The sequence below is a fragment of the Thamnophis elegans genome, chromosome 8, assembly GCF_009769535.1.
Source record: "Thamnophis elegans isolate rThaEle1 chromosome 8, rThaEle1.pri, whole genome shotgun sequence".
NCBI classification, from domain to species: domain Eukaryota; kingdom Metazoa; phylum Chordata; class Lepidosauria; order Squamata; family Colubridae; genus Thamnophis; species Thamnophis elegans.
In genome coordinates this window covers 64,446,493-64,518,581 of record NC_045548.1, presented here as the reverse complement: position 1 = coordinate 64,518,581, position 72,089 = coordinate 64,446,493, and the positions used below count along the sequence as shown (strand labels likewise).

The window sequence follows — 72,089 nt, the reverse complement described above, 5'->3', positions numbered from 1 at the left end:
TTCCATTTTCAGAGACAAACCAATCACCATAAATATCAGCAAATTTAATCTCTTTATATTCATTTTCCACTTCGATTTTTTTGGATTTTAACCACCATGTTTTCCATTTGATAGACATCCTCAACTTCTTCATCATATTTTGCTGTTATATGCTCTAAGTCTTCCAGCTTCTTCTCTATCCTCTCATATGTATTTGATAATTTCTGTATTTCTGAAAATATCTTTTGTAAGTTTAAAATTTCTGTTTGCTTTTGAAATTGTGCCATTATCTCAAGCTAACAAACACAGCTGCTCTAGCTTGGAAGGTTAATAAAATTAAGCATAGATTCACAAAAATGTTTTGTTTTCACTTTTCTCTGTTTAAAGATATACTTCAAAGGGACATCTGTATGCTTCCCTTCTTATCACTCTCTATAACCAAGCAGTGAGATCTTGTAGTGCCAAGCCAAAACAATCAGTGAAGAAAAAAAGTGTTCCATTTCCAATACACAAACATTCCAGCCTCTGAGTAGCAGTGCTATTGTTGCAAATTTCCTTATTTCTTTTTGTATCTTTTTTATATTTCAAGTTAGAAAAAAGAGTCCAGTTTTTAAATGGGTTAGAAGAACACCCCCAGTAATGAAAGAGGAAAATTTAGACCATAGGTTACAGAGAATAATAAAGAAAAAATAGAAGAAGAAAACTTAATCCATTTGTTTTAAAAGGCTTGCATAAATTCCATCCATGAAGATAGCATTTAAAACAGTAAGATAACTGTCCAAAACCATTCCAAATTTATTCCGCCGCTTGATTCTTCTGTTCTCCAATTTAAATTAATTTTAAGTTTTTTATACGCAGTCTCTTTTAAAACAGTAAGAGTTCCTCACCAGCTGGAAACACTTTCTCTTTCCATGTTCTTCAGTTTTGAAGCCCCCCTGACTTCAGTCAGCCTTGGCTGGGTTTTTTGTCGCCGGCTTGAAGAACTTCTCTTGCATCTATCAGAGACTTTGCGATGTCCCTGAGGTCAGCAAGACCTAGTCTTCCTGTTCACCATTTCTTCAGGATGGTTTAGGTCCGATTGGGCCACCCAGCGGCAAAAGTATCAGCTGCGGTCTCGGAGCATCGAGACCGCATGTTCATATCGTCGCGACATTGACGCCTCCTCTCCCCACCCTGATTTCTATTGGCCCTCATCTAGTGCCAATTTAGAGCTAATTGTTAGTTGACTTGATTCTTGTATAGAACCTTCAATAAATCATCTTATGATCCAACCTTACTGATTCTTTGCATCTGACAGGTCCAGATGTTGTGTGAGAGCGCATGTCAGCATTCCAAATATCATCCAAAATTAACTCAGAGTCCAAGGCAGAACTTTTCTCAACCTTCCAATTTATTAAGAGAGACATGTTGGCACATCTGTGGAAAACCGGAATCTGAAAGCTTCCTGAGTTTTCCACCCAGTTGAAAGTTCATGATGTTGCCCCCACACCCACAAGTCCATCACATGGTCCAATCTTCCACTGCCACGCTGGCAATTCCATTCATCCATTTCCGGTCAGGTGCAAAGGTGCAGAGACAAAGAATGACCTTGGGTTTCTAGAAAGGAATGTTTTATTTTGACAACAACGTTCTACTCCTTACTATTCCCCCTCCAATTCCCCATTAATAAAACAGCATAGTAAAATAAGAGAGAGTGTGGCAGGCCAAATATCCTAAAAGGAATATGACTGGAGGCCTGACAGCGCATCCCATTCTCATGCCATCATTCATGCTGGGGTGTCACCTCAAATGTAGTGTCATAGATTCACGTGTAGGCTTAACATCATATCTTTTTTTGGGGTGTGTGTGTTCCTCAGTAGATAATAGCATAAGATAATTTATCAGAACTGTTTCAGGTGGCGCAGTGGTTAGGGTGCAGTACTGCAGGCCACTTCAGCTGACTGTGATCTGCAGTTCAGCGGTTCAAATCTCACCGGCTCAAGGTCGACTCAGCCTTCCATCCTTCCGAGGTGGGTGAAATGAGGACCCAGACTGTGGGGGCAAGTTGCTGACTCAATTTGCTAAAAAATCTGTAAACCGCTTAGAGAGGGCTGAAAGCCCTATGAAGCGGTATATAAGTCTAATAAATAAATAAATACATTTAGATGCAAAAAGGTGCTTCAGAGCATGCTGTGATAGAAAAATAGCACTCATTTCAGCTCTTTAAAGTCAACTCTTCTGCTGGGATCACACTTTTGTGCTCTGCAGCTATCATGCATTTGGTACAAGGGCTGGAGAAGTAAGACTGTGTTTGCACATCTTTGAGACTGAAGCATCTTTTTACCTTCAAATCTCAAGCATTGTAGAGTCCTAGAATTAATACTGGAATCTTTCTTAATGTGCAACACTTCAGGATTGCAATGCTTTTTCAAACAGCAATTGTCACTTAACAGGCAAATGTCATAAAGCACATCCCTGTAAGTAAGTGCTGGAGAAGTAGGAGCTGATACACTTTGTTCAGTGGTGGGATTCAAAATATTTTACTACCAGTTCTGTGGACATGGCTTGGTGGGCGTGGCAGGGGAAGGGTACTGTAAAATCTCTCTTCCCTCCCCACTCCAGGGGAAAGTTACTGCAAAATCCCCATTCCCTCCTGATCAGCTGGGACTTGGGAGGCAGAGAATAGATGGGGATGGAGCCAGTCGGAGGTGGTATTTACTGGTTTTCTGAACTACCCAAAATTTCCACGACCGGTTCTCCAGAACTGGTCAGAACCTGCTTGAATACCCCCTCTGCTCTGGTTGCAAGCTCCACCCCCCCCTTAGCTTTTCAAGCCATTCCTCTTTGATTCTGATCCACTAATTTTTTGTAAAATATTTCCGTCACTTTCTTGAGGATTCAGTTCTTTAAAATTTAGAAACTTTCCTATCTTTCTAGTCAATTTCACAAGGAATCTAGGCTTCTATTCATGGTAACACCAAATTGATGAAATGTTCAGCATGAATCCCCACGAGCTGTGCCTTCTATGGATGCCTTTTTAAGCCTTTGTAATGCCTTTTATATCCTACAGAAAATAGCTTGGATTGATTTCTGCTTATAACTAGATCCACTCTAGCAGCACAGATTATACTCATAAAGACCCAACCACCCCAAAGAATCATGATAGAAAAAGGTTTTGATGGAAAATAGCATTAGACAAAATGGTCTGAAGGATGAAGCATAGATTCTGTGAATAAGAGAGTCATCACAGTAATGAGACATAGAACTCATAACTTTGAGTTATGATCACGATGGCGCCCGGCCCATTACAGTCATAAGCCAGGAGAGTCACAAAGCAGGGCGGTCACATGACTGACTCAATACAACCTAGTAAAGTCGTGAAACCGTGGTCCTTAAGTGAATCAAGGGGACTGGTTTTGTAGAAAAGTGGAAGTAACTGCACTCACGTGTCAGTAGGATGCTGTAAATGGCGGTAAGTGGGCCCATTTTCTAGGTGCCCAAAGTGCGGACATGTGACCATGGCGGGGGGACATGACACAAACCATCAGAATCCTGAATCCAGATTATAGGTAGGACCCAAATGGGTCTCTCAGAATTTCGAACAGTCACTAAGTGATCATTCATAAGTTGAGGATTCCTGTATCCCTAAGATCTCAGTTTGGTCTAATCTGCTAAAATATGTCCTAATAATAACATGTATGAAAGTTTGTGTTAAGAATTTGACAGCAGTATCAGAATTTGTTTGTGGCATTACAAAGGACAAGTATATTTCTGTTCTGACCTAGGCTTCCTGAGACAATAAAAACCACATGCTTAGTCTCAAAAACCCTCTTTTTATTTATATGGCTGTGAATTCTGTTCATTCACAGCCCGTAATGATTCACATTTTGTGAAGAGTCTGACAGAAGTCTGCCACAGTCTTTCAGGGTAAGGCTGATAAGCACCAACCTTTATCTCCCTTGAAACGCTGCCAGAGACTTAATTGCCAATTATTTTTGCAAGGCCAAATGGAGCACAGAGTCAAACGGAGCTTCAGAGTTTAAAACCGACCGGAATGAACCAAATTGCTTCCTGCAAAGGCTCACGTCTGTTGCTCCTCTTTTATGTCTTATGGGACGGGCTCAATAATCTCCAAGATTTACTCCATGAGTCACCCCTTTTGTCTTAACTGTTCTTGCCTTCTGACAGCTCTGCGCATGCGCACACTGGGGGAGCCTGTTCCTCTGCCTCGCTGATGTCAGACTCTGGATTCCGGAGGCAGCACATAACTCCCAGATGGCCCTGACCCCATCTCTGCCTCTGATGCAGAGCCCTCGTCCGAGCCTTCCCCAGACTCCAGGACTGGCCCGTGTTCCTCCCCAACCTCCTCACTGTCCGACTCTGCTGCCAGCTCTGCAGGCCACCGGCGGACCACAACAATTTCATGGTCAGCAACCTGCACCCATATAGGAGACTAACAATATTTTACATTAAGCAGTTCATTCCCCACACATTTTTTTCTTTAAACTATGTGGATTGTGTATAAAGCACATCTTAATGAATTCGGATTGCAACAAAACACAAAAAGCTTTTAACAACCTGCAAAAAAATATTGCCCTGCAGTTCCTGCTTTGTCAAACAAACACCGTGTCTGTTCTATGCCAGTGGGCAGTTTTTGTGGATTTGTACATCTGTTGCACAGCAACACTCCTAAGTCATTATGAGCTGCCTTTTTCCCCGTTATTATACCCTTAATAAATGTGTATTTACCACTCTTAGTCTATTTTCCAGATAAATGTTAGCAAACAAAGCCAAACACAGCGTTTTCCATTACACTATATTCCAACCAGCGGTAGAGTACGTACCGTATTGGCTTGAAAGGAATCCATGGAAAGGACTCCATGATCTGGTGTGTTTTATTGACGGAAAAGTACTTCACACCAACTCTCTTGGGTCCTTTTCTTTGACTGCATATTAGTTTAGCCATGTAACATGTTACACAGGGAAGCATGAACTCAGACAACAACCAGTGTTGGTAATCCTGGAACATTTTCTTTTTCAGATGAGTCAAACCACAAATGTCAGTTCAGAAGGTGAAGGGTTGGCAGGGTAGAAAAAAGAAGAAGAAGAAGAAGAAGAAGAAGAAGAAGAAGAAGAAGAAGGAGGAGGAGGAGGAGGAGGAGGAGGAGGAGGAGGAAGAAGAAGAAGAAGGAAGAAGAAGAAGAAGGAGAAGGAGAAGGAAGAAGAAGGAGAAGGAGAAGGAGAAAAAAATAAGAAGAAGGAGGAGGAGAGGAAGAAGGAGAAGGAGGAAGAAGAAGAAGAAGAAGAAGAAGGAAGAAGAAAAAGGAGAAGAAGAAGAAGAAAAAGGAGAAGGAGAAGGAGAAGGAGAAGAAGAAGAAGAAGAAAAGAAGAAGAAGAAAGAAGAAGAAAAGAAGGATAAGGGAGAAGGGGAAGGGAAGGGGAGGGGGAAGGAGTAAGAGGGAAGAAGTGCGAAGGAAGGAGAAGGAGAAGAGAAGAAGAAGAAGAAGAAAAGAAGAAGAAGAAGAAGAAGAGGAAGAAAGAAGGAAGAAGGAGGGAAGGAAAGAAGGTAGGGAAGGGGAAGGGGAAGGGGAAGAAGGAGAAGGAGAAGGAGAAGAAGAAGAAGAAGAAAGAAGAAGAAGAAGGAAGAAGAAGAAGGAGAAGGAGAAGGAGAAGGAGAAGGAGAAGGAGAAGGAGAAGAAGAAGCAGCTTTTTAAAGGAAGATCCAACCTGGAAATAAGGAGGAATTTCCTGATAGTGAGAACGATTAATCAGCGGAACAGCTTTCCTCCTGGAGGTATGGCTGCTACATTGGTGGAGTCCCAAAGGTGCTTTTTCAGGAGGCAACTGGTCTTTCTTGTTTTTTCCTTTTGAAGACGTTTCACTTCTCATTCCAGAAGTTTCTGACAGAGCTGAAGAAGAGCCGAAGAAGTTTCTTGGATGAGAAACTAAACTTCTTCAACAGAAAAAACACAAAAGTCCAGTTGCCTCCTGAAAAAGCACCTTTGGGATAACCATGACCTGGATGACTGAGAATCTCTACATACATTGGTGGAGGTTTTCAATAAAAAATTAGACAATCATTTGTCCAAGATTTTATAGGAAGGCAGGGGGGTTGACTAGAAGACCTCCAAAGTCCCTTCCAAATTTTATGATTCCAAAGAATCATAGAAATTTTGGATTCCATAGAATCTCTACATAAAAGCTCTACAGAGAATCATTACAACTGCCCAGAATATCACTGGGCTCCAGCTACCAGCCCTGGATGATATCTTCGCATCTTGCTGTTTGAGGAAGTTGAATCACATTCTCAGAGACTCTTCCCATCCTGCTTACAATCTTTTTAGCCTTCTGGCAGAAGATACAATTAAAACTAGGACCACACGTCTTCTGAATAGCTTTTATCCCAGAGCTATAATTGCACTCAACAATGAACTAAAGGGCCACCAGCAACGAGCTATTGGACAGCACTACTTGGTCTGTTGTGTGGATGCTTGGGTGGTTTAGGGGCGGGGAATTTTTTGGGGTGTGTGTGTGTGTTTGGGGATTGTTATGTGTGCTGGGCCTGGTCTCTGGGTATTATGTGAATTTCATTGTATTTATATACTGTGTATATACGTACAATGACAATAAAGTAAAGTATCTATGACTCCATAGAATCTATGACTCCAAAGTCATTCTCTAATGTTGCCTGGATAGGCTGAAATATGCCTCCTCAAAACCTAAGTGTCTGGCCTGCAGCCAGGTTCTTTTTGGGATCTTTGGCCTGCCACACTTCTATCTACTATGCTGTTTCTTTTTTTAAAATATTTTTTTTAACTTTCAAAACAAACACAACACATAACATCTTCCTTCTTTACATACTGTAGAAAGTGTATCAGTTGGCTACAAAGGCTTTCGGGCATCTCTTCCACAGTCATCAAGCATAATTCATATTAACTCAAGTATTTTAACTCAGATGGCGATGTCCGTTTTGCTCTGAGAAGTCATGGAGAGCTAACCCTAACCCTAAGTGGAAGTTTCCCGAATGGGATTTCCTGAATGGGATTTCACCATGTATTTTGCCAGGAATTGTACATAAGACCCAGGGGTGGGTTTCAACCGGTTCGCGAACCCGGAAGTAAGTAACTTCCGGGAACGGCGAAGGGCCCACCCGCCCGCCCGCGCTCCTTACCCGGTTTTGACGAGTTCTGCGCTTCCACGCATGCGCAGGACGCATACAGCGCCTGCGCGATCCTCCAGGAGCAGCTGGAGCATCGCACAGACACTAGTACGCATGCGTACACCGCACGCGTGCATGAGGACGCCGCCGGCCCTGTTCCAACCGAACCAGTTGGAATGGGGCGAGAAACCCACCCCTGATAAGACCTTCTCAAAATGCGTGCCTCCTCCATACCATATCGATGGGCTCCAAATCCAATGGTGATGTCCGTTTTACTGTGAGAATTCATGGAGAGCTAACCCTAACCCTGAGTGGAAGTTTCCTGAAGGGGATTTTCCCATGTTTTTTGCAAGGAAATGTACATAAGGCCTTCTCAAAATGTATGCCTCCTCCTAACCATACCAATGGGCACCAAATCCAATGGCGATGTCTATTTTGCTCTGCGAATTCATTGAGAGCTAACCCTAACCCTAAGTGGAATTTTCCCGAATGGGATTTCCCCATGTATTTTGCCAGGAAATGTACATAAGGCCGGCTCAAAATGCATGCCTCCTCTGTACCATATCGATGGGCTCCAAATCCAATGGCAATGTCCGTTTCGCTCTCCGAATCAATGGATAGCTAACCCTAACCCAGGAGTGGGTTGCTAATCCCATTCCAACCGGTTCGGTTGGAAAGGGGCTGGCGGCGTCCTCATGCACGCGCACAGTTCACGCATGCGTCTTAGCGCCTGCGCGATGCTCCAGCTGCCTGCGGAGACTCGCGCAGGCACTGTATGTGCCATCCAGCTGCTTGCGGAGAATTGCGCAGGGGTGTATGTGCCATACACCTGCGTGGAAGTGCAGAAGCCTTCAAAGACCGGTAAGGAGCGCGGGCGGGCGGGCCCTTCGCCGTTACCGGAAGTTACTTACTTCCGGGTTCGCCGACCAACCGGTTCGCGGGGACCGCCGCTAACCGGTTGAAATTCACCCCTGCCCTAACCCTAAGTGGAATTTTCCCGAATGGGATTTTCTTGTGTACTGTATATTGCATAAAGTGTATATACATTTTGCATGTTTATTATATATTGCATAACATCTATGTACAGTATTACATTCAGTTGTAATGGACATCTGTTCTTCTCCAAAACTAGTCCATAAATTTGAGGTTTTATTGTTCCTGGTCTACACACCTCATTCTCTCCCTGTAATATAATATTTTCCATATTCATAACTTCTGCAGGGATTTACTTGTCCTAAGCTCCAGTGTGTTACTGTCTGAGAAGTTTGTGGCTGAGATTCTCTTAATCCTTTCCAGAAGGCACCTGGTTGTCAGGTAGATCTCTACAGCTCAGCCAAGTTACACCTTGTTCCCTGGCAATGCACCAGGATTTTCTCACTAAACAAGGCATCCCTATTTCCCCTCTTGCTGGGAAAACACCTAGTCCTCCAAACTTTTTCAAAGTTTGCTCTTATGAAAAGGCATCTCCGTCGCTCATTGGTTAAGGCACATCCTTACTGCATGGAGTTTGTTGGTAATTGTGGTTTAGGGGGAATAGTGGATGAGGAATGCCTATAACAACAAGTTGGGTACACCTGAAAATCTTATGCAAACGTTTCTGAATTTATTCAGGGATTAAGTGACCAAAAAGTGGGTGTGAATCTATTTCCCTTTTTATGCTGAACAATAATCTCTGTGGTCAGCCACAGCCTTTTGTCATCACATACTTCCATTAAATCAAAGGGTTTAATCTTCCAACTGGATTTTTAAGTGGTTTCTCTGTCTTTCTCTTCTGTTCCTCTCTGGGGGACCACCACTGTCCCCTGAGAAATTGTCAAAGAATTTTGGAAATGCAGATATAATTAGCCAGCTTGCTTTCTGGCCCATGAATTGGATGAAGAATGTTGCCAAGCTTTTTATGCCCTCTTGAGGAACAGACTTTGTTTAGAAAGAAGTATTGGAGAAGAAAGAGAAGACTTCAGTTCAAAGGTTTGCTCTACATTCCCACTATTGAAGACGATGTGTCCTAGAAACACAGTTCTTGGAGTGTCGACCACTTTTACAAGGACATGAGTTCTAGATCAGAGGCCTTTTCACAAAGAAGGTAGATAATAGTAATAGCAATAGCACTTAGACTTACAATATATACCACTTCACAGTGTTTTACAGCCCTCTCTAAATGGTTTACAGAGTCAGCCTATTGCCCCAACAATCTGGGTCCTCATTTTACTCACCTTGGAAGGATGGAACCTTGAGCCAGTAGGAACTGAAGTGCCAAACTGCTGGCATCCGGCAATCAGAAGTAGCCTGCAATACTACGTTCTAACGTGGCATGACAAAACCGTGCTCGACTAAGCTGCGCCCGATTAAACCGCGTCAACAACAGGGCGACAACAGCGAGCGCGGAGAAAGAAGGGCGCTTTAAATAGCGCTTTCAACTTAAGGTAAGGGTTAGGTTTAGGGTTAGGTTTAGGGTTAGCTTTAGGGTTAGGTTAAGGGTTAGGGTTAGGTTTAGGGTTAGGTTAAGGGTTAGGATTAGGATTAGGTTTAGGATTAGGTTTAGGGTTAGGTTAAGGGTTAGGTTTAGGGTTAGGTTAAGGGTTAGGTTTAGGGTTAGGTTTAGGATTAGGTTTAGGGGGGTTAGGTTTAGGTTTAGGGGTTAATTTTAGGTTTAGCGTTTACAGCGTGCTTCTGTCTCCGCGCTGTTGTCGCGCTGTTGATGACGTCAGCTACGCGGTTTCGTCGAGCGCGGTTTAGTCGAACGCGGTTTTGTGGTGGAACCACGTTCTAATCACTGTGCCACCATGGCTGATAGATAGATAGATAGATAGATAGATAGATAGATAGATAGATAGATAGATAGATAGATAGACAGACAGACAGACAGACAGACAGACAGACAGACTGATATCTATCTATCTATCTATCTATCTATCTATCTATCTAGATAGATAGATAGATAGATAGATAGATAGATAGATACAGAGAGAGTGAAAGAGAGCAATGGGAGCAAGAGAGATATGGATAAATGGTGGATAGATAAATGGATAGGATAGGATCGGGTTGTGATGGCGAACCTATAACATGTGTGCCACAGGTGGCACATGAAGCCATGTTTGGTGGCACGCCAGCCATTAGCTATGGCCCGCAAGACCGTGCCTGCCAGCTGATTTTTCACCCTTCCGGAGGGCCAGCCATGGGGAGGGCAAGTTTTTGCCCTCCCCATGTTTCAGGAAAGCCTCCAGAGGCTGGGGAGGGTGAAAAACAGCCCCAACAAACCAACCGGAAGTTGGCTGGGGCCGTTTTTCATCTTCCTCAGAGGCTTTCTTGAAGCCTGGGGAGGATGAAAATGGCCTCACCTGCCCCCTCAGAGGCCCTCCGGAAGCTGGAAATTGATAGTTTCCTAGCTTCTAGTTGGCCCGTTGGGGCCGTTTTTTGCTTTCCTCAGCCTCTGGAGGCTTTCCTGAAGCCTGGAGAAGGCAAAAAAGGGAACAGAAACTTCTCCCGAAGTGGTGCTTAATCCCACCACTGCTTATATCTTTCAATCTATAATGTTTTTATTTGTTTCCTAGTAGGATTTGATAGCTGATTAGTAACCTTGACTATCACTAAGTGTTGTATCTTTTTATTCTTGATGAATGTATTTTCTTTTCCTTATGTACACTGAGAGCGTATGCACCAAAGGCGAATTCCTTGTGTGTCCAATCACACTTGGCCAATAAAGAATTCTATTCTGTTCTATTCTGTTCTGTTCTGTTCTGTTCTGTTCTGTTCTGTTCTATTCTATTCTAAAATAAAACCAAGAAGATAAAGTATAAGGAAAATTGTACCCAAAAATTGCGTATTCAGTGAGCAAAAGAACTTGTTTTTTGTGAGGTTTTGTTTTCAAACCTTCTAAATACAAGAATTCAGCCTGCAGCAAATGCAACATATGTGAGGCTCTGGCACCCGAGGGACACCAGATGTTGCGTTAAAGCAAACAGCATTGCATATCCATCACCCTTGCCTTCCTAAATAGGGAGGGTGGGCACCGAAATTGCTTAGCGGAGTCTGGAGAACGCGGTCTTTGCAGCAAAATTCTTCTTCCATTTAGTGAGAAACCAATCGGAGTTATTTCTTCCTCAGAAAAGGAAGGCAGAACATCTGTTCCCACAGCTCCCTCCGCATTCTTAATGCCATTCCTGATAAGACAGGCTTCCATACTTCTCTCTTGAAGGATTCACTTTAGGGAAAGATTAGTGGGAAGCTTAAAACTCACCACCTAACTCATTTTTCAAGTGAGACACTTAAGACACATTCGCTGTTTTCATATATTTTACCCATGTTTCATTATTAAGAACAGAGGATTAATCTGTGATATAAAATAGTTGCCTTGTTCACATAAACAATGCTTGGTTGTTGTTGTTGTTGTTTTTAATGCAAGAGAGCTTTCATTCAATTACTAATGCAATGATTACATGGCATTATCTTCCACCACACAGTGAATTTAGTTTTCTCTAACTGTGATTTGTTGAACAAGCCAGACCTAGTCTTGTGGATAAATCCCTGTTTAGTCCATTCCTGGTTTGATTTGAGGGAACTGACTTATTCTCCAAAGAATCAGAGGACCAAGAAGTAATGGGTGGAAGCTTGTTAAAGAGAGATCTAACCAAGAAGTAAGGAAATTTTGGGGGGGACAAGGAAAACAGTTAACCAACAGAATAGCTTGCCTCCTGAAGTATTGGGTGCTGGAGATTTTTAAAAATAGACTGGAGAACCATTTGATGGAGATGCTACAAGGTCTCTTGCCTTGAGCAATGGGTTGGACTAGAATAGGGGTCCCCAACCCCTGGTCCATGACATGTCAGAAACAGGGCCTTGCAAACAAGTGAAGCCCTATCCGCAGGACGCAGGCAGAACATGAAACCATGTGCCTCAAGTTGGCCGAAGAACCTCTCTCCATGGAACCAGTTCCTGGTGGCCAAAATGTTGGGGGCCACTCAGTGGTGGGTTTCAAAAATTGTTCGAACCTACTCTGTGGGTGTGGCCTCCTTTGTGGGAGTGGCTTGCTGCCCATGTGACTAGATGGGAGTGGCTTGCCGCCCATGTGACCGGATATGAAGATGCCAACGACACTTGTCAGAACCACCTCAAATTACCTCACACACAGCACTGGCATGCATAAGAATATGATGTAAACTTGTTTTTTAAAAGGCATCTTTGGTTTGCGTTAAAACAACTTCAACACACGCAATGTTCTGATTGCACCACAAACGCAGTAGTCATCCTTACCTTTCACAGAGGCACTGAGTTTTATAAATATGGGCATGATAGTGTAGAATAATCATATCCAAGGACCAGTGGTGGGTTTCAAAAAAGGTTGGAACCTCTTCTGTAGGTGTGGCCTGCTTTCCGGGTCCACTGGTGGAACCTCTTCTAATCGGTTCGGTAGATTTGACAAACCGGTTCTACCGAATAGGTGCAAACTGGTAGGAACCCACCTCTGGGGCCACTGGACTAAAAGCAGGGGTAGGCTGCTTCGCAGGGCTTTGGGAGAACCTCTAGCTAAAATTCTGTACAGTTCTGAGAACCCCCAAATCCCACTCCTGGTTGGCCCTGCCCGCCCACCCCTCCCCTCCAAGGAGTCCCCACGTGGCCCGTTTTGGATACAGTAAGTGCAGGGTACACATGGAGGCTTGGGAAGGGCAAAAAATGGGTCGACCGGAAGTTCGGGAAGGCTGGAAACGGGCTCATTTCTGGCCTCCAGAGGGCCTCTGGAGCCTGGGGAGGCCGTTTTCGCCCTCCTGGAGACTCAAGGAAAGCCTCTGGAGCCCAGGGAGGCCGAAAACACACACCTTGCTGTGATGCAGGAGACTGACTAGTTGAAGCCCACCATGGCCACGCCCACATGGCAACCTGGCAGAGAACCCCTTTCTAAAATTTTTGAAGCCCATCCCTGATTAAAAGACCTCTGAGGTTCCTTCAAGCACCATGATTCTATATTCTGTGATTTTCTTCCCTTTTTAGTTGCTTTTTTCTTGAAGCTCTGAGAATGATTAGAAGCTTTGAGGAACATAAGTCATATCAAGAATAACCAGGAAGTTATAAACAAGTCATTTGTTCATATGCCACGTAAACCCACAGTTATAATAGCTACAATAATTTAAAACTGTGGCTCGCAACTTAAAACAAGCCATAGTTTGTTCATTGACCTTAGACATATTATATTATATTTTAGCAACAAAAATGTATGAGCCCACCTACAGATATGCTACCGTAGATGACATTAGAGTTAATGAATGAGCACAGTGAAATTGGCTGGCACATATTGCTGTCTATACATTTTTGTCCACAGTACTATCACTGTTGTAAGTGTGGGATTGCTTTCCGCACAACAGACTTAATTATGACGTTGGTAATGCTCATTTGAGGTCGCACAGCTTGTGTGCAACCACTTCAAGCTTCTTGAGAGGGTACTCAAGATATAAACATTTTGACAACTTCTGTTGTCTTAATCTGATATCCATGAAGGGGGAGATTATGGATGGATTAACACTGTTCTCAGGATAACAAAACACTCCCACATCTGGTTAACCAAAGAACAGAATCATAAAACAAATATTAGCTAGAGACAGAAATAGGGGGAAAATATGCCCATCAAAGTTGGGAAAATATACCCATCAAAGTTGGGAAGATCTCCCATTCAAAGCTTATCTTGCATCAATGCCATGTGTGTAACTTGTGATGGGTTTAGGAAAAAAAAAAGGGCAATATTTTATTGCTTCTTTTGGATTCATAGCTTGCAAGGGGAAGAGATGTTGATCTTGGCACCAGCCAATTCTGGCTTATCAAACGGGCTCATGAATAGTGAGTCTCTAAAATCAAACTGGATATTTGCAGAAGTGATTAAAAGTAGATGGATGGAAACTCTTTGAATTATATTCAAGGATCACAGTCGCCCACTTCAATAGCCTTCACTATAAGTTGCAAACCAAGACCAACCAAATCAAGGAGCTACTGTACAAACATAACTGGTTTTTCTCTGAGATCTGACTTCTCGGAAGTCTGTGTCATGTTACCGAGCCAGTGCGCTCTTTCATTTGCTGGATGTGTAGCTTGGGGAAGAATATTTTAAGGCAAAGAGCCTCTTTCCTAGAAGTCACACATAAAAAAATGAATCCAACGTCTGGAGAGCGAGTACAGCAAGTCACATTAACTTTATTTATTTGATTTTGGGGAGGCCGTATTTCATGCTTAGTGTGGAATGTTATTCTTCCCATCCAAGGATTTGAAACTAAAAACATCCTAACCCAATTTATTGTCATTCATTCAAATTCGTTGGAATTTGGCCTCCTATCTGTTGTGAATTCAGCTTTAGCCAATGGAAATTAAATTCAATGTAGAGAAAAGTAAAGCCCTACACTTAGGTAAGAAAAATAAAAAAGTGCATAGATAAACTGGGTGAAACCAGGCTTAACAGCAGGAACTGTGAGAGGGATCTTGGAGTCTTAGTGAACAACCAGTTAAATATGAGCCAGCAGTGTGTAGCAGCCGCCAAAAAAGCCATTGCAATCCTAAATTGCATTAACAGAGTAATTTAGTTACAATCAAGTGAGGTACTAATACCACTCTATAAAGCCTTAGTAAGACTACACCTAGAGTACTACATCCAATCTTGGTCACCATACTATAAAAAAGATGTTGAGACTCTAGAAAAAGTGCAGAGAAGAGCAACCAGGATGATTAAGGGACTGGAAGCTAAAACATATGAAGAACAGTTGCAGGAACTGGGCATGGCTAGTCTAGTGAAAAAAAGGACCAGGGGAGACATGATAGCAGTATTAAAATATTTGAGAGGCTGCCACAGAGAGGAGGAGGTCAAGCTGTTTTCCAAAGCAGGCCAGACAAAGAATCATGGATGGAAACTGGCCAAGGAGAGATTCAACCTGGAATTAAGGAGAAATTTTATGAGAGTGAGAACAATCAACCAATGGAACAGAAGTTGCCTTCGGAAGTTGTGGGAGCTTCATCACTGGGGACTTTCAAGAAGAGATTGGACTGGCATCTGTCAGAAATGGCGTGGGGTCTCCTGCTTGAGCAGAAGGTTGAACTAGATGACCTATGACTATGAGGTCCCTTCCAACACTGTTAATCCTATTAAATATCTCTGTTAAATCTGCTCAGTAGCTATGCAGATGGCCTTGACTTATGACCACAATTAGGCCCATTGCTAAGCAAGGTAGCTGTGAAATAAATTTTGCCCCGTTTTGCAACATTTCTTGCCACAGTAGTTGAGTGAATCACTACAGTGGTTCAGTTAGTGACACAGTGGTTAAATGAATCTGGCTTCCCAACTGCTGAGATCACAAAAGGTGATCACAGAACCCAGGACACTGCATAAATATGAACCAGTTTGATTATGTTACCATGGTCGTAAATGTGAAAAACGATAATAAGTCATAGGTTTTTTCAGTGCCCTTATAACTTCAGGTAAAGGTAAAGGTTCCCCTCGCCCATATGTGCTAGTCATTCCCGACTCTAGAGGGCAGTGCTCATCTCCATTTCTAAACTGAAGAGCCAGCGCTGTCCGAAGATGTCTCAGTGGTCATGTGGCTGGCATGACTAAATGGCGAAGACGCATGGAATGCTGTTGCCTTCCCACCCAATAATATACAAGACTCAAAGTCCCACTGTACTAATTTAGCATGGAGATTTCTATAAAATCCATCTTGTTGTTGATTAGGAGCATAAATTCCCAAAAGTAACGTCTTTTTCCCTTCTAAGATTAAATCTAATGCAATATATCTTCCAAAGGGATCTGCTTCAATTAGCTCAGCTTTAATATCTTTTCTTAAGTATACTACTATGCCATTTTTCTTTTCCATGGCTGAGGTCGCAAAATGTTGGCCCAGTTTGGGGTTAAACAAATATTTTTGATCGGTTGATTTGATATGAGTTTCTTGCAAACAAATTATGTCATTCTTAAACTGTTTGAGATAATGAAATATTTTCTTTCTTTTCTGTGGAGAGTTCAGTCCGTTAACATTCCATGTCAAAATCTTAGTTGTCATTTTTGGTTGCCTGAAGCTTTTTTAGAGCCTCCCGCAAGGCCTGTCTCACCTTTGGTTTGGCTCCTCCCACAGCTTCTGAGCTTGTTGCAGTAGCTCCTTGATCAGTGGCCAACGATTGTTGAGATTGTTGCATAGTAGCTTGTTTATCCGTTTGTCTGGTGGTCTTACGATTGGATCTTTTTTCCTTGACTCCTTGCCCTTCCGGGAGAGGGAGATGATACATTTTATCTGATGGTTGTGTGGTTTGCTGTTTATCTTGTTCGTCTCGTGGTTTTTCACCATATCCCGAAGGTTCAGGGTATCCCATCTTCAGAATCTTATGATAGAAATCACGAGCTTTCCATACAGAACTGAGACGATATCTTTGTTTGTCCATTGTAACTATAATACCGAATGGGGCATCCCATCTGTACTGTATCTGACGCTTTCTGAGCTCTTCCACCAGAAAAGCATAATCTCTTCTGGCTCTTAGCATCTGAGGTGGTATTTCTTTCAAAACAATCAGGTCCTGTCCACCAATTTGAAGCTTATAAGACTCTTGTAATATCATATTTCTAGATTCTCTTGTAACAAAGTATATTACCACATCTCGGGGAAGTTGCCTTTGTTTTGCCGCCCATGAGTTAACACGAAAAGTCTTGTCAATCTGCCAATCAAAATTGGATCCCGGTTTTCCCACCAGACGGTCAAAAGCTTCAGAAAACATTTGCTTTAAGTTCTCCTGCTTTTCTTCACGCAGCCCCCTCACTCTTAATGCAAGCTCCATCTGCTTATACTGTATCATAATAATTTGTTTTTCAGCATTATCAATTTTTTGTTCCACCACTTCAGTTTTGGATATCAGGTTAGTTTTAGCTTCATTGAGAATTTCTAAATTATCTTCCATTCCAGAAATATATTCTGTTATCACATTTACAATTCCCATCATATTATCATTCATTTTAGTGACCCTAGTATCAAATTTGTCATATAGAACTTCCATCTCATTCCTTATTTCATCTTTGAAATCTTTAAGCATTTCTAGATTCTGTTCTCTGAATTCTTTAAACATTTCTAAGTTCTGTTCTCTGGATTCTTTGAACATTTCCAGAAAAAATTCTTTTGTTAGTACGTCTCCACTAGGGGGCATAGATGGTGGGGGCTGCAACTTTGTGCCAGGTATGGGAGACGTTTTCGGAGGTAATTTCACAGAGGTTGATTTGGATGCCATTATATTTTGGTTTTAATTATTTATTCTAAATTGCTAATCCACTGTGCTATGTGGAGAAAAAGAAATTCCTCCCCCCCCCTTTTTTTTTCTTCTTTTTTTACAAAGGGTTTTACGGAGGATTTCAAAAGAGAAAGTCCGTTTGGAATGTTTGGAATGTCTCTGTATCAACAACAAAGAGTCTTTGAAAGCTTTGATTTGATTCTTTGATTCTGTAGCAGGAAGCCGGAGATAACAAATGCAGAAGCTGTAAACGCCATTTTGAAGACAATTAAACAAATAGAGAAAGGTCTTTGCTCGTATTGATTTTTAATAGTCTGTTTTCTAAAGATTGTCCTAAGGGGGAGGGGTTCCTGTCTTGTGCTGTAAATAACAGCTGCGAAGTTCAGGTCGGAGTTGAATGACTCAGCTTTGGTTTGATCCTCCCCCTCCATCCACAGCCCACAAAGAAACAATTAAACAGATAGAGAAAGGTCTTTGCTCGTATTGATTTTTAATAGTCTGTTTTCTAAAGATTGTCCTAAGGGGGAGGGGTTCCTGTCTTGTGCTGTAAATAACAGCTGCGAAGTTCAGGTCGGAGTTGAATGACTCAGCTTTGGTTTGATCCTCCCCCTCCATCCACAGCCCACAAAGAAACAAACTGTGAACTTCAAAGAAGATTCTTACCAGCTGAGATTCCTCACTGCTTTTTTCTTGTCTGAAAAAAGAGTTATCTTCTTGATATTGAGTAGATAACGAACCTGAACTCTGGGGGCAGCTCTGTTAAGCTGCCGACGGCGACAGGCCACTCCCCAGAAGCCTAAGATGGGCTATTTTTAAAGATGTGGCTGAATTCAGACAAGCCTCTGTTTTGTCCCACAAGTATTCTTTTGAAAATCTGAGCAGTCTTTCAGCCTTTTTATAAGACTCACCTACCAGGCACCCAGTTGCTGTACTCGATATTCATGTATTTTTCCCCTCTTTCCACAGATCAATGACAAGATTAAAACAGATCCATTTATGGATTCAGTTATTATAATAACAGGCTAGCTAGAAAATAAATTCATAACCATCTTAGCTCAAACATGAGAGGAAAACAAATCTTGAAAGGCAGGAAATGAAACAGTAAGCATCGGGAACATCCTAAATCATCCTAAATCAATATTATACAATACTTTATTTCAAAGCTATCTACCCAGCTATCCTTCCGTCCATCCATCCATCATCTATCTATCTATCTATCTATCTATCTATCTATCTATCTATCTATCTATCTATCTATCTATCATCTATCTCCATATCTATCTCCATATCTATCTCCATATCTATCTATCTATCTATCTATCTATCTATCTATCTATCTATCTATCTATCTATCTATCTATCTATCTCCATATCTATCCATCTATCTATCTATCTATCTATCTATCTATCTATCTATCTATCTTTCTTTCTTTCTTTCTTTCTTTCTTTCTTTCTTTCTTTCTTTCTTTCTTTCTCATCTCATCTCATCTCATCTCATCTCATCTCATCTCATCTCATCTCATAACATCCGAATTTCCTTTTTTACTATTCTCTATATAATATCATTGGTGCTTGCTATCAATCCTTGTATTCTGTTTGTGAAGGAAAAAATAATTTTTTGAGCCAATCCTGGCATGAAAATGGCAGTCTTCAAAAAATGATTGGGGAACATTCTGACCCACCCAGACTTTCTATAACGTAAGAATAGGCTATCTGCAACTTTTGGGCCACTTGCAGCGTTCAGATTGAATTAATCTAGCTCTCTTATTGTTCATTTAAACTATCCATTGCAAATTCTGAGCTGTAGTGGCACAGTGGTTAGAATGCACTCCTGCAGTTCGTTTCTGAGCGGCTCAAGATTTACTCAGCCCTCCTTCCTGCCAAGGTCAGTAAAATGAGGACCCAGATTGTTGGGGACAATATGCTGATTCTGTAAATGGCTTAGAGGGGGGCCGCAAAGCACTATGAAGCGATATATAAGCCTAAGTGCTAAGGACTATTGCTATTGGTATTGCTATTGATACTTTGGAAAGAGCAGTAATTCTTTAGTGCTGAACTGGAACTAGAGATATCCAGGGTCAAGTTTCCACTCAGCCATGAAATTTTCCAGATGACTTTAGAATAATTTCCACCAATCTAATTAGTAGGGATGGGGTATAAGGGGTTAAACCAAGGCAGATCCTTCCATATCTCAACCAAAAGAAATGCAGAATTAAATATCATCATTGCCATCATCGTCATCAATTACAAATATATAAAAGTATTAAAAAGAATAAAAAGATGTTGAGTGCAGAGAAGAGCAACAAAGATGATTAGGGGACTGGAGGCCAAAACATTTGAAGAACGGTTGCATGAAGTGGGTTTGTCTCGTTTAATGAAAAGAAGGACCAGGGGAGACATGATAGCAGTGTTCCAATATCTCAGGGGTTGCTACAAAGAAGAGGGAGTCAAGCTATTCTCCAAAACACTAGAGGGTTGAACAAGAAGCAATGGGTGGAAACTAATCAAGGAGAGAAGCAACTTAGAACTAAGGAGGAATTTCCTGACAGTGAGAACAATTAATCAGTGGAACAACTTGCCTCCAGAAGTTGTGAATGCTCCAACACTAGAAGTTTTTAAGAAGATGTTGGATAACCATTTCTCTGAAGTGGTGTAGTGTTTCCTGTCTGAGCAGGGAGTTGGACTAGAAGACCTCCAAGGTCCCTCCCAACTGTGTTATTCTATTCTATAGGAATAACATTTTTCTTGTCTTATTTCTTTAATTGTTGTTAGCTGCCCAGTATTATTTTATGTCATATTGATGGCCATACACATCTTTCAGATAAATAAATCAATAACATTACCATTGACTTTGGTAAGAATGGTCCATACATTCTTTGGCAGCCTAAGGCACGGGTGAGAAGACTGTTCCAGAAAAGAGGAAAGAATAAGAAAGAAAATAAAATTGTGAAAGTTAAATTAAAAATTAAATAAAATAAATAATAAAAGGGAAACCCACCAGTCTGGAGTTTGGACTATCTACCACTTGTTTTCAGTTGTATCTAACCATTGATCAACCATTTTCCGACAGCTCTAGATAGAGAAATCTCAAAGTTGCTTTTTTTATAAATAGCTAACTGGACTATTTTTTTGAGGAAGAAGAAGACATTTTGCTTCTGATCCAAGAAGCTTCATAGGTTGTCACTGGATGATGGGATAGGTCTCCATTCCCCCTTCATTAGGTCACAACGGATGAAGCTTCTTGGACGAGAAATGAAACATCTTCTTCTTCTTCTTCAAAAAAAAGTTCAGTTGCCTTTTGATAAAAAATGCCTTTGAGACAACTATGACCTGGAGGACTGAGAATCTTCACAGTCATTCAACAGAGAAATGTTCTTCACTCCCACAGGAGTGGATTAGAAAGCAGTCATTCTGAAATAATTTCAAAGAGAAATTTCAAAATGCAATAGCTGAATGACATCGTATAAAAGATGCTGATTTTTTTTTACCATGCTACAATGATAATTAGGCTACCAATGCCTGAATATCTGAATGATCACTGATAACTGTGAATGACTATTGTTAAGAAAAATAAATCCCTACTGTTCCTGCTTTTTGTATCTCATTTCTCTTCATTGTTCTCTTTGTTGTTTAAAATTGTACCCTGGGGAGCTATCTAAGTGTTTACTCTCACTTACATGTGAGACTGATTAAGCTGACTGTTTGCAATAAAAGTGTGTGCCATCATAAATTCATTCACTCCATGGCTCCACATAACTATATTATTGCTTTTACTGGAAGAAGATTCTACTTGAGAAGGAAAAGCCATTGTAGAATCCTATCATGGGTACTTCCCAAATGCTTTGTTTTAGTCTGCGAAGAAAATACCCTTCAGTAGTCTTAAATATTTTACGTGCTTGCTGACTGCCTCCTTTCTTCTTTTATATTTTATAAAGAAAATGGGCCTTCATCTCAGTATCCTTCACAGGATGGCTTTTTCTATATTATGGACCATTTTATTGGCTTTGCTGCAGTGGTGGGTTTCAAAAATTGTTCGAACCTACTCTGTGGGTGTGGCCTCCTTTATGGGAGTGGCTTGCCGCCCATGTGACCGGATGGGAGTGGCTTGCCGCCCATGTGACCGGATATGATGATGCCGACAACACTTGTCAGAACCACCTTAAATTACCTCACACACAGCACTGGCCTGCATAAGAATATGATGTAAACTTGTTTTATAAAAGGCATCTTTGGTTTGCGTTAAAACAACTTCAACACACACAATGTTCTGATTGCACCACAAACACAGTAGTCATCCTTACCTTTCACAGAGGCACTGAGTTTTATAAATATGAGCATGATAGTGTAGAATAATCATATCCAAGGACCAGTGGTGGGTTTCAAAAAATTTTGGAACCTCTTCTGTAGGTGTGGCCTGCTTTCCGGGTCCACTGGTGGAACCTCTTCTAATTGGTTTGGTAGATTTGACGAACCGGTTCTACTGAATAGGTGCAAACTGGTAGGAACCCACCTCTGCTTTGCTGCCAACAAAAGTGCGTATAGTCAAGGCTATGGTTTTCCCAGTTGCAATGTATGGCTGGGAAAGTTGGACCAGAAGGAAGGCTGAGCGCCAAAGAATGGAGGCTTTTGAACTATGGTGCTGGAGAAGACTCCTGAGAGTCCCTTGGACTGCAAGGCAATCAAACCGGTCAGTCCTAGAGGAGATCAACCCTGACTGCTGCTCTTTAGAAGGCCAGATCCTGAAGATGAAACTCAAATACTTTGGCCACCTAATGAGAAGGAAGGACTCCCTGGAGAAGAGCCTAACGCTGGGAAAGATTGAGGGCAAAAGAAGAAGGGGATGACAGAGAAGGAGGTGGCTGGATGGAGTCACTGAAGAAGTAGGCGCATGCAAGCTTAAATGGACTCCAGAGCAGTGGTGGGTTGCTAACCAGTTTACTACCGGTTCGCTCGTGCTCACTCGGGCATGCAACGTTTCTGCGGGCAGTTGGATGGAGCCTCCCGCCGCTGCTGCTATCGGTTCAGCTGAACCGGGCCGAACTGGGAGCAACCCACCTCTGCTCCAGAGGATGGTAGAGGACAGGAAGGCCTGGAGGAATGTTGTCCATGAGGTCACGATGGGTGGGATACGACTTTGCAACTAAAAACAACAACAATATATACGAGCCCTTTCCCACCTTGTGCTAAATTGGATATATATGTCTTTTTGTAGGCATGCCCTGCACCAGATACTTTTTTTTATGTATTTGTGCCTTTGAGACACTGTTGACATCTGGTGATTGTCTATCCAATTCCCTGTAGTTTCATTGGCAATGTTTTCAGAAGCCTTTTGCTATTTTTAGGGGTGGGAGAGAGTTACTGGCTCAAGGTCACCCAGCTGGCTTTCATGCCTCAAGTGAATCTAGAAGTCTCAGTCTCCTTGTTTCTAGCCTGATGCCTTAAAGCCCCACCCCAAATTGGCTTTCTTTGCTTATTCTAGTAAATAAATAAAGTAATTGCTGCAAGATCAGTCGAGAGAGAGAGAGAGAGACATCTGTTCCCATTTTCAAACTTCCCAGTATTGGCTTATAAACCATCTACATTGTTCATTCAGTTCTATCACATCTTGAAACTGTGTTGGGTACTTCCTGTACCCAACACATTGTAATCAACAATGCCCGATTCATGTTGAATGAAACTTTGGCAGAGGGAATTCAGATTTAAAATTACAAATGGCTTGTAGCTTTAAGTAGACAATTCTCAATGGGTGGCCTAGAGAATTCTGCTTTTTTGCTTGTTCAAAAGCCGAAAAGACAGTAGCAAAATTGCAAATAAGCAATTTTATCTGTCAACGGCACTGCTAAGAGATGCAGACTTTGCAAGAAAGTTAACACCATCATGTCTTTCTTACTTGCACCTAACTCTAGTACAAACACTTATTTATTTTTATGATATTGTATCCCCATAATGCTAACTTCATCTGATATCTAGCTCAGGACAGGAGTGACATAGGCTTAAGTCATCCTTAGATATGCTGGTGTTAAAATATATTGATCCTCCCACTTTTTTAAAAGACTTGCAATCAGTGGTGAGTTCCTATTGGTTTGGACCAATTCGGCCGAAGGAAGGAAGGAAGGAAGGAAGGAAGGAAGGAAGGAAGGAAGGAAGGAAGGAAGGAAGGAAGGAAGATGTATTGTTCTCTTATGAAAATGGTTTTTCTTCAGGATTTTTTAAAATTCTCTGATCATTTGAAGAAAATCATTGAGATTAATACTTGATCTTCTTTCAGGTTGAGTAAAAGTTTATTGTTAATTTGCTCCAGTGGATGAAAGCTACAGTGAATCAAAAGAGATGGATTGGGAGAATTTTCTGCTCTATTTGTGAATTGGAAAATTGGATAAACTTAAAGATTAATATTCAACTGAGGCCAGAACTTTCACTTCTGGGATTGATGGATAAAAATTAGAAAAAAGTCATGGAAGACTATTTCAATATATGATTATTGTGGCGAGACCACTATATGTACAAAGATTTTCTTAGGACTGATCATGGAAGAATGGCTGGGGAAATTGACAGAACTTGCTGAGATGGACAAATTGATTTATTTGATTAGAGAAAAGACAGTATCTACACATTCCAACCAATTTTGTTGTATTTAAGTACAATGACAATAAAGATTATACTTATTTATTGGTGACTAGAAATCACATACAAATGTACAAAATGAACTTGTGATTTATGGTTTTAAGGATTGGATAGGATAGAGTATAGAATGAAGATAGTCATGATGTAACTTTAGAGAGAGACGTTAAAATATAACTGTACTTTTAACTGCTGTGAAGAATATCAGAAGCTAATTCTTTATATCTTTAAATCTTTCTTATTTTTTTCTTTTTGTTTTCTGTTTTCTCATTATTCTCCTTCCTTCCCTCCCTCCCTCCTTCTTTCCTTCCTCCTTCCCTCCCTCCCCCCTCTCTCCCTAATTTAGTTTGCAGTCATTCTTACTATTGTTCTTAATTTTAATATATATATATCTCTTGTGGCTCTTGTGACGAGCCGAAGACAGAGAGTGGAAGTGTGACCTTCCTCCCATATTTGGGCATACCAGGGGTTGTGACTTTAAATATATACCTCTCACCCTGGCTGGCTGATAAGGAGTTGAGCTTTGTAGCTCAATGGTTAACACATCTGCCTGAGAGGCAATAGAGCACAGGTTCGATTCCCAACAAGGGTGTGGCTAGCTGATGAGAGCTAAATAGCTTGAAATAGATCTATACTAGTCTCCCTTTATTTATTTATCAGCATAAATATAACATTATATATATATATATATATATATATATATATATATATATATATACATACATACATACATACATACATACATACATATATATATATATATATATATATATATATATATATGAAAGTTTGATAGGCAATGATTGGAAAACTAAAATTCCCCAACCATTTCTAGAGTGTCAACTTGAAAAAAAAACTTAATAAAGCTTATCATAAATATTTTCTGATAAATTTCAGCAGATGTACTGAAAGTTTCAATGTAGTTCAAATCTGGTAATTCTGAAGCAAGGATGAAGCAGATTGCCACCTGCTCTCCCAGTGCTGGTTCCATAAAATCAAAAGTGTTCTATAGAAACTGATCTCCTATCTAACTACACAATATCCACCTTTTCTCCTTCCTGAAATCAGTGACATTGGGTATATTGTAAAGAAAAAATAATGCATTTATCCATATAGTTCTATATTTGTGACATTGTTTTTTGTTGTTAGCAGTTGAAGCCACACTTCAACAAGCTAACTTCATAGCATTTCTTTGGAAATTGTTTCGCTCCATAATTGTCACATAATGTAAGTATTTGCCAAGATACACAACCCATTGCACCTCAGGTAGACCCAAAGGGGCATGGTGGCTCAGTGGCTAAGACACTGAGCTTGTCGATCAGAAAGGTAGGCAATTCGGCAGTTCGAATCTCTAGCGCCATGTAATGGAGTGTGCTCCCATTATTTGTCCCTGCCAACCTAGCAGTTCAAAAGCATATAAAAATGCAAGTAGAAAAATAGGAACCACCTTTGGTGGGAAAGTAACAGCATTCCGTGTGCCTTCGGGGTTTAGTCATGCCGGCCATATGACCATGGAGATGTCTTTGGACAGCACTGAGTCTTCGGCTTTGAAACGGAGATGAACCGCCTTGCTTCCTGAGTTCTTGCACCTTACACCCGTGGCTATCACTGTGACAAACTGAAAGAAATTGGCTTTATTTCCAATGAGTTTACTACAAAACTCTGCAGGATGGAAAAGTCTCTTCTGACTTTACTGCACATAACATTGCCCAAAATTTCACTGGAGGGAGCTACTTTTCTGCTATTCCTCTACTAATATGAGTCTGGTACACAATAACCACAAACTGACAGAGTGGGCTGCATTTTCGGTATGATCTCATCTCCCTTTCATAGCAGGACATTCTGTGAATTGCTTCCCGAGAAAATGTATAGGTTGGTATGATGGAAAAGGCTCAGCTAGCTAATTCAGATTTCTAAATTTGAATCTGAGTATGCTGAATATGGGTCAGTATGCTGTGTGCATTTACTGCAATAGCTGATAGCTACCAGAAGAGATAAAATCAGCAATAAGATCATTAGACAAAGAATTAGCATAGAATCAATCTTAAATTACATGCAAAAACAGCAAATAAAGTGACTTGGTTACCTGAAGAGGATGTCTTGGGATTCCATCCCATACAATAGCGGTCACCAACTGGTGGTCCATGGACCACTGGTGGTCTGCGAGAAAATTTTGGTGGGCCACAAAAAATTATTTGCATTTTTTATATTGCACTAAATGAGGGGTCTTCAAACCACGGATCCTGGGTTGGATACATGCAATGAATGTTTGTGTTGCTGCAGAGAGTCTCCCTCTTTGGGGTCTTTTTGTGCGGGTTAGAGTGGGGCAGAAATCCAAACCTGGGGTCTGCTTCAGTCTCCTGGTGTGGGGCTTTGGGTGAAGGCTGGAGGGAAGTGCTGCTGTTGGCAAAGAGCTGGAGGGCCTTGTTCTAGTGGGACTGCATCATGGCCTAGAACAGGATGACCGTCTCTGCCCGCTGAGCCTCCAGACGCCAGTACCTGCTCTTGCATTCCTGCAGGTCTTCCCTCTGTTTGGAAAGCCTTTGCTCATAGTCCTCAGTCAAGTGCTTCTGCTGAGTCTCTTTCTCAGTCAGATCCAATCTGAACTGAGCTGTTTGGCCAACTCTTTCTCATGGTGGCTCCTTAGCTCCATCAAGTGCTTCCTGTTGGGGCCCTAAGGAGCCTGGGCGGGCAGGCGAGGAGTGGCGAGGAGAGGTTGGCAAGGTGCCCCTCAATGTGAGAGACATCGAGTTGGCCATGTCCACCCAGTCACATGACCACCTTGCCACGCCCGCCCAGCAGGTCATTAGGCAGATCAAATTAGTGGTCCACGGGATTGACAATTATGAATGTAGTGGTCCTTGAGGTCCAAAAGATTGGTGACCCCTGCATATACAAAAAGAGAAGGCCAAAGAACACAAAGCAGACCCAGAAGAAGATGGAGACAATATCAAAGACACATTACAACAGCATGAAATAACAATGTTGAGGCCACCGAAAGAACAAGAACCAGAACCTTGTATCTACCTTGACACCCAAAACAGTAAAAGAGGAAGTAAAGAAGAAGAAAGACGAAGAACATAGCAACAGGGTTAGAAATCTTTGTTAGTATAGCATAACAGGGAAACAAATGGTCAATTTTGACCTCTTTTGGTCAATATACTGTAAACACAACTAATGTCATGTTTTGCTCCATGCATGCTCATGCTATACCATGCAACAGTAATGAAAAGTTCTCAAATGAGAACACAAACTATTTCTTGTTAATGTCAATAATAGAACTTGGGGAAAATGGTGGTGGAAGAAGAGAAAAGAAGAGAAAGGGATAGGATAGGATAGAATAACAGAGTTGGAAGGGACTTTGGAGGTCCTCTAGTCTAACCCCCTGCCTAGGCAGGAAACCCTACACCACTTCAGACAAATGGTTATCCAACATCTTCTTCTTTTTTTTTTTAGCTTTTTATTTATTATTTTCTTATTTTTTTTATTTTTTTATCTTTTTTTTTTAATATATTTTTTATTATGTTTTCATTCTATACAATCACATATTCACTGTGCTTAATCAGGGCATATAACATTGAATAATAAACACGGCCCTCACTTATATAGAAAATGCCCTCTACAATACAAACCCAGTATACCACCTTGGCCCGCCATACACCCTCTTTCAACCCCCTCCAACTTTGATTCTTCCTTCTCACACACCCCTCTACGCCTACTTCCCCTCCCCTTCTTTCTAACCCTAACCCTATCACTCCCTCTAATCCATTCCCTCCCTCCCTTCTCCTCCTCCTCTCTCTCACCCTCTCCACCCTCCTTCTTCTTTCACTCGACTCTTTCCTTCGGTATCTATTACCTTCCAGTATATTCAGTTTGTTCTATTTTCGCACTAACATTGAAAAGCCACAGTATACAAATACAATCATGGAATTTAACACATATTGTATTTCCCCCTCCCCCCTCCCCCCTCCCCCTAAATCCCCACCTCCCTTCCCTCCCCCCGACTTCCCAAAGACCATACGTGGTATAACTTTTGGACAATCACAGTCTAAAATATCTCTACATTGAACTCAGCTTCTTACTGTTACCCAAATTTTAAACAATTTAAATTGTTACTGATACTAAGCATAAGCTATCTGGAGTTTCTTAGTCCCATATTTACTTTTTATGTAATCAATCCATTTTTTCCAGTCTCGTTTATATCTCTCGTTTGAATGTTCTTTGAGATATGCTGAGATTTTGGCCATTTCGGCTAAGTTCATAACTTTCAAAGTCCATTCTTGAATTGTAGGTAAATCTTTCTTCTTCCAATACTGCGCCACTAAGAGTCTTGCTGCCGTTATTAAATACAGAACCAAATTAGTCTCTGCTGCTGTAAAGTCAATACATATACCCAGTAAAAACAACTGGGGGGTAAATTTTATCCTTCTTTTAAAGATGTTTTGCAGGATCCACCATATTTTTATCCAAAATGCCTTGACATTACGACATGTCCACCATATATGAAAATATGTAGCATCACAAGAACCACATCTCCAACATTTAGGTTGAACATTTGGATACATAGAGGCAAGCTTTTTAGGATCTAGGTGCCATCTATAAAACATCTTATAAAAATTTTCTCTCAAGTTTTGTGCTTGTGTAAATTTCACATTTCTTACCCAGATTCTTTCCCATGTTTCAAGCATTATTGGTTCCTCGATATTCTGAGCCCATTTTATCATACAATCCTTAATCAGTTCCGTTTCAGAATCCATCTGTATTAGTACATTATATATCCTCTTTATATGCATTGAGCTTTGATCTCTTATTTGTTTAAACAAATTATCCTCAACTTTTACAAAGCCAATTTTTTGATCTGTTTTCCACCTAGCCTGTAGTTGACCATACTGAAACCACGTTTGAACTACCTTCTCTTCTTTAAGTACCTCTAAAGATTTTAGTTGCATCACCCCTCTTTCTGAGATAAGAAGTTGTCTATAGGTGGTTCTATCGTGTTTTTGTTCTACATTCATATTTTCAATTGCATGTCTAGGAATTGCCCACATGGGCACTTTATCATTTAATTTATGTTGATATTTTTTCCAAACCCGCAATAAAGCATTTCTTAAGATGTGATTTTTAAATTTCTTATCCATTTTTTGTTAAATAACAGGTAAGCATGCCAACCATATAACAAGTCATATCCCTCGATATTCAAAATTCTGTCATTAGTTAGATGAATCCAGTCACTAATTGCAGATAATGCCACTGCGTCGTAGTATAATTTTAAGTTAGGTGATTTCAATCCTCCTCTTTCACGTGCATCTTGCATTATTTTCATCTTTACCCTCGGCTTCTTTCCTGCCCACACAAATTTGTTGATACCCTTCTGCCATTCTAAAAGATTCGCATCTCTTTTAAGTATTGGTAACATTTGAAAAAGAAATAAAAATTTTGGTAAAATGTTCATTTTTACTGCCGCTATTCTACCCAGCAAGGACAAATGCAGTTTTTCCCACCTTTTCAACTCCAACTGTATACTATGCCAAAGTGGTTCATAATTATGCTTATATAATTTCCCATTTGAGATTAAAATATTAACTCCAAGATATTTAACTTTTTTAACTACCTCACATCTTAGCATCGCCCCCAGTTCTTCCTTCTGTTTGATAGTCATATTTATAGCTAATATTTTGGTTTTTCCTAGATTTATTTTAAATCCCGAGACTTGACCATATTGATTGATCGTATTCAATAATACCCTACTAGATTCCTGCGGTTGTTCCAATATTATAACCAGATCATCCGCAAATGCACGGACTCTATATTCTTGCTGTCTAATTTTAATCCCTTTTAGACCGCCCAAGCCCCGTATCTTATTCAACAGTATTTCCAAAGTTATAATAAACAATAATGGGGACAGAGGGCAGCCCTGTCTTGTACCTTTTTCAATTTGAAAGGAGTCTGTCAGACTTCCATTGACAATGATCTGGGCTGTTTGCTGCTGATATATTGCACCAATTGACCGTAAAAAGCCATCTCCTATCTGCATTTTTTGCAATGTCTTCAGCAGGAATTGCCAATTAACTCGATCAAAGGCTTTCTCCGCATCCAAAAATATGAATGCGGCTGGGATTTGATTGTTCTTTCCCAGGTATTCTAAAGCGTTAATAATTAATCTAACGTTGTTCTTCATCTGTCTGCCCTGTATAAAACCAGTTTGATCGGTATGTATCAGTTGTTGAATTACCCCCATTAGCCTATTTGCTAATATTTTAGTAAAAATTTTATAATCTACATTGAGTAATGAAATAGGTCTATAATTTTTTGGTTGGGTAAGGTCTTGGTCTTCTTTGGGTATCAACGATATGAACGCAGTCTTCCACGAAGGGGGCACTTTCCCTCCCGATTGAATTTTATTGAATAGTTCTCTGAGGGGTTCTACCATTTCTAACTGTAAATTTTTATAATAAACAGCTGTTAAACCATCTGTGCCTGGTGCTTTCCCTAACCTTAATTGTTTAATTGCCTGCAAAATTTCCCCAGAGGTTATAGGTTGATTCAGCTTATGCCTATGTTCTTCTCTAACTAGGGGGATTTTCTCTTTATCTAGGTATTTGTCTATATCTCCGTCCTTAATTTTATCCCCTTTATACAACTCTGTAAAAAATTCCCGAAATACCTTTTGAATCTCTTCCTGTTGAAACACTTCCTTCCCTCTGTAACACAATTTGGATACATTTCGAGCTTTCCTTTTTTTTCTAATCTGATAAGCCAACCACCTACCGGGTTTATTTGCATTGCAGAAAGTATTATGTTTAGCATATAATAAACTGGTGGCTACCTGGTCAGAGATCAGCATATCAAACTGAGATTTTAATATAGCAATTGTTTCCCTAATCTTTGTATCTCCTGGATTCAATGTTAATTCTGACTCTTTCCCTTTAATTTCCTCTTCCAATTCTTTTCGTTTTTGCCCTTGTTTGTGTCTATGTATTTTGTTTATATTTATTAATACTCCTCTCATATACGCTTTGCTTGCATCCCATACATATTCCAAAGATGTACCCTTATTCATATTGAGAACAAAATATTCCGATAGCAATTTTTTACAATCATTAACATACTTTTCATATCTAAATAAGTTTTCATTCAACCTCCAGGACCTTCTTGCCTGGGCTACCCTTCCCAATTCCATCCAGACTGGATTATGATCTGAAAGAACTCTCGCCATAATCTTTGTCTTCTTCACCCTACAAAGTAAATCATTTGTAATTAGTATAAAATCAATCCTTGAAAGAGATTGATGTCTGTTGGAAAAAAAGGTAAAGTCATATTCTTCTGCATGCCTCTCGCGCCAAGCGTCTCGCAATTCAAAGTCGTCCAGCATGTCAAAAAAGGGTTTGGGTAACTTAGCTCGAAATTTGGTGTTCGGGCGAGCTGTCTTCTTATCTCTTTTGGTGTCGATCACGCCATTCCAGTCACCCAATAATATACAAGACTCAAAGTCCCACTGTACTAATTTAGCATGGAGATTTCTATAAAATCCATCTTGTTGTTGATTAGGAGCATAAATTCCCAAAAGTAACGTCTTTTTCCCTTCTAAGATTAAATCTAATGCAATATATCTTCCAAAGGGATCTGCTTCAATTAGCTCAGCTTTAATGTCTTTTCTTAAGTATACTACTATGCCATTTTTCTTTTCCATGGCTGAGGTCGCAAAAAGTTGGCCCAGTTTGGGGTTAAACAAATATTTTTGATCGGTTGATTTGATATGAGTTTCTTGCAAACAAATTATGTCATTCTTAAACTGTTTGAGATAATGAAATATTTTCTTTCTTTTCTGTGGAGGGTTCAGTCCGTTAACATTCCATGTCAAAATCTTAGTTGTCATTTTTGGTTGCCTGAAGCTTTTTTAGAGCCTCCCGCAAGGCCTGTCTCACCTTTGGTTTGGCTCCTCCCACAGCTTCTGAGCTTGTTGCAGTAGCTCCTTGATCAGTGGCCAACGATTGTTGAGATTGTTGCATAGTAGCTTGTTTATCCGTTTGTCTGGTGGTCTTACGATTGGATCTTTTTTCCTTGACTCCTTGCCCTTCCGGGAGAGGGAGATGATACATTTTATCTGATGGTTGTGTGGTTTGCTGTTTATCTTGTTCGTCTCGTGGTTTTTCACCATATCCCGAAGGTTCAGGGTATCCCATCTTCAGAATCTTATGATAGAAATCACGAGCTTTCCATACAGAACTGAGACGATATCTTTGTTTGTCCATTGTAACTATAATACCGAATGGGGCATCCCATCTGTACTGTATCTGACGCTTTCTGAGCTCTTCCACCAGAAAAGCATAATCTCTTCTGGCTCTTAGCATCTGAGGTGGTATTTCTTTCAAAACAATCAGGTCCTGTCCACCAATTTGAAGCTTAGTATTATAAGACTCTTGTAATATCATATTTCTAGATTCTCTTGTAACAAAGTATATTACCACATCTCGGGGAAGTTGCCTTTGTTTTGCCGCCCATGAGTTAACACGAAAAGTCTTGTCAATCTGCCAATCAAAATTGGATCCCGGTTTTCCCACCAGACGGTCAAAAGCTTCAGAAAACATTTGCTTTAAGTTCTCCTGCTTTTCTTCACGCAGCCCCCTCACTCTTAATGCAAGCTCCATCTGCTTATACTGTATCATAATAATTTGTTTTTCAGCATTATCAATTTTTTGTTCCACCACTTCAGTTTTGGATATCAGGTTAGTTTTAGCTTCATTGAGAATTTCTAAATTATCTTCCATTCCAGAAATATATTCTGTTATCACATTTACAATTCCCATCATATTATCATTCATTTTAGTGACCCTAGTATCAAATTTGTCATATAGAACTTCCATCTCATTCCTTATTTCATCTTTGAAATCTTTAAGCATTTCTAGATTCTGTTCTCTGAATTCTTTAAACATTTCTAAGTTCTGTTCTCTGGATTCTTTGAACATTTCCAGAAAAAATTCTTTTGTTAGTACGTCTCCACTAGGGGGCATAGATGGTGGGGGCTGCAACTTTGTGCCAGGTATGGGAGACGTTTTCGGAGGTAATTTCACAGAGGTTGATTTGGATGCCATTATATTTTGGTTTTAATTATTTATTCTAAATTGCTAATCCACTGTGCTATGTGGAGAAAAAGAAATTCCTCCCCCCCTTTTTTTTCTTCTTCTTTTTTTACAAAGGGTTTTACGGAGGATTTCAAAAGAGAAAGTCCGTTTGGAATGTTTGGAATGTCTCTGTATCAACAACAAAGAGTCTTTGAAAGCTTTAAGGGAGTAGCTCTAATTAAATTATAAGAGGTTGTTTCTTTGATTCTGTAGCAGGAAGCCGGAGATAACAAATGCAGAAGCTGTAAACGCCATTTTGAAGACAATTAAACAAAAGAGGTTTTTATAACATTGAAGCTGGTATTTCAGATAGAGAAAGGTTTTAAAGTTCACAAGTTTGGTCTTTGCTCGTATTGATTTTTAATAGTCTGTTTTCTAAAGATTGTCCTAAGGGGGAGGGGTTCCTGTCTTGTGCTGTAAATAACAGCTGCGAAGTTCAGGTCGGAGTTGAATGACTCAGCTTTGGTTTGATCCTCCCCCTCCGTCCACAGCCCACAAAGAAACAAACTGTGAACTTCAAAGAAGATTCTTACCAGCTGAGATTCCTCACTGCTTTTTTCTTGTCTGAAAAAAGAGTTATCTTCTTGATATTGAGTAGATAACGAACCTGAACTCTGGGGGCAGCTCTGTTAAGCTGCCGACGGCGACAGCCCACTCCCTGGAAGCCTAAGATGGGCTATTTTTAAAGATGTGGCTGAATTCAGACAAGCCTCTGTTTTGTCCCACAAGTATTCTTTTGAAAATCTGAGCAGTCTTTCAGCCTTTTTATAAGACTCACCTACCAGGCACCCAGTTGCTGTACTCGATATTCATGTATTTTTCCCCTCTTTCCACAGATCAATGACGAGATTAAAACAGATCCATTTATGGATTCAGTTATTATAATAACAGGCTAGCTAGAAAATAAATTCATAACCATCTTAGCTCAAACATGAGAGGAAAACAAATCTTGAAAGGCAGGAAATGAAACAGTAAGCATCGGGAACATCCTAAATCATCCTAAATCAATATTATACAATACTTTATTTCAAAGCTATCTACCCAGCTATCCTTCCGTCCATCCATCATCTATCTATCTATCTAACTATCTATCTATCTATCTATCTATCTATCTATCTATCTATCTATCTATCATCTATCTCCATATCTATCTCCATATCTATCTATCTATCTATCTATCTATCTATCTATCTATCTATCTATCTATCTATCTATCTATCTATCTCCATATCTATCCATCTAGTTATCCAACATCTTCTTAAAAAGTTCCAGTGTTGGAGCATTCACAACTTCTGGAGGCAAGTTGTTCCATTGATTAATTGTTCTAACTGTCAGGAAATTCCTCCTTAGTTCTAAGTTGCTTCTCTCCTTGATTAGTTGCCACCCATTGCTTCTTGTTCAACCCTCAGGTGCTTTGGAGAATAGCTTGATTCCCTCTTCTTTGTGGCAGCCCCTGAGATATTGGAAGACTGCTATCATGTCTCCCTTAGTCCTTCTTTTCATTAAACTAGACATGCCCAGTTCCTGCAACTGTTCTTCATATGTTTTAGTCTCCAGTCCCCTAATCATCTTTGTTGCTCTTCTCTGCACTCTTTCTAGAGTCTCCACATCTTTTCTACATTGTGGCAACCAAAACTGAATGCAATATTCCAAGTGTGGCCTTACCAAGGCAATATAAAGTGGTATTAACCCTTCACGTGATCTTGATTCTATCTCACTGTTTATGCAGCCTAGAACTGTGTTGGCTTTTTTGGCAGCTGCTGCACACTGCTGGCTCATATGTAAATGGTTGTTCCCTAGGACTCCAAGATCCCTTTCACAGTTACTACTATTGAGCAAGGTATCACCTATACTGTACCTGTGCATTTTGTTTTTCTTGTCTAAATGTAGAACCTTACTTTTAAAGGTTCTTTTTAAAGAAAAGACTGGAGGTAGAAGAACTGCAGGAAGAGTGAAACTCAAATAATGTAAAAAGAAAGTATTAAAAGATAGATCAACCTCCCAGCAGAATGAATGCAGAATTGGATACAAGGAAAGAGGATGTGGAAGCTACATGGAACAGAATGGAAAGAAGGCTGTGACAGAGTGCCACAGAATTCAGTGGAGAACCACAAGGGCCACACCACTTTCAAGAAAGTCAAAATGACACTGGAGTGGTGATGCAAATATTACCCTTACGTGCAGGTCATCCTTACAGCCATTTATTCCATTTATTTAGCAACTGTTCGAAGTTACAATGGTAATGAAAAAAATGTATTTTGATCAGCCCTTGTACTTAGATTATTGCAGAATCCCCTTGGTCACATGACCAAAATCCAGGTTCTTGGCAACCAGTATGTCAGTCTTCCAAGTAACACCCTCAACAAAGGAAGCCTCCAAGGGTTGAAGTTCTTCAAAGTTCCATTTTATTAGAGATGTCATATTGACACATCTGGGAAAACCCGAATCTGAAAGCTTCCAGGTTTTCCCCACCTGAAAGAAAGTTCAAGTCCTTGCCCAGCATCCACATGTCCATCACATGGTCCAATCAGGCGCCCTCTAAAACTGGAGATGCCTCCCAGTCACCTCTTGACATCTGCAGGGCAAGATGTCCTTGACTTTCTGAGAAAGGAATGTTATTTAGACTATATATCACCCATACTCTAGATCAGGGGTAATCAACCTTTTTATAAAGCCCTCCATGGTAGTGGATCTGCGTACTTGAGAGACCGCCTCCTGCCAATTACCTCCCTGTGACCAATTAGATCCCATAGATTAGGCCTCCTCCGAGTACCATCTGCCAGTCAGTGCCGACTGGCAACCACACGGAGGAGAGCCTTTTCAGTAGTAGCTCCGACCCTCTGGAACGATCTCCCCGTGGAGATTCGTACCCTCACCACCGTCCAGACCTTCCGCATAGCCCTTAAGACCTGGCTAGCCCTCCAGGCCTGGGGATAAAGATAAGCTGTCCCCACCCGAATGATGAATGAATGTTGCTTTTATTTTTATCTTTATGTATTATTTTGTGTCTGTTATTTGTATCCCCCCTTCCCCCATTTTTATGTAAGCTGCCCTGAGTCCCCTCAGGGAAAAGGGCAGCCTATAAATGTTAATAAACATTCTAAACAAACATTCAAACATTTATACCTACCGCCCACTTTTGTATCTCTGTTAGTAGAAAAATTTTCTAACCGCCCACCGGTTCCACAGTAATGGTGATTTATAAAGTAGGGAAGTAACTTTACTTTATAAAATTTATAAAGCAGAGTTACAGCAAACCCCTATCGCCCACCATGAAAGCTGGAACGCCCACTAGTGGGCCGTAGGGACCAGGTTGACTACCACTGCTGTATATAATCCTCCCTCCCATTTTCCCACAGTAGAAAATGTGGCAGGCCTGAAGCCCCAAATATAAAAGATGGCTTCCAGGTCTGACCCAGTATTCATTTACAATGGTGGCAGCATCTTGGGGTTGTGTGATAACCATTTGCAACTCTCCAAGTCTGACAAGCAAAATCAGCATGAAAGCTAGATTCTTTTAACAACTATGTGATTTAACTTAACAATTGAAGTGAGTCACTTAACGATCATGGCAAAAAAATGTTCACAACATTGGGCTCAACTGATTTAACAACTGCCTTGCTTAGTAATGGAAATTTTGGTCCCAACTGGGGTTCTAAGTTGAGAACTATGTCCTGCATCTCATACAAGTATATACGTTGAAGTATTTGCATGATGATTTTATTACATTTTAACACTAGTCTTCTTGCAAGTGACCATTTCTGGTGGGAAGCATAGAGAAGGATGTCTTTGAAGATTCTCAGTCATCCAGGTCATCGTTGGGCCAAAGGTGCTTTTTCAAGAGGCAACTGGACTTTCTGGTTTTTCTTTGAAGACGTTTCGCTTCTCATCCAAGAAGCTTCTTCCGCTCAGAGCTGAAGAGAAAAGGTCCAGAGAAAAACAAGAAAGTCCAATTGCCTCTTGAAAAAGCACTTTTGGGATATTGAGAAGGATGCTGGGTGGATTGATGAAGGGCAAGAAGCTGTGGTTAAAGAATAAAGCCAGAGAGGGGAATGCTGCAAAAACAAGAATGAGAGAAATATATTAAATGATGTGTATTTGCTCTGAAGGAAAATATCAACGGTAAGGAAGGATTACGATGAAAAGTGGCAGAGAAAATGCCAAATGGTTTTGTTGGGGGGAAAAATGTTTTGGAAGTGAATACAAAGAGCTAAAACAAAGAATGAGTGGAATTAAAAAGAAATTTTTGGGGGGAAAGAACTAAAATGGAAGAATTCTGGGTTAAATGTTTTAGTGATTTATACAGGACTAAGGGTAGTATGTCAAAGAGTGGATTTGAAAAGAATGTTATAAATGGCAGTATTGGAGAAAAATTGATGAAGAATTGATGTAAATACCATGCACATATTGAAAAAAAAAGGTAAATCTCCAGATGTCAATGGTTTATGCATATGATTTATTTATGGAGTGTCTCTGGGATTTATATGGTATGTCTGTAAAATTGCACCTTTGCATTATGAGGATTAAAAGAATACCATCATTGTTCCCTGTGCAAATGGAAATGTTGCAAGAAGGAACACATACTACAATGGGTTTATTTTATCAAACGTTAAGCACAATTCTAATGGAAAGGGTACAGGAGGTGACAGTGAGCAGAATTTGGGAAGTGTGTGCCAGAAAAGAAACACAGACAAGATTTCCATTCCTTCATAAAGTTCTCAAAGGAAGTTCATTGGACATTAGTTGATTTTGAGCAGAATTTTTGGTAACTTTTTAAGATGCATGTTGTCTGGGAAGTTTGAGAGTTGAAGTATATACATCTTAAAGTTGCCATGTTTGAAAAACACTGATTTACAGAAAGCACATGATATGGTGAATTGTGAATCAAGGAACATTGCATGCAAATATAGCTGAGGTGGTGCAGTGGTTGATATGTAGTACTATTTCTGCTGCTTACTGGCTTCCTGCAGTTTAGCAGTTCGAGTCCCACCTGTTCTGACCTAGCCTTCCCAAGAGCATGAAGCAAACTCCTTTTATTAATTTACTGTGAATTCTGCTCATTCACATCCAACAAAGTCTTCCAAGGGAGGATTTACAGTCACAGACCTTGTCTGGCTTGGAGAGCTGCCAGGCTGATATCTGCAAAACTTGGCAAGGAGCTTTGGAGAATCATCTCCCAATTAAGCAAACTACCATAATTGTCTCCTGCAAACTTCACTCCCCTTTCGCTCTCTTTTATTTCCTCTGGGAGGATCCACCTGTGGCCTTACTCCCAAGTCAACCCCTGTTCTTTAGCTGTTCCCTTCATCTGGCAACTTTGCACATGCGCGCACTGGGCTCTAACTGTTCGTCTGCCTCACTGATGTCTGACTCCGAAGGCACCTGATAACTAGCATTAGGCTCTGGCTCCCTCTCTGCCTCCAACACAGAGACCTCATCAGAGCCTTCCCCAGACCCCAGGAGTGGCCCATATTCCTCCCCAACCTCTTCACTGTCTGAATCTGCTGCCAGCTCCACTGGCTGCTGATGGGCCACAACACCACCAGCTCAAGGTTGACCCAGTCTTCCATTCTCCTGAGGTGGGTAAAATGAGGACCCAGATTTTGGGGGGGCAGTATGCCAACTCTGTAAACCTCTGTGAGAGGGCTGTAAAGCACAGTGAAGCAGTATATAAGTCTGTGTGCTATTACTCTAGAGTTGAAGATGGCTTGTTGAATGCAGTAACAGGGCTTTATTATAAACATTGTATTATATTGTATGGGAACAAACTGGATGCTTAGTGAATGGCTCAATACAGTTCCGGATCCAATTGGAACCGGTATGGTGCAATGGGGCCTGGGGTCCACATGAACACGCAGTGCGTACATGCGTATTTAACATCTGCGGCACTCCGCGATGCCTCCGCAATGTTCCAGCTGCTCGGCGGAGCGTGGCACAGGCACCGTATGCTCTGTGCATGTGCATGGAAGCCCCAAAGAGCTCAAATACAGGTAAGGATGGCGGGTGGGTGGGTGGGCCCTCTGGAGCACTGTACCGGAACAGAACCCGGTGTTCTCGGCAGGCACTGGTATGCCTGTACCAGGGCGTACTGGTCATAACCCACTACTGGTTCAATACTGAGTAAAGAATAAACAAGAATGCGTGAGATACCCTTGCTAGCCTGCATGTAATATTCACTGATAGCAGCATGGGTCTCCATATACAGTCAAGAATGACTTGGGAATCCCATATGCAGGGAAATTGCTGTCCTTTTTCCTTTTGATAAGAGAGAAAAACCATCTTGCAAGAACCAGGGCAGAAAGAACCAGCCTTGCTGGAGCTAAGAGAGTGCCTGCAAACTACCCAGTAAGAAAAAAAAGTTTTTGTGCTCCTGGGCCCCCAGGAATACTCTGCAGGCTTCAGCAGGGCTGAGGGAAGGCAAAAACGACCCCCTTTTTGTGAAAAATGGGTGGAAAATGGGTCATTTCTTGCAAAAACAGAGGCATTTTTGCCTTCCCCCAGCCCTGCTGAAGCCTGCAGAGTGTTTCTGGGGGCTGGGGAAGGCAAAAACCCTCTGTTTTTGCAAAAAACAGCCCAATCTCTGGGACCTCTCTGGGACTGGCATGCGCACACCATTAAAAAAAGGAAAAAAAATACATTTTTTTCAATGAAGATTGCCCTGCGCATGTGCAGAACAGAAAATAAAGATGGCGGTGCCCAGGATAGAACTGGGATGGTCACGTGTCCGGCTGAGTTACTACCTATTTGGCCGAACCGGTAGGAATCCACCTCTGCTCCAGGACGAAGCCATTATGCCATAATAGGAATTGCCCAACAGCTTTTCGGAACACAAGCCTATTCTTTACATCATCTCAGAGAGTCCAAACTTCAACTAAACCTGGAGCTCAAACAACCTACAAAGTTAGCTATGACGCTTATAACAGCCAATAGAATACATGCCCTTGCACAGGAACAGGAAATTTAAGCGCAAAGCAGAGGTGGGTTTCTGGAGGTTCGCCCCAGATCGGACAAACCAGTAGTGGTGGTGGCGGGAAGCTCCGCCAACCCGCCCAGACCCTTCTGCATATGCGCAGAAGCATCGTGCACACATGCGCATGAGCAAACCGGTAGTAAAACAAATTGCAACCCACCACTGGTGCAAAGCCCAAGAGAAGATATAAATACACCTCTTAACGCCATGTGGCCAGATGCCCAGAACCACCCATGCCTCTGCTTTGTTGGAAGAAATGTCCTTCTGGGTTCGGCTCCAAGTGGGGAAAAAGACACTGGAGACATGGAGGCTGCTTGGAAAGATGGTTTTAATGGTGGACAGGACAACATGGCTTGAGTCCTGAACAGAAAAGGTGATCACATGCTTCAATGTTGGTGGAGAAGAGAAAGGAAGGGAAGAGAAGCTGAGTCCCTGGTTTTATGCCTTCTCTGGCCTTTGATCTTGAGCTTGTATTTTGATTGGTTGTCAGACTCCCATGGGCCCATGCAGGGGCAACTCTCTAGGCTGTGTTTTGAATCCAGGTTTGGTTGAGTTCTCAGATGCCATGTGGTGAGTTAGGTAAAGGGCCAATATTATCATGCCTTAATCCCATCCCCCTGGAGCTGAAGTGGAGAACTCTTTATTATGTAAAGGGACTAGCTTGGCCTTCTTAATGGCCCATTGACAAAAGGGGGGAGGCAGGAAGCTGCAGGAAGCTTCTCTTTAAAACATTTCTCCTTTTCACATTCAGGGAAATATAATATTCTACCTCTTCAATATTTCCTAGGATATTTCATTTTTTCTGGGAGAGGGCTGGGTGATAACTTTTGATGAAAGAAATGTCCTTTTGGGTTCAGCTCCAAGTGGGGAAAAAGACACTGGAGACATGGAGGCTACTTGGAAAGATGGTGGACAGGACCACATGGCTTGAGCCCTGAACAGAAAAGGTGATCACATGCTTCAATGTTGGTGGAGAAAAAGAAAAGGGCTGAGGGAGGGGCTTTCTAGGCTTTTTATAACCTGTTCAGTCCCACCTCTCTGTTTCCTGTTCCTGTGTAAGAAATGTATTCTGATTGGTTGTTGGACTCCCATGGGGCCATGCAGGGGCAACTCTCTAGGCTGTGTTTTGAATCCAGGTATGGATGAGTTCTCAGATGCCATGTGGTCAGTTGAGTAAAGGGCCAATATTATCATGCTTTCCTGTAGCTGCTGGTGAAGTCTTTATTATGTAAAGTGGACTAGCTTGGCCTTCTCAATGGCCCATTAACAGTGGGGATGGGCAGGAAACTACAGGCAACTATTCTGTCTTTTAAAACATGTTTCTTTCTTTTCACATCCAGAGAAATATTCTGCCCTTTCAATATTTCCTAGGATATTTCATTTTTCGGGGAGAGGGCTGGATGATAACTTCCCACAACTTCCTACAGCTTCACCATTAAACCATCTTTCCAATCAGCCTCCATGTTTCTAGTGTCTCCCCCGCTCCTGCTTGAAAAACCAGATGTATATTTCTCCCAACAATATGTATGAACATATCTTTTTTTTCTCACACATCTTAGTGGGGAAATTATATCTTTAAATTGCTTCCCTTTTGGTTTTGATTTTTAGGGACGATTCTTTCTAAAGAAATTACTGTAACGCGCTCTACATGGAGCTGCCCTTGAAGAGTGTTCAAAGACTTCAGTTAGTCCAGAATGCGGCCGTGCGAGCGATTGTGGGTGCACCCAGATACACCCACGTTACACCTATCCTCCGCGAGCTGCACTGGCTACCCATTAGTCTCCGGACCCGCTTCAAGGTGCTGGTCGTCACCTATAAAGCCCTACATGGCATCGGACCTGGGTACCTGAGAGACCGCCTCCTGCCGATTACCTCCCATAGACCGATTAGGTCTCACAGGTTAGGTCTCCTCCGAATTCCATCTGCCAGCCACTGTCGGCTGGCGACTCCCCGGGGGAGAGCCTTCTCTGTTGCAGCCCCAGCCCTTTGGAACGACCTCCCCGTGGAGATCCGGACCCTTACTACCCTCCAGGCCTTCCGCAAAGCCACCAAGTCCTGGCTGCTCCAGCAGGCCGGGGGGCTTGTGAAATATCCAGCCCCACAGTAACTGTGGATGTTGCGTAGTTTAAGGTGTTGTCTTGTTTATTTATCCCCTTCCCTTGTTTATTGTAAGCCGCCCGGAGTCCTTCGGGAGATCAATAAACTAAACTAAACTAAACTAAATATACCATCACAAGCAAAATAATTCCTCTTGCACCCTTTTCCTTAAGAGAGGAAACAAAGGTAGCCTCTTTTATGGGCTACACTATGCTACACGAGCCTCTTTTATAGATTACGCTATGTACTCTTTTATAGGTTACACTATATTGGCTTAAAAAAAAACCTTTGGCTTAAGTTTCTTTTTTAAGCAAAAAAATAAAAACCTTAAAGGTGCCAGTCCAAACACAGGTGATTTTGCAAACTGACACAAAAAATGCCTTGAAATAAATGACAAACGTTCACCTGATGGGGAAATAAAACTTAAAAGACTTCTCATTCTTCCCACTCTCTCCCTTTACACACAGACCAACGAGTCCAAAGCAGGAACTTTAAAAAAAGGCAGTTTCAGGGAGTTATTTTTAAAACGCCGTTCCTATAACAGCCTGTGAATAACTCAGGTCTTTGATGTCCTGAAGGTGAGACTTCCTTGGACTCCCCCTTTTTGCTCAGAAAAGGAGGGGGCAGTTTCACAACGGAGGTGGTGGCTGGCAGACAGCAATTAGTTAACCCATCCTTCTGCCTGAATCCTCCTCCTCCTCCCCTCTCTGCCCTCCCAGAACCTGCGGTTAAGAAGTTGCATGAAATCATCAACAGGTTCCTTTAAAAAAAAAATGAAAGAAATTGATCATGGGGAGGGAAGGAGGGAGGATTTTAAGCTGAGCCACGTTTTCCTGCTGCATGGGGGCCACAGACATATATATAAACGAGGCTTAAATGTGCAGAAGGTCCTGTTTGCCAGCTGCTACTCCCCAGGCTATCTGATTGCCTTTCCAGCTTCTTAAAAGACTTGTAACGCCGCCCGTACAATGACCAAACTTCTATGCTGCACGTTGATGGTAAGTCTTTTCCCTCAAGGTTTGCTTTGGAAAGCACAAAGTAGTAAGGTTATTTCTTTCTGTTTCTTTAAAGCTGCGTTTGCCCCTCTTAAGCCTTTAGTAGGACTTTGATCTGTTGGAGCAAATTTGGGGCAAGCAAGCTCCCTTTTGTTTCTAGAAGTTAAAGGAAATGTTTCCCTGGCATTTTCTTTTTAATTTGAAGAAGGAGTATCTTCTGAACCTCATTGTATCTTCACATGATAGGGCTAAAACCATTGCAGGATGCCATTAGCTGGCTGATAGATCATCATTGTAAGTGTGGTTGTAAACTATGGGACAGAAAGTAAAGATCTATGGGATAGAACTGGATAGGTGTGCTTAATTTTAAATGGGTCTGCATGGATCACTATTGAGTGATCTTACCCAACATTAGCTACTCTGTTGGGAAAATATTTTCCAGGGTCTCAAACTGAGATGCTAAGCACAGAACTTTGGTCTTTCTACTGCTTTCTCCTAGTTAAATAACTACAAAACTTTGGGCATTTTCATACCTAGCTGTGTATACAGAGCTTCCAGTGACATTGAAGAGAATAGAAAACTTCCATAGATACTTTAGAAGCAGTAAACGATTATATGCACCATTAAATGCTGCCTATTCTTCAACTTCTTGAGCTGCTCCATTATGGAATTACAATCGGGATCATCATCTACTGAATTTATATCCCACCCTGGGAGAATCAATATCTATAAATGTAATTTATCACAGAATCAGCCCATAGCAAGGATGCCCTGGTGTTATTTTGAAGCTATATATTCAATATATTTCCTTTTGGGGAAAAGGAGGCAAAGGCTGTTTGATGAAATAACTGTGAATGCTTCCTTTATTTCCTGCCAAGTTTGTTTCATGTGTATAACTGGTGAATTAATAATATCTTTCACTGAGTCGGAAGCTTTTCAAAGAATAAAAGTCCTTGAGCTGTGATTTTTATATAGATTAGGTTTGGGTTTTTAAATGGAATTCCATCCGATAAGAAATGTCTTGCTCAAGCCTCATTTCCCCAGTGGTTATAAAGAAAAGCTTTGCGAAGTTGTTTTTATTTTATTCCCTGCCCCATGAAAACATAAGTATGAGATATGGGGGAAAAAGATCCAACTGAACCATATGTGTTGAAATAGCAATAGCAGTTAGACTTATATACCGCTTTACAGCCCCCTCTAAGAGGTTTACAGTGTCAGCATATTGCCCCTGACAATCTGGCTTCTCATTTTAACTGACCTTGGAAGGATGGAAGGCTAGGTCAACCTTGAGCTGGTGAGGATCAAACTGCCAAATTGCAGGCAGTCAGCAGAAGTAGCCGGCAGTACTGCATTCTAACCATTGTGCCGCCAGAGCTCAAATCCTTATGAACACCATACAGGTTTGCAAAGTGTTTCTCAAATTGTCCATTCATGCTAACTGATCAAAGAATATAAAATAATGGGAATATTCCAGCCCAGGTTTAAAACATGTCTACGTTCCATGAAGTTCAAGGATAGTCTAAATCAGGGGTGTCAAACTCACAGCATCATGTCATCATGTGATATATCGTGACTTTCCCCTTTCTCTAAATTGGAGGTGGGTGTGGCCAGTGCATGACGCATCTGGCCCAAGGGCCATGAGATTGACATCTCTGGTCTAAAGCATCTATGGCAGTGTTTCTCAACCTTGGCCACTTGAAGATGTCCGGACTTCAACTCCCAGAATTTCCCAGCCAGCATCCAGTTGAAGTCCGGACATCTTCAAGTGGCCAAGGTTGAGAAACACTGATCTATGGGCTTAATTTTTAAAGTTTTAATTTTGGCTGAATCAAGGAAATACAGGCTCCTCTGATTGACTATCTACAACAGGCAGTCCTTGAGTTGTGACCACAATTGAGCTCAACTTTTATGGTGCAAAGTGAAACATTCGTTAAATGACTTTTGCCCCATTTTACCACATTTCTCACCGCAGTTGTTAAGTGAATTCATTGCAGTTGTTCAATTAGGAACAGGTTTTTAACTGAATCTGGCTTCCCCATTGGCTTTGCTTGTCAGAAGGTTCCAGAAGGGATGGCAGGACATGACTCTCACCATCATAAATGTAAACCAATTGCCTAGCAACTGAATTTTGATCGTGTGACCATGGGGATGCTTCAGTGGTCTTAAATGTGGAAAAAATGGTCCATCAGTCACATTTTTCAGTGCTGTTGTAACTTTGAACAGTCACTCAATGAACTGTTGTAAGGTGAGGACTACCTGTATGGTGTATTAAGTTTTAGCACCCTGGCAATCTTAAACAGTTGCAACAGCTTTCTCTAGTTTTGTTTCATTGCCTTTATGAAACGTAGGTTTCACAGAATAGAAGGCATCCATCCCCTTTGGTTTCTCATCAGGTTTTAATTAAGTTAGCCAGGTGCTGCCACCTGCTGAAGATACTGAGCAATAGGAAGTGATGTTAGAAGCAACATAGAGTAGCTTTAATCATCCAATGCGATTCTGTTCCAGTTTAAAAGAAGATGGCTTAATGTTTATCTCGCTGTTTCAGTGAAACTCTCCTTTGGGTTGAGCCCAGGTTGGTACATTCACAGTCATCTTGGTTTGGATCTTCAAAAAAGAATCAAACAATTCCCTCTGTTAATGCAATTTAGAATTGCATTGGCCAAAAAAGCCCTAAATTGCATTGACAGAGGGATACAATCAAGATCAAGTGAGGTACTTATTCCACTTTATAAAGTCTTTGTAAGACTACACCTAGAGCACTGCATCCAGTTTTGGTCACCACACTATAAAAAAGATGTTGAGACTCCAGAAAGAGTGCAGAGAAGAGGATGATTCCATGATTTGGTGGCCTTCGTTTGCTTTTAAGAGCGTTGAAAAGAGAAGAAACTAGAACCGATTAATTGTTTATTAGTTATTGGCTCTAATAGCTGAACTGAATCTCTATCACCAGGACAAGTTATCTTCCTGAATATTAGACCCCCCCAAAAATAGTGGTTTGGGGATAATCAAGTTTATGTCCTGCTGGTGAGCTTCCATTTGTTGGCTGCAGCCAGAAGTAGAATGAGAGGCAGACTAGATTTTTGCCTGGAGGCAATTACAATGTTCTTACATAATGTAGAAAAGCGAATGCCAGAATTTACAAATTTGCCTTGGCACTGGCCCAGCCCTTGGCAGCTGCCATCAAAGAAAAACTAGGTTTCAGGATGTGTTTGTAATTTCAAACAGAGGATGCTTTATCTGTTTTAGTAACTTTGAGCGTTCCTCTGCGGTCTGGGTGAAAAACCCAAAACCGAAGCATATAATCAATTTTGAAAAAACTAGTTTTTTTATTTAAAAAAAATAAAAATCACAAGGCTGTGATTGAAAGAGGGAAAAAAAGATAACTTGAAGGAATATGGGCTCTGCTGGTCACTGCCATCCAATCTGTATTTATTTCACAAGAGTGGAGCGGTGACATTGGCTTTCATTTGAAGATCAGGGGGGAAACTTGCGAAAGTTCAGAATTCAATTAATAAAATGTAATTTTCCAAAACATCTTCGGGCGAAGCCCCAAAAGGATAGAAGTCAAGTCTCCTTTGAACTGAATTGTCATTCATCTTATTTTGATGATAACGGTACAGATGTAATTGCCCTTAGCTTTATTATTTGAATACTAGACCCTATTTAACAAAATGAAATTCAATGTAGAAAAAAAGTAAGGTGTTACACTTAGGCAGGAAAAAGCAAAGGTACGAGTGCAGACTAGATGAAATTTGCTCAACAGCAGTAACTGTGAGAGGGATCTCACAGTCCTAGTGGACAATCACTTAAATATGTGCTAGCAAGGGTGTGGCAGCAGCCAAAAAAGTCAATGCAATCCTAGGCTGCATTAACAAGAGGGACAGAATCAAGATCATGAAAAGGGATACTATATAATGCCTTGGTAAGACCACACATGGAATACAGTTTTGATCACCGCAATATAAAAAAAAAGATATTGAAACACTGGAAAGAGTGCAGAGAAGAGAGACGAAAATGATTGGGAGGGGGCTGAAGGTTAAAACACATGAAGAACAGTTGCAGGAATTGGGTATGTCCAGTGAAAAGAAGAACTAGGGGTGACATAATAGCAGTGTTCCAATATTTGAGGGGCTGCCACAAAGAAGAGGGAGTGAACCTATTTCCACCAGAAGCAATGGATAGCAATAGATGGCAAGACAAGAAGCAATGGATAGAAACTGAACAAAGACAAAAACAATCTGGAACTAAGGAGAAATTAAATTAAGAACAATCAGCCAGTGGAACAACTTGCTTTCAGAAGTTGTGGGTGCTCCAACACTGGAGGCTTTTAAGAAGGGATTGGACAACCATTTGTCTAAAATAGTATAGGATCTCCTACTTGAGTGTGGGGTTGGACTAGAAGACCTTCAAGGTCTATTCTATTCTGATTATCTATCTATCTATCTATCTATCTATCTATCTATCTATCTATCTATCTATCTATCTATCATCTATCTATCTATCTATCTATCTATCTATCTATCTATCTATCTATCTATCTATCTATCTATCTATGAATAGATCAAGTCTACTTAGCTTCTTAATCCAGAGAAGGTTTTCTAAAAAGAAAATAATAACTCTTTGTATAATACTGGCGTGTTTTTAACATTTTGGGAGATAACATCTGTAGTTTTAATTAGATATATTATGGCAAATTTTCAGGCTAACTAATACAATGGAAGGTTACTGTAAATGACAATTGGTTCAAGTTGACAGGCAGAGATGATAAAATTTGTCATAATGGTCTTTGACAAATATCTGAGATCTTACTTAGTACTGGTAGTCAATATTTTCTAGTAACTTGCCACTTGTAGGACCCCAGTTTCCCTGTGATAAATCTTTTTATTTTTATTTTATTCTTTTATTTTTAACATATTATGATGTTGGTTTCAAAATATGGTTTATAATTTAATTCAATGTGTTAATCCAACCAAATCGTAGTTATAAAGGATGACTTAGTACTCGAGGGCACCATCAACGTATTGCAATACTACTACTACTACTACTACTACTACTACTACTACTACTACTAATAATAATAATAATAATAATATAAAGTTTAACAATGTTTTTATTTTATTTCATTAGTTATTGGATCTCTCAGTCAAGTGGACAATCCAGGAAACTCTTCCCCCAAAGTATCTCCATTATGATCCTATCACCTCCCGCCAGCTGATGTGTGACCAATGTCCTCCAGGAACCTATGTCAAACAGCATTGTACAGCCACAGCGAAGACGGAATGTGCTCTTTGTCCAGATCAAACTTATACAGATGAATGGAACGATAATGAAGAATGTCACTACTGCAATGTGGTATGCAAGGAACTGCAATACGAAAAGATGACATGCACCAGCACCAGAAACCGTGTCTGTGAGTGTGTAGAAGGACGGTACCTCAACATTGAATTCTGTTCGAAGCACACAGCATGTCCTCCTGGATTTGGCGTTGTTCAGAAAGGTAGGTATCTTCTTCTTTTGAAGAGATGATTTCAAGATTGCTCAACCATCAAAAGCTGTTTCAGGGTCACTTAGGGTGAGTAAAATAATAATAATAATAATCTCTTCCGGGCAAGAACATGGAAAAGTTACTGCTCCAAGCCAGCCAGGTGTTATGATAAAAGAGTAAACAGTGGTTTAATCCTATCCTAAAAATTAAAAAAAAACCCCATAGACTGATTTAATTGAAGCAGAATTTATTGAAGAGACGTTATGCTAGAATGGCTAGTAATCGGAGTGAGGGTCACGCTCAGCAAATAATCACACGGGATGAACAAATATATTAACTGCATTTGATTTAGGGATGGGATTCAGCCAGTTCGGCCTGGTTCAAGCAAACTGGATGCTAATTTTACATCTCGTTTGCTGAACCGGTAGTTGCGAGGACTGGCCCTACCCACCTTGCCCCTCCCCTCCCAGGTGTTGCCATGCGGCCCATTTTAGATGCCAGGTAAATGCGGGGCCCGTACAGAGCAGAGGTGGGTTGCTGCCAGTTTTACTATCAGTTCTCAACTCGTGTGCACATGCGCAGAACAATTTACAGTGAATTGCGCATGCACAGTCACTAAAAACCAAAATGATGGCGACCCAGCACCGGTGAGGGAACTGGTTCGGGGGCGTGGCAAGCCTGGGTCGCTGCCAGTTCTGCGACCCAAACCTGAATTCCACTACCAGTTTGGCCGAACTTGAAGCAACCCACCTCTGGCAGAGAGGCTCTGGGAGAGTGAAAAATGTGTGGCACGACAAAACCGCGCTCGTCAAAATAGCAGTGATAAAATCGCATCGCTAAAGCCGCGACGTCATCACCGTGCGTCATCACCGCCGCGGCAACAGCGCGGCAACAGAAGGGCGCTTTAAAACGGCGCTGCGGCAGAAAGCCAATTTCAATTAAGGTAAGGGTTAGGATTAGGTTTAGGGGTTTGTTTTAGGGTTTGTTTTAGGGTTAGGTTTAGGGTTAGGTTTAGGGTTAGGTTTAGGGTTAGGTTTAGGGTTAGGTTTAGGGTTAGGTTTAGGGTACTAAGTGCTTGGGAATGCGCGGATTTGCCCTCCGCGATTATGTCATCGCGGTAGGGTCGCATTTTTCCTTAGCGCTTCGAACGTCGCGAATTAGTCTTCGCGCTTATGTCTCCGCGGATAAGGGCTTCGCGGATTTGTGGTGGAACCGAAAAACGGGCTTGGTGGAAATTCTGGAAGTCCAGAAATGGACCCATTTCTGGCCTCCAGAGGGCCTCTGGAGCCCATGTTAGGACAAAAATTTCCACGCACCTCTGCTGTGATGCAGGAGGGCCGAATAGGCCCACCATGGCCATGCCCACTCAGTACCCAGGGAGAGAACCGATTGCTAAAACGTTTGAATCCCACCCCTGATTTGATATTATTATATTTTAAATTACAGTATAATTATTCTGTTTCTATTAATCAAAAGAATAGTGTAGTACAAAGAATAAACAAGTTGGCAGCCATGGCAGAAGTCTTTTGGAAATCCAATTAGGAGCCTAATAATTATCCAAGTAATGCCACAAGTTTTAACGTGTCCAGCAACATGAGGATATTATTTAGTTAGATAAGAAAATGTCTGCAAGAAAACAACTAAGCTTCGAGAGCACCAAGGACACACCCTACATTAATATTGGTACAGATAGGAATGAATGAACCAGGATGATGAGGGGACTGGAGACTAAAACATGAAGAATGGTTGCAGGAACTGGGCATGGCTAGTCTAGTGAAGAGAAGGACCAGGGGAGACACGATAGCAGTCTTCCAATATTTGAGAGGCTCCCACAGAGAAGAGGGGATCAAGCTATTTTCCAAAGCACCTGAAGACCAGATAAGGAATAATGGATGGAAACCGAACAAGGATAGATTGAACTTGGAAATAAGGAGAAATTTTCTGATGGTGAGAACAATCAACCAATGGAACAGAAGTTGCCTTCAGAAGTTGTGGGAGCCTCATCACTGGAGGCTTTCAAGAAGAGATTGGACTGCCATTTGTCAGAAATGTTGTAGGGTCTCATGCTTGGGTGGGTGGGTGGGTATTGGACCAGAAGACCTACAAAGTCCCTTCCAACTCTGTTAATCTGTATCTGTAATAATTTAAAGCCATCTGAGCAGGAGATACGATCAGAGGAAAGCAATGCCATGAAACCAACATCAAAAAAGAAGTTACTAGGACCTACTTAAGTAATGGTTAGATGCAAGTATGAAAACGCTCTTACTAAGCTTACTATTTTTGCCATCTGCTTGGAACTGTAAAAACAAACATCCACCTGGCTTTGAACACTTCCTAAATAAGCCTGCTCAAATGAACATGATGGATGGTATATTTCTTGTGAGAACTTGCAAGAACCATCTTCTCGGACTGTAACCAAAAGAATGTTGCTGGCAGCCGAACAAAATATTCTTGTAATGATAATGACTAATCTAACGGTGGTTGCAAATTGCGTTCCACTGAGTAACATGATGGAGTGCCCTCTTTCATGGGAACATTATCTGAGATGCAATATTTATGGGTGATAACTAATAAAAATTTCCATTGGGAAGAAGGTGATTCCAGAGCCTTGTGTGCCTCAGCAAACAGTAGAAATGTTAATTGATATAGCACTAGGAGAATAATTATAACAATATTAGAGCAGCGGTGGGTTTCAAATCTTTTTAGAACCTCTTCTGTAGGTGTGGCCTGCTTTGTGGGAGTGGCAGCTTGACAGCTTTAAGACTTGTGGACTTCAACTCCCAGAATTCCTCCTCCAGTCATGTTGGCTCAGGAACTCTGGCATTGAAGTGTGCAAGTCTTAAAGCTGTCACGTTACAAGACCGGGTGGGAGTGGCTTGCCAGCCATGTGACTGGGTGGGCGTGGCCAACTTGTAAAATGTGGTGAAACTCACTTAACAACGTTGTTGCTTAGCAACCAAAATGTTGGCTCAGAAACTCTGGCATTTGAAGCACGCAGGTCTTAAAGCTGTCAGGTTACAAGACCCTTGCACCCCTAACCCTTTAGGAAAAAAAACCCAGGGGTGTTCAAACTTGACAGCTTTAAGACTTGTGGACTTCAACTCCCAGAATTCCTCCTCTCACTCTTCATCTTGATGATGTGTGGATGGGCGGGGGGAGGGAGCTGGAACCGGTTTTAAACGGCACTGTAGATTTGTGGAACCTTTTCTATAGAAGAGGTTAGAACTGGCAGGAACCCACCCCTGTATTAGGGTATCAATGAAACCCATAAAAAGCCCTAGGGATTGCACAAAATTAAACCACCTTCAGTTTTTAGCTCTTGTGGGTGAGAACTAAACTGTGTCTCAATTTATGTTTCATAGCACCTAAAAAGCCTAAAAGATTTAAAGAAATGGCACCTATGAAATCTGCAACAATACTTTGCCACAGCGTCTGCTTCTCTGCATAATAATGTTTATGATGATAATATTTTCCACTGCAAGTTCCATATGAACATAGTGACTATAACAGCCTTCATTCTCACCTCCAAGTTTAATTTACTTTTGAAAATATTTTAATTTAAAAGAGAGCACACACCAAACAATTGCTCTAAAAACAACCTGATTATCCTGGGGGGGGGGGGGGGGAAACCAGTATATAGTATTTGACGTGTTAGTTTTCACTATCTTTTATTTTTTCTTGGAAAATTTCATAGTTATCTAGTCACTGAAAGTAGAATCAATATATAACATTTACAGAGTTACTTTAACAAATTATGACTTGCCTTTAAAAGTCATTTAGTGTTTCCAAGTACATAACTTATCTAATTCTGTCCTTTGGTCAAAGATAATAGTAGTAATAGTAATAATTGTAGTAGTAGTAGTAGTAATAATAATAACAACAACAACAGCAGCAGGAAGCTGCAATAAGATACATCAACAAATTGCAGCTTCCTGCCATAACACCAGCAGAACTGCAAAAAACTGGGCTACTTGAAACACTGTATATTTTAGGAAGGTACTTGGTTGATACCTAGGATGAAGAAATCGTGTGTTGTCACAATAGTAATTGGAGCCCTTGGAGCAATACCTAAAGGGCTACCTCGCTATTTGGAAATTCTAAATTTATAGGACTTGAACATTCTGATTCTACAAAAAACCACCCTACTTGGAACAGCTTATATACTCCGACTTACCTTAACAGTTCCTAGGTCCTTGGTTAGGACTCGAGCTGTTGAGCTACCAACCAGCCCCAAAGGCTGTGAATCTCACCAAAGATTAATTACATAATAATAATAATAACAACAACAATATATATTTTAAGAAGGTATTTGGTTGATACCTAGGACGCTGGCAGCGACCTGTATCAACCATTAGCACCAGTCAATGGTATTTGTGATGCATTTTTGAATGTTCGGTTGACCGAGTTTCATGTTTAATGAATAAAAGAAATAATAACAATAACAATTGCAATAGTAAATAATACTTCTACCTCATTCTTAGCAAGGATAAGTATAAAATGTATAAAAATTAACCTATAGATACAGTATGTATGCAAGATGGTTTGGAAAAAAAAGTAACCATTTTCTTATTACACAAACGGAAATTTGCTCAGAAGAAGCTTAAATCTGTCTGATCAAGTTGGAAGCCCCAAAGCCATCCATGAAAGAGTGACCATGAATGATAAAACACCAGCTGGTTGATAAACCCTTTTCTGGTTCCAAATTGCGTAAGAGATTAGGGTTATTAAGCATCAACAGGCTATAATGTAGGGTTGACTTGCTCCATAAAACTCACACAGGAATAATTTTAAAAGCCAGCTTCAAAATAAGTAATATTTGTTGTCTGCCGAATGACACAATCGAATTGATTTCAGTGTCCAGAATAAAAAGGAGATAATTCATTAAAAGTGTTTAGGAACTGTTTTATCAGTGGTGTTATCTGTGGGAACAAAAGCACCAGTTTCTTCATCAGCTCTTCTAACAGCTGCTATTCTCTTTTTATTTGACAACAGGAATGGGTAATAACAACCTGCCGTTTTGAATTTCCCACAGTTCCATCAACTTTCTGACATAAGGTGGTAGAATATTAAAATAACACCCTCTTTTTTGGCATGTTACTTCCTATCAGTACTCTGAAGGCACATTATGGCTCAGCAGGTATTCTGGCTCATTTAGGAGAAATGCAAAATGTGGATAATTAGGAAATTATCAAACCAGGGATCTGTGTTAGTTCATTGTCTCAAGCCAGCCAGAGACAAGATACTGATGCTAATTTTATCCTTGGGATGGGGATGGGAATCCGCTGATCAACTACAGTTTTGGAATTTAGGAGTTAGGTGGACTATTCAGTAACCCAGGAGTGTCAAACTCAAGGTCCATGGGTTGAATCAGACCACAGAGTGCTTAAATCTGTCTGCGAAGCTACCCTGGAAACAATGAAGGACCTGCCCACCTGTGCTTCTGCTAGCGAAAACGGAGCTCAGGAGAGCCACATGCGGCCCTCCCAAACTCTGTTTTCAACCGCGGCAGCCCTCTGCCAGTGAAAATGGAACTCAGGGGGCCACGCGGAGGGCTGCAGGAGGCTGTCATGATTGAAAATGGAGCACGGGAGGGCTGCACGCAGCCCCACCGACCTATGTATTTTCTGGCAGAGGGCTGCAGGAGGCCATTGCAGCCGAAAACGGATGTTGAGCTGGCCACATTCACCCTGGTCACACCCACCTGGCTCCCTAAGGTCCAACACAACCCTGTTGCGGCCCTCAATGAAATTGAGTTTGATACTCCTGCAGTAACCATTCAGCATCATCTGAATTTCTTCTTCTTCCTCTTCCTCCCTCTCTTCTCCCCCTCCCTCCTCTTCCTCCCACATCCTTCCTCCTCTTCCCCAAAAGTTATTTGATGAGAATATGTGGCAGTGTGGCACCTGTCTCCCAGTTTTTAAAGAAGCATGCTTTTTCTCAGGATCATGTGGAAGCTGTATAAGACAACTGGGAAATCATTGGAAAAGATGCAGTTGCTTTAATTAGTTGCACTTCTGATTTTATATAAGCTCCTATTTTCCCAAGTATCTTTTCCTAATCATTGTTGAAGTGCCTAATGTTTATGATAGATGATACAGACAGTCAGACAGACAGACACACAAACACACACACACACACACACCAAAGGTGGTATTCAGCAGGTTCTAACCAGTTATGGAGAACCGGTAGCAGAAAGTTGGAGTAGTTCAGAGAACCAACCAGTAAATACCACCACTGACTGGCCCCGCCCGCATCTATTCTTTGCCTCCCGAGTCCCAGCTGATAGGGAGGAAATGGGGATTTTGCAGTATCCTTCCCCTGCCACTCCCACCAAGCCATGCCCACCAAGCCATACAACGCCCATCAAGGCACGACCACAGAACCGATAGTACATATGGGTGTGTGTGTGTGTGAGAGAGAGAGAGAGAGAGAGAGAGAGAGAGAGACAGAGAGAGACAGAGAGAGACAGAGAGACAGAATGAATGAATGAATGAATGAATGAATGAATGAATGAATGATAGATAGATAGATAGATAGATAGATAGATAGATAGATAGATAGATAGATAGATAGATAGAGTTTCTGGTTGAGTCAGACTACTTTTGAATGAATCTTCCATTTGGCTGAATGTTTCATTTAAAAGCTAGGTAGGTGAAAAATAGTATCCTTCCTGTAATAGGATTTCTTTGTGCAGTGTTATTGTTTTTCATTTAACCTGGACAAAATACAAATAATATCTTCCGTCATCTTCTGAAGTGAAATAGCTCCTTTCTCTGGGGAGGTTTCTGAATTTTTTTTTTTTTTTTTTTTACAAAACCAAAAGATCAGGGCGAGATTTAAAACAATCTACCAAAATATGCCGCGTGGCAGTTTTTCCTCTTTCAAAGAATATCAGATGGTTTTTCATTTCTGTCCTTGGTGTTGTTGCCATTGTTGAATGGGAAATTCTTGAAGTGTTATAAACAAAGTGATTGATAAATGGTTTTTTTTTTTTTTAAAATCACCTCTTCCCTTTTCTGCAGGTACCCCTGAAAGCGACACCGTTTGCGCGAGATGTCCAGAAGGATATTTCTCTAGTGATAGATCATCCAAAGCTGCTTGTCAAATGCACACTAACTGCAGCGCCCTGAGTCTCAAATTGGTCCAGAAAGGGGACTCCACACATGACAATGTGTGCCAGGGAGAAGACAGTGACAGATTGGATCAGTCATGTGGAATCGGTGTGTATATAATCCAAAAAAGGAAAATACAGGTAGTCCTCGAGTTACGACCACAATGGAGCCCAACATTTATGTTGCTAAGTGAAACATTTGCTATACGTGAGTTTGCCCCCCAATTTACGACTTTCCTTGCCACGGTTGTTAAGTGAATCATTGCATTGGTTAAGTTAGTAACATGGTTGTTAAATGATCCTGGCTTTCCCAGGGACTTTGCTTGTCAGAAGGTCGCAAAAGCTGATCGCATGACCCCCGGGACACTGCAACCGTCATAAATATGAACCAGTTGCTGAGCATCTGAATCTGAATATGGATTGCGTGGCCATGAGGATGCTGCAACGGTTGTAAGTGTGAAAAATAGTCAGAAGTTAACTTTTTTTGGGGTGCCGTTGTAACTTTGAGCCGTCACTAAATGAACTGTTGTAAGCCGAGGACTACCTGTAATGAAATTCCTCACGGGTTTACAACTGACACACAGTTAGGAACGCAGTGAGAATTTATTTAATTTTGATTTTGTAGATTATACCTACCAGTCTAATATGCAGATTGGAAAATTATTGTCCGGTGGAAGGATTCTCATATAGAAAAGATAGAATGGATTTATTCATTATTGCCTGTGTGGACAGAAGCAAAACCAATGGGTTGAATCAGGGGTGAAATGCTACCAGTTTAGGCCTGTTCACCCAAACTGGTAGTAAAAAATATTTAAAAAGGTAAAAAATATTCCGACGATTGCACAACCAAAAACAGGGTGGGTGGGTTTTTTTTTTCCATTTTTGCTTCCAGCAGGCTTCCCTGAGGCCTGCTAGGCCAAAAACAGGGGGAGGGGGTGCTGAGAAAGACAGAAGGAAAGAAAGACAGAGAGAGAGAGACAGAAAGAAAGAAGAGAGAAAGAAAGAGAAAGAAAGAAAAAGAAAGAAAGGGAGGGAGGGAAAAAGGAGAGGAAGGAAGGACTACAACCTGGCACTAGATGAAGCTTCAGAGGATAATCCAGGGCTGGAAGGGACCTGGAGATCATCTAGTCCAACCCTGCTCCAGCAGGACATTGTTAAAGTGAGTTTCTGCCTCTTGATCCCCCAGTTACATGACTACAGAATCACATGACCCCAACAAGCCAGGCGTACAGAACCGGTAGTTAAAAAAAAATAGATTTCACCACTGGATTGAATCAATATGAAAATAGTTTCAGACTAAATATCACGAGGAAATTTCTGACTGTATAATGGGAAGGAATAGAATGTCATATGAACTAGGCAAATACAGGGAGTCCTTGTCTTACAACAGTTCATTTAGTGACTGTTCAAAGCTACAACATCATAGAAAAAAGAGAGTTATGACCATTTTTCACACTTACAACCGTTGCAGCATCCTCATGAGCATGTGATCGAAATTCAGATTTTTGGCAACTGGTTCATATTTATGACGGTTGCAGTGTCCTGGCGTCATGTGTTCGCCTTTTGTAACCTGACAAGCAAAGTCAATGAAGAAGCCAGATTCGCTTAACAACCATGTTACTAACTCAACAACTGCAGTCATTCACTTGGCATTGTGGCAAGCAATGCCATAAAATGAGGCAAAGTTCATTTGACAACTGTCTCACTTAGCAAGAGAAATTTGGGACTATCCTTTGATTGATGTTTCAGATCAGAATCTGGAATGTCATTTTCAAAGGTATTCTAGTGGATCCTGCCTTCAATGCATGATTGAACTAAACAGACCTCCAAAATCCTTCCAAATGTATGATTCTATGAAATAAGTAACTATGAAATTGATACAAATCACAAATGCATTTTTTCAATTCAAAATGGTGTTGGCATTTTCTCCATTGTGTTGGCCTCATTGTCTTTGCCTTTAAAAATTTATATGTGTGTGTGTGTGTGTGTGTGTGTGTGTGTGTATGTATGTATGTATGTATGTATATATATATATATATATATATATCTGGAAACAAATGCTGTGAGGGTAAGACACCCCTAACACCCCTTGGGGTGTTTGTTCTGTTAAGATACAATCTGTTGTGCCTTAAAATGGCTTCTACTGTACTGCCGTAAAATGACTTCTATACTATACAGTGCAGTGGAGTTGCCATGGTAATGGCTTCACAGTACTCCACAAGGGGGCTCCCTCTGGTAAGGGGGAAAATTGAACATTAGAAATTATGTTTGGTCCGGAAAATTCCCCCCTATAAATAAATACCCAGGGTTATCAGCTATTATCATTATATCAGAACTTTGCACAGCAACACTCTCTGGCTTGTTGCAGCCTGGAATGACACCTTCTCTTTGTTGGAGTTCTCTGTGAATCTTCTGCTGAGCAAATGTAGAGGCTCACTTTCTCCAGGGAAGCAACACAGTGCAGCTGCCCTATTTGAAGTGAGTGTCATCCTGCTTCAAAAGTATATTTTATACACTTTGCCTTCCAAAGGAAGCATTCTGTTAACACTTGCAAAGTGTTAAGTTCAAAACAAAAAATCCCATTCTTTTTCAGTAGGCTCCAATCCCTGTTGGTCTGCATAGCATTATAGCTTTTAGGGGAAAAAATGTACTGTGCTTTCTCACAGCAGTTTTTGACAGTTGCCCCAAAGGTTAATGTCCTGATTTTAAAGTCAGTATCTGCATGCTTTTAGATGTCACCTTGTGTGAAGAAGCGTTCTTCAGGTTCATCGTGCCCAAAAAGCTATCTTCCACCTGGCTGAGCACCCTCATGGACAGCCTGCCTGGGGTGAAGATCAATCTTGAAAACAGAGAAATAATTAAACAGAAGAGCAGCCTGCAAGATCAGACCTTCCAGCTGCTGAAGCTGTGGAAAGAGCAAAATAAGGACCATCGTACAGTCAAGAATATTGTCCAAGGTACGTACTAAAGAAAAGCAAGGGATTAGGTTTACCAACTGGGCCCGTTTATGTAAAATGTTTGTTCCTGAGTATAGATTAAATCACCACAACAGTCAACGCAATCAGTTGAAGGTGGACATTGTGGTTCTCACCTCACTCATCGGAGCAGCTTTTGAGTACATAAGCCACGTGCCCATGTATCTTTTAGTTAGACGCTGGAGAACTGAGTGTATGAAAGTAGGAGACCAAGTGCAAAGCAACAGATTATTGGGTAGTTTCCCCTTTCTCTTTTCTTCTTTGCTTTTAGCGCTCAGTGGGTTGAGGGGATTTTCTATGGCTGCAGTATCTATAGCAGCCTGGAGCAAGATAAGAACTGTCATTCCTTATCTTTAGCGTTTGAAGTCAGTGGAGGTGACTACAATCCATCTTAAAAGTGCTTTGAAGGTTAGGGTGTTCAAATAAACACCCTTTATTTATTTGAAAATCGGCTTTCCACTTACTCCTAAACATTACATAAAGGTGCCACAGCCACAACTTCCTCCCTGCTATTTCTCCATGAAGTTGCCTTCATCTTTCATCCTTAGTTCAGGAATAAGGTAAAGGTTCCTTCGCACATGTGTGCTAGTCATTGGTGGTGCTCATCTCCATTTCAAAGCCGAAGAGCCAGCACTGTCTGAAGACGTCTCCGTGGTCATATGGCCGGCATGACTAAACGCCGAAGGCACACAGAGTACTGTTACCTTCCCACCATTTTTCTACTTGCATTTTTCCATGCTTTTGAACTGCTAGGTTGGCAGAAGCTGGGACAAGTAACAGGAGCTCACCCTGTTATGCGGCGCTAGGGATTCGAACCGCCGAACTGCCAACCTTCTGATCGACAAGCTTAGTCACGGAGCCACCACATCCCTAGTTCAGGAATAGGACAGGCTAAAGTTATTATTAGATGTGTTGGTGTTAAAATAGTTTCCTCCTTTACTGGGATATCATCTAAAGCAACCTCAAAATGGGTAAAAGCAGTTAAAAGATTGTGATCAGGAGAAAAGGCATTAAAAAGGCAAGATCATGACAAGGGGAAGAGAAAATTTCCTACAGGTATAGAGTTCTAGAGCCAGTTTGATGTTACTGTTTTGTTCTCCCCAGGAGCAACCTCTGTTCCCATGGGATAGAAGGTCACCTAGCCAAAACAATCCTCACTCTATTTATTTGCTCCTCCCCACCCACCTTAAAATGTGGCGAGCCAGAAAACCCCCGTTACATAATAAAGAGAAAAAAAGGAATAAATGAGTATAATAGAGAGCTAAATAAAATGGCTACACATATGTCAAATTGGGGCTTGACAGCTGGTATTGTGCCTAAGGCAGGACTAGAACTCCCAGCCTTCTGGTTTCCAGCCCATGCCGTTAACCATTTCCCAAAATAAATGGGTACAAAATGAAAATTCTTTTAGAGACATCTGGCATTATTCTATCTGTATGGAATCTAATCGACCCGCATGGCATTGTATCCATAAACTCAGATCTCCGCTTTCACTGCTTTTAATTTGTAGGGTAGATTTCAAGAAAGTATTGACAGAAAGAAGGGCTTATGTCCACCAGCATTGTAGCAATGGAGATAGGATCAATCATATTTTTGTGACCTTAATGATGAGAACTAAACAAGTTTAATTCTCTTTTTTTTTTTTAGGTATCGATCTTTGTGAAAATAGTGTTTTAAAGCACATTGGCCATCTCAACATCACCCTTGAGCAACTCAATACCCTGATGGAAAATTTGCCAGGGAAAAATGTCGGCAGAGAAGAAATTGAACAGATTTTTGGGATGTGCCAATCCACAGAGCCAATTCTGAAGCTCTTGAATTTGTGGAGGATAAAAAATAAAGACCAAGACACCATCAAGAGTTTGATGTTTGGACTGAAGCATCTGAAATCATACCACTTCCCCAAAACAACAATTCAAGGTTTTCGGAAGGTGGTGAAATTCCTCCACAGCCCCACGATGCATAGATTATACCAGAAGCTTTTCTTAGAAATGCCAGGAAACCAGATCCATTTGGTAAAAATGAGACATGGGTAGTTTTAAGTTCTCTGATCTTTCATTTGCCACTTGCTGCTAGCAATAATTAAATGGGGGAGGGGAAATGTTTTCCAATATGATAATGCTTATTTATATTTATGTCACAGACTCGGATAGCTTAGACTATCTTATAATTTTTGTTGTTGTTTTGTAACATTAAAATGCTTACCTGGATTCTGACTCCATCCAAGAATTCCAGTGAATTCCATGGACATAGAGAGAAATAATAGCAAAAAAAAAAAAAGTTTAAAAAAAGCATCCCGATTTGCTATTTATATTAATTTGAAATCTAAATTGTTGCATGTATTTATTACCTTCATTGGCAACTATTTGAGATTAAGTGCTGAAGCAGATGACCACTTGTTATAGAATCATAGGGCTGGAAGGGATCTTGGAGGTCTTCTAGTCCAACCCCCCCCCCCCTGCCCAAGGCAGGAGTCCATCCCAGACAAACCATGCCATTGTTCAAACATTTATAGCCCACTCTGTACTAATGGCCCTAAAACTTTATTTTCCAGCCCTTCAGAGTCTCTAGTGTGGTGTCATTGAAATTCAATATCAAATCAATAAGAGATTTTCTCTTCAATTTCAAGCAAAGAAAAACAAATCCTGCCATGCATGCAAATGTGCGTTAGGCATCTTAAATGCGACATCCTTCCCCTCTTTATCCCTACTTATATGATATCATGGTGTCGGTGGCCTTTGCTGTCCTAGGCTCCTGCAAATGCAAATCCACAATACAGGAAATGCATAGTTCCATTTGCATAAAGAGGCCAGTGGCCATTCATCCTCTACTATAGGGGTGTCAAACACAAGGCCCAGGGGCCAGATCCGGCCCATGGGGTACGTTGATCTGGCCCGCGGGGTCGCCCTGGAAACAGCGAGGTTTCTGGATGGAAATGGAGCTCTGTTTTCACTGGCAGAGGGTTGCAGGAAGCCCTGGTAACTGAAAATGAAGCTCAGGAGCCTATTTTTGCAGGCCAAGCGCTCAGGCCATCAAAGGTGCCCTTGACAGGAGTAACATCGAGCTGGCTATGCCCACCACGGCTCACCGAGGTCAAACACAACCCTGATGTAGCCCGCCATGAGATCAAATTTGACATCCCTGCTCTACTACCAAAATATTATATCTCAAACCTATCAGCCTAATGATACATGGAAGGGCCAGGGAATTTAGGAGTTGGAGTCCATGCATCTTAAAGTTGACATCTCATACATGACAACCTTAAAGATGTATGGACTTCGGCTGCCAAGCCCGTCCACACATCTTAAAGTTCACAAGTCCTACGAATTTCTCCACTATGTTGCAAGCTACTCCTTACTTACATCTCTGCCATGAAGCACATATCAGGCTCCAAAACAGGGCCCAGGGTATACATTTTACGCACAAAAGCTTCAAAAAGTACCCCTACCCCCCTTTTTTGCTTCCCATAACTGATTGCTATAGTTTCAATTCAATAGGTCCAAAATCTCTAAATTCTGGCAGAGTGGCTAGTTCCATAGTTCCCCATTTTTTGCTACTGTGGCCTTTAGATGGGCAAAAATTATAGTTCCCCAAGATTCCTCGCCTGCCGGTTTCAAATTGGCCAAGCTAAATTGATATATTTTTCAGTATTCCTACCAGTTCAGCCCCAAATCTCCTGCCTCCTTCACTTCTCTTGAATGAACTTGCGTTACTATAAGGAAACAAAATGTTTTTGCTACCTTCTGCCACCAAGGGAAATCTTTTGTGTGTATGTGTGTGTTAAAAAAAATAAGTAACATATCTTTTTCTCCCTTCAAGCCCCTGATTCATTAATCATTTTTTCTTTTACAAAAAAAAAAAAACTCTACCATTTCTTTCCCTCTTTCCAAGTGGCATTGATGTGGATCCATACATTGCAGGCTTGAAGCTTGCTCTAAACAAGCAGTTACAATATTTTTTTCTTGCAGGAAAAAAAACATAGTTGTTTTGTTTCCTTTTGAATGTATGAAGGAATCTTAAATTTGAATTACAAATAGGTTGCAGAACGTGATGTCATCAGAACAAACAGACTGCCTAATCTTTTGCATTGTCTGTTGGCTGACTTCTAAAGTTGATAAAACTTCCAAGTCAAAAGCTTTTTGTATGTTTTCACCCTCCAATTTACAGAGGGGAGATTAATGGAATGTGTACTGTTTATTTTCAAGCTAAAAGGGATGGGGAGATATTTATATGTTGCGTTTTGTAGTAAATCTTTCCGTCATTCTTCCTCTGTGGATTTTTAAAGATTACTTCTTAGGTGAGTCTGTATAGAATGTAGTCTCTTTTGGAAATAATTTCCAGTAAAAGAAAAGAAAAAGAAAGTGTTGCAAGTAGATCATTAAGAAGCTGTACAATTTGTTTTAGAACATGAGTGTACCCTATTTAAAAGATGAGTTTTCAAGATGGATTTTTGACTTGTGTTTTATAAAGCTATTTTTTTCATTTAAAATCTGTGGCTTGTTGATTCTTTTGTCTCTAAAAACTCTGTTCTGGCTACTTCAGAAGTCAAAAGGTGGAGGAACCATCATATTACATGATCTCCACACTGTGGAGGCTGAATATGATTTTAGTTCTTCCCACAGCTAAGTATTGATGACAATCAGGATTCCCAGCCATCTGGAGAAGTTTAATCTGATTCAGCAGAATATGTTGTCCATCTCCCTTTAACTTTTCCTACCTTATAAGACACCCCCCCCCCCAGTTTTTAAGTTGACAATGCCTTTATAGATATAAAACAGCGTTTCTCAACTTAGACAACTTCCAGATAGATATATTTCAGCAATAGCAATATATTGCTATTGCTATTACTAGAAATAATATTTCTAGCAATAGTAATGCTGGATGGGGAATTCGAGAAAGTGACTTTCATATATTTAGGATATGCCCTGTTTGGAAAATACTGGTCTAAAAATATGAAGATACAGAGTTACATTGTACTGACTATGTTCATGTAACATGCTAATCCATGCTTAACTGACTCATGGTTGACTTAATACAACTGTTTGGATTCACACAGCATTAACATTACTGAATGTGTTTACATGATGCATTCAGCTACACATTGGCTACCGTATTTTAATGTACTGTTATATAAATTTAGCCTTTGGATCAGAACCTGGTTTTTTTCATGCCCCCTATTAGGTTGGACAAGCTCAGTGAAGACTTAAATTCTGACAATGTTCTCAAGGAGACTCTGTATGCAATAGAGTTAACTCAATGTGTTTCTAACTACTGGTAATTTGCCTAGATTTTCACAAAGACATTTTCCTATTACCTGATATCAGATTGCTTAGCTGCCAACTAAATTTGGGACCTTTAGAACAATTATATGTTTAAAGTAGTTACAATATAAGCAAAAACACAGGGAACCAGCTAAGCAAAGAAGAGAATAAAAGTATTCTAAAAGCAATTCAGAATCCTGTTGGATTGGAAGAACGTATGATAGATAATACTGTGAAATAATACACTACATGCAACTATCACAAATTGTCCAGGTTTAGGGGTATTTTATGGCCATCACAATTATGAAACCAGACCAATCAAGGTAACTACATAGCATACAAATTCAGAAGCAGGAGAACATACGGTGTAAGGCTGCCTTACACTAAATATACTTTTAGGCTAATATTGTCTATTTACTTTTGTTCATTACTGTGATCCAGTAGGTCAGCAATTCAGTTCAGTTTATTCAGGAAATAATGTTTCATGGACATTTACTTACCTAAACAGATCAACAGAATAACCGTGCATTGGGGGTGGGGGTTGGGTGGCGTGGAGAAACCATGGGGCGCAGAAGCAATTTCCGACTTCCTTCTGGCTTCCCTAGTGACATTGCTTTTTGCAAAGCTTGTAGGGAGAAAGTCAATAGGGATCTAGTAGGGAAGGATACAAGTTCCTTGGGTAAGCCTTCCCCCAATGGGCACTCTACTCAAATAATCTGTGCTTATGTTACACTGGCACTCCTGTACACCCTCTCCAATCTGCATCACAACCCCATGCACACTGTCCGTCTATGTTACACCCTTGTGAACTTTCATTGACATATGCCACGCTCTCGCACACTTCCTCCTTCCCTCACCCATCTGGCAGTAGCCACTTATCTGTCTGTCAGCCTGAAACTTGCAACTTCCTGCCGGTTTCCCCACTGACTTTGCTTATGAAAAACTGGCAGGGAATATTGACAATCACTATCAAGTCTAGATTTCCTGATGGCTTCTCCATTGACTTGTGAGAAGCTGTCAGGGAGTGTTAGAAATGCTAATCACATCACTAGCAGTGTGATCATGTTGAAGAGGCCACAGCACTTCAATTTTTTTAATCTCATGGGAGTAATAGGCTACAGATTTTGGACAGATTTTGTAGCTTGGCCCATTTGAGGTACTTTGGTTCAAAAATCATTGCCCTGTGATGTATCATTTTGCCCAATTGAAGATTACAAATAGAAAAACGCAAGAGTTTTAGTAGTATCTAGGCAGTGCTCAATCATAGTTTTCATTATAGCTCACTGAGTAAACTACAATGGAAGAGTTCATCCATTGCACTTAATATAAATATAATATAAACAATTGTTCAGGCTTTCGTACTGAAAATTTTCATACCCTACTTGGAGTTGCTGTACATTTAATTTAGGACACATTATGGCAAGCAAGCAGGACCATACCATGGACAGAGAGATGCTGATCTTTGAAGCAGTCCATATATAGAGAGACTGGGCAGAATTATGCTCTGCTGCATTTAGCAAGTGATAAATATTAAAGTTAGGAGAACAGACAAGATTATTGTTTTACTTTCCTCTAGTTGGCAATATAAGTCCAGAGAATTCTGTTCTAAGCAACAGCTAGGAATTCCAAGAGTTGCAGCATAAAACAGCAAGACAGCTAAAATTTGCCACCTCCTCAGAAATGGGTTACTCCCGGTTTGGCCCAATTCAGCCAAACCAGTAACGGAATTCAGGCCTGGGTTGCAGAACCAGCAGTGACCCAGGTCTGCCACACCTTTGAACCGGTTCTCACAACGCTGATGGGCTGCTGCCATTTTGGTTTTTAGTGTCTGTGCGTGCGCATGCACCAGTGGTGAGTTCCGGATACCGGTGCAACTGGTACAGTGCAACGGGGCCCAGCGTCCACCACATGAATGTGCGTGGCACCCACGCACTCACGCATGGAACGCGCATGCATCCTTACCTCCTGTGACATTCTGCAATGCCTCCGTGATGCTCCAGCTGCTCGGCGGAACATTGCGCAGGTGCTATACGCTCTGTGTGCAGAAGCGCCGAAGAGCTCAAATACAGGTAAGGAGGCCGGGCAGGAGGGCCTTCTGGAGCACCATACAGGAATGGTATCTGGTGCTCCCAGCAGGCACCGGTACGCCCGTACCAGGGCGTACTGCCTGCAACCCACCACTGGCATGCACAAAAAAATAATTTACATTGAACAGCGCACGCATTGCACGCAGGTTGCAAACCAGTAGTAAAACCGGCAGCAACCCACCCCTGCACCCCATGTTAGTTCATACCCCAGAATATCATATGCATGAAAGCTAATAGAATAATCTAAGCCTTACACCCAGGTTAAAAATAAAACATCACAACTTCTATGTTCACATGAATAGGCCATTAGAGTAAACCATAATATGACTTATTATTTTATGCTATGCCTAAAATAATAAGTCATATTATGGTTTACTCTAATGGTTTATTCATCCAACTTTCTATGACAGTGCTTGGGTTTCCTACCTGTGAATCGAACTACAAACTATTTAGCAACCAATTTAGCTGAATCCAGCATGTTGTGTGAAACCTGCCCATGTTTTAATCCTAATCTTCCTGTCACATATTATTTTGTATAAATTTAACGATGAGAAAAGGAAACTATGCTAGCTATTTTTCCCACGTCAAGTTTTAGATGAGAATTTGGAATGCTTAATTGTTTAAAATTAGGTTTTCATCAAAATGCATAGGCCACAGATACAGCTTCATTCAAACGGGTGGTCGAGCTGTATTTATCAAAGGAAATAAAATGATTGGATTGTCACCCACACAGCTCTATTTTCTCAATGGTGAAATAGTCCAGAGCTGCGTGTTGCCTCTCATGAAGTTGCATTCCCAATTTCTGGGGCTCTCTTGTCATGCTAATGAGGGTGAGAGCGGTTACAAAGGAACATAAACTGAATTGTATAACCTCTTCCACATTTGTCTTATCTTTTACTACAAGGGCTTTCTTTTCTCACTCCTAGTTATCTCCACATAACAGCAGAGCGGCTGACTTCCAACTTGGGAGTCATTAACTTTGAGAGTCTCCTTTGTAATTCTTTTACAGTCCTACCTTTTCAAAGAAGCATCTCTGTGCGATGAGAATCGATCTGATGGCTGGACCTGCTTTTAAAATTTATTAGGGGTTTTTTTTTTTCATAGTGTAGAGATGGGATTTTGAGCAGGAAGCTCATGTTCCCGCCCTTGCTCTGCCCTGAAATTCTGCTTTAGGGCTTCCTGTTTACAACTCCACATGTAAGCCAGTAGTGGGTTTCGGCTCCCGTTGCAATCCGTACACTGCAACGGGAGCCGGGCATGCACCATGGGCAGGACCGCTGCGCACGCATCCGCACCCACCACCTGTAATGCTCCAGCTGCTTGATGGAGCATCACGCAGGCGCCGTACGCTGCAAGCGTATGCGCAGATGGCCCGTTTCCTTCAAATACAGGTGGGCGGGCCCTGCAAAGCACCATTCTGGTATGGTGGCTCAGGCTGCTGCTTCTGGCAGGCACCGATATGCATGTACTGGGGTGTACCGCCTGTAACCCACCACTGATGTAAGCTCTGTAAAAATCATCCTCAGGTCCAACATCAGCTTCATAAATAGTGATTTTTCAGGTGGTTGGGGAGGTAACATCTTGCCAGCTTCGTAAAGTCTGTAGAGATTCTCAGTCATCCAGGTTATGGTTGTCCCAAAAGTGCTTTTTCTGGAGGCAATTAGACTTTCTTGTTTTTTTTTCTTTTGAAGATGTTTCGCTTCTCATCCAAGAAGCTCCTGCAGCTCTGACAGGATCAGAGGTTGGTCCCTACCAGTTCACACCTATTCGGTAGAACCGGTTTGTCAAATCTACCGAACCGGTTAGAAGAGGTTCCACCAGTGGACCCGGAAAGCAGGCCACACCTACAGAAGAGGTTCCAAAATTTTTTGAAACCCACCACTGGTCCTTGGATATGATTATTCTACACTATCATGCTCATATTTATAAAACTCAGTGCCTCTGTGAAAGGTAAGGATGACTACTGCGTTTGTGGTGCAATCAGAACATTGCGTGTGTTGAAGTTGTTTTAACGCAAACCAAAGATGCCTTTAAAAAAAACAAGTTTACATCATATTCTTATGCATGCCAGTGCTGTGTGTGAGGTAATTTAAGGTGGTTCTGACAAGTGTTGTCGGCATCTTCATATCTGGTCACATGGGTGGGAACCACTCCCATCCGGTAACATGGGTTAAATTCTGTGTTGCGCAATTTTAAACGGGTATGTTGAGTGCATGGAACTGAATGAGTTAGTATGAAAGACCCACTTTTAGCACTATTATTGCTGTATTCTTTTTGTGTTTTAATTATATTGTGGGGACTGTTTGTGTGAGTGTCTGAGTATGCCTGATTCGGAGGACCTGGCGGGGCAAGCGGGGGCCATTGGGGTGGTTGGGGGAATTATGCCCACGGGAGAGAGTCGGAGCATTGCGATCATAACAGGGAGAGGCAGATATGGCGGGGACTTTAGGGCTGGCCATTACCGGGGAAGGAGGGTTCGCTATATCGCAGAGATCCCTCCTTCCGGCCCTATGAGTCCCACTCCAAGGTCAGATGGCGTGAGCGATCAGGACCCTGGTCTCAGGCTGCTGTCGCTAAATGCCAGGTCTGTCATTCATAAGGCTCCCCTCGTCCGGGACTTGATTGTAGACGAGGGGGCAGACCTGGCATGTATTACTGAGACATGGCTGGGCACGGAGGGAGGAGTCCCCCTCGTAGAGCTGTGCCCAGACGGGTTTCAGGTGCTTCATCAGCCGAGAGCCCAGGGAAGGGGTGGCGGTGTGGCTATTGTAGTCCGGGAGTCTTTAGTTCCTCGTAGGATCCCTGCTCCGGAGCTTGCCGGGTGTGAGTCCCTACTAGTGAAGTTGGACCTCAAGGGTCAAGCGGGTTTGCTGCTAACGTACCTGCCTCCCAACTGCGTTGCAGCGGCCCTCCCTGCGCTCCTCGAGTCAATAGCCGAGCTAGCAATTGAGTTCCCTAGATTAATGGTTCTGGGGGACTTCAATTTGCCTTCGCTCGGCGAACACTCTGACGGAGCGCAGGAGTTCATGGCCTCCATGACAGCCATGGGCCTGACCCAGGTAATTCGAGGCCCTACCCACTTGGCGGGACATACACTCGACCTCGTATTCCTCTCGGAGCAGTGGAGTTATGATCTTGGTCTGAGGGGAAATGAGACCATTCCCCTGTCGTGGTCAGACCACTACCTACTGAGGCTAGACTTCCGGAGGCCAAACCCCCACCGTGGGGAGGTGGAACCGACCAGGTGGTTCCGCCCCAGGCGACTGATGGACCCTGTTAGGTTCCAGACGGAGCTTGGGGTCATTCCAGACGCTCTCGCCCACAGTTCGGCGGAGACTATTGCTGCGGCCTGGCACTCGGCGGCATCGGAGTCTCTGGACCGAATTGCGCCACTACGGCCCCTCCGGGTCAGCGGCTCGCGGAGACCCCCTTGGTTCACCGAGGAGCTCCGCGAGATAAAGCGCCGGAGGAGACGCCTAGAGCACCAGTGGAGGTCCGACAGGTCCGTATCGAACCGAGCACTGTTGACAGCTTGCACCAAGGAGTATATTTGGGCATTGAGAACCGCCAAAAGATCACACATTGCCTCCTTGGTAGCGTCCGCCGAGTCTCGCCCAGCCGCCCTGTTTAGGATAACCCGCTCCCTCCTAGATAGGAGGGAGACGGGGAACCCCCTGCAGGGTAAGGCTGAGGAATATAGTCAGTTCTTGGCGGACAAAGTTGCTCGGTTTCGATCGGAACTGGACTCCACCCCCGCAGATCCAGCCGGGACACAGGGGAATAACTTGGTAGACCATCTCTGGGTTGAGTTTCAGGATGTTGCCTCTGGGGATGTGGACAAGGCTATGCGAGCTGTGAGTTCCTCCACCTGCATACTGGACCCGTGTCCCTCTTGGTTGACTACCAACAGCAGAGAGGTGACACGAGGCTGGATCCAGGCGGTTATTACCGCCTCTCTTCGGGAGGGACACCTCCCCACCGCGCTTAAGGCGGCGGTGGTGAGGCCCCTCCTGAAGAAACCGTCTTTGGATCCAGCAGTTCTTAACAACTATCGTCCAGTCTCCAACCTCCCCTTTCTGGGGAAGGTTGTTGAGAAGGTGGTGGCCTTACAGCTTCAGCGTACCTTGGAGGAAGCTAACTATCTTGACCCCTTCCAGTCTGGCTTCAGGCCCGGTTACAGCACTGAAACCGCTTTGGTCGCATTGACCGATGATCTCTGGAGAGCCAGAGATGGAGGCCACGCGTCCATCCTGGTTCTCCTCGACCTCTCAGCGGCTTTCGATACCATCGACCATGGTATCCTTCTGCGACGACTGCGGGAGGTGGGGGTGGGCGGCACTGTTCTACAGTGGTTCTCCTCCTACCTCTCGGACAGGTCGCAGTCGGTGTTGGTGGGGAGGGAGAGATCGTCCCCGAGGCCCCTAACCTATGGGGTGCCGCAGGGCTCGGTTCTGTCCCCCCTGCTATTTAACATATACATGAAACCGCTGGGCGAGATTATTCGGAGGCACGGGATTAAGTACCACCAATATGCGGACGATACGCAGTTGTATCTGTCCGCCCCGTGCCAACTCAATGAAGCGGTGGACGTGATGAGCCGGGGCCTTGAGGCTGTTAAAGACTGGATGAGAGCTAACAAACTGGTACTCAACCCGGAAAAGACCGAGTGGCTGTTGTGTTTTCCTCCCAAAAATTTGGCCAATGTTCCATCAATCAGGCTGGGGGGGCAAAATTTACACCCCTCAGACAGGGTCCGCAACTTGGGAGTCCTCCTGGATCCACAGCTGAGTTTTGACCACCACTTGTCGGCTGTGACCAGGGGGGCATTTGCCCAGGTTCGCCTGGTGCGCCAGTTGCGGCCCTACCTGAACCGGGAGGCTCTCACAACAGTCACTCGAGCCCTTGTGATCTCTAGGCTGGAATACTGCAATGTGCTCTACATGGGGCTGCCCTTGAAGAGCATCCGGCGACTTCAGCTAGTTCAGAACGCGGCCGCGCGAGTGATTATGGGCGCACCACGGTTCGCCCATATAACACCAATCCTCCGTGAGCTGCGCTGGCTACCTGTTGATCGTCGGGTGCACTTCAAGGTCCTACTTACCACCTATAAAGCGCTCCATGGTAGTGGATCTGACTATTTGAGAGACCGCCTCCTGCCAATTAGCTCCCTGCGTCCCATCAGATCGCACAGAGTAGGCCTCCTCCGAATTCCATCCGCCAGTCAGTGCCGACTGGCGACTACGCGGAGGAGAGCCTTCTCAGTTGCAGCTCCGACATTATGGAACAACCTCCCCGTGGAGATCCGTACCCTCACCACAGTCCAGGCCTTCCGCACAGCCCTCAAGACCTGGCTATCCCGTCAGGCCTGGGGATAGGATTACTCTCACCCCGCCCGAATGTTGAGTGAATGTTGTGTTTTTATGGATAATTTTCTTTTATTCACGATTTTTTTTTTCTTTTAAGTCTTGTCTTGCACCCCCTTCCCCTCATTATTGTAAGCCGCCCTGAGTCCCCTCAGGGAAAAGGGCGGCATATAAATCCTTAATAAAATCCTAAAAAATCCTAAATGGGTGGTAAGCCACACCCACAAAGGAGGCCACACCCACAGAGAAGGTTCGAACAATTTTTGAAACCCACCACTGGACAGGATAGTGGTCAGAGTTGAAGATATCTCTGACAGAATGGAATCCTTTCTTTCCCCACTATCCTATCAGAGCTGAAGAATCTTCTTGGGTGAGAAGCGAAACGTCTTCAAAAGAAAAAACAAGGAAGTCCAGTTGCCTCCAGAAAAAGCCCCTTTGGGACAGCTACGTAAAGGCAAAGAAAATGTAAAAGTTGCCATCAGCATTGGGCCATTTTGCTGCAGATGTTTGATCATGCTTGTGATTATGAATGCCACATCATTTATTCTATTTTACGCCATATTTAGCCATTTAGCATATATATGCTGTACAGTAGATATGCACATATCAAAATATGAGGGTATCTCATTCTTCAATTGAGGTCATG

The 72,089-nt window shown here is 41.8% G+C and overlaps 1 protein-coding gene across 1 annotated transcript; it reads left to right on the top strand.

Annotated features, from left to right (window-relative positions):
• Positions 1–43,134: 43,134 nt before the first annotated feature.
• On the top strand, positions 43,135–60,768 carry TNFRSF11B (TNF receptor superfamily member 11b). Its single transcript, XM_032223384.1, has 5 exons — positions 43,135–43,164; positions 48,289–48,658; positions 55,669–55,866; positions 58,490–58,714; positions 60,380–60,768. Exons 1-5 carry the CDS (start codon positions 43,135–43,137, stop codon positions 60,766–60,768), a joined length of 1,212 nt encoding a protein of 403 aa, XP_032079275.1.
• The last annotated feature ends 11,321 nt before the right edge of the window (positions 60,769–72,089 follow it).

Bases quoted from the DNA above. Each gene is read 5' to 3' on its own strand.
- TNFRSF11B (XM_032223384.1), top strand. From the start codon at position 43,135: ATGACCAAACTTCTATGCTGCACGTTGATG. The intron at 48,659-55,668 runs GTAGGTATCTTC...CCTTTTCTGCAG, and splicing joins ATTTGGCGTTGTTCAGAAAG to GTACCCCTGAAAGCGACACC. The intron at 58,715-60,379 runs GTACGTACTAAA...TTTTTTTTTTAG, and splicing joins AGTCAAGAATATTGTCCAAG to GTATCGATCTTTGTGAAAAT.